Here is a 71,456-nt window from a genome sequence, read left to right on the forward strand (position 1 = left end):
AGGATAAAATTGCCTTTACTTCTCCTTAATCAAGCTAATCGAATACCAAAATGAATGCTGCGGAGAAAACGTATTACTTCTGATCAAGAGAATATACACAGTTTATATTATCTTGCTCAAAATCATATATATGAAACTCTTTTGTAATAAACTCAGATCATACTTGCGACCGACTAAATGTCTAAGAAAAAACAAGTTCAGTAGAAGCTACTTAATCTATAACAACTTTATTTCTTTAATCTGTTGAATGAAATTAAATACAATCATCATCAGATCAGAGTTCACATAAAAAAAAGAAAACACAAACACACACATAAACAGATTATTTTTGCCATTTTTTTCTCAATCAAGCCTGCTCCTAGATTGCCCTAGTAAAAGAGAGGGCTAAGATTCATTTTAATTAAGATGTCAATAAAATCCAAGCCACGAGAAGACACACGGGGCTTGCACTGTAAGTATCTCGGAGAGCTCCATATAATCCTTTACAATAAAATTATAAGGAGTTGTACGGAGCTTTTTTAGCCTTAGTTGAGGTGGGATGAGTGTTGTCACATATGATCCTCGCAAGGATCATACGTGACAACATGTACACCCGCTGCGCCTCGACTAACGCTAAAAAAGCTCCATACAATTCCTTATAATAAAATTATAAGGAATTGTATGAAGCTCTTTGGGATACTTACAGTGCAAGCCCTGTGTGTCTCATGCCTGTTTGCTGTTGTTTCTTCTGTTGCAGTCCCAAAACCCCAAAAAGGATTATCGATACTATAAACAACAATCTTGTTAAAATAGCGATTGTCAGATAAAGGGTGAAGTAGTCGTTATCATTACTGCAATTTTGGTCACTGACATTTGTACCAACTGGTAAGGTAGTAGTCGAGGAACTCTTGTCCGTCAGCAATACTAGTCAAGAAAAAAAATATATAAAAAGTGGGGTTATACTTAGGACGTCGCTCAGCCTAATAATGCTTAATAAGGGAAATCCTGAGGGTCAAAGCTAACAAACTTGAAAGCCGTATCTCTTTAAATATGCAAACTCTGTTAAACTTAGAAAAAAAGAAAAAGAGATAAAATCCGAATCCAAAGACACTTTCCGTTTTGTAACGAACACCAGGCCGGGATCATTACACCTTACGCGACGTGGAGAGGAATGACAAGGACACATTAAAACCAGTCACTAGACAATTTAATTTACCTAATCATTCTAAGCAACATATGGCAATCTGCGGTCTTTCCTTACACTTAGGTAGCACGGAAAGCCGTAAAACTCTTGAAAAAAAGCTCATCTTTCAAACTGGCAGTCTAAATCCCATAGGTATCAACGAACGCTTTTAATTCCACTAATTTATTCGTGTCTTTCTCGTTGCCATGTTCCCACCAGTAACGTAGCTCCATTTTCGAATTCTGCCTTTAAAAGCACACACAACCCACAATTCCTCAATTCGCTCCGACGAAGGGCTAACGCTCGAAACGTCAACTTTTATAGTCTTAACGGTGGCCAATTTACCATTTCAAATTTGTTGATACATTCAAATTATTTCGCTTTACAAGTTGTTCGATCATCTTTTCTCGGTCCCCCTCCCCCCCCCCCCACCCCCCACACTCTTGCTCTGGATTTAATGCGTTATGAAAACTTAACTTTTAAAGGAAAAGAGTCTTGACATTTATATCCTAAAAAGGCTTCTCCCTGTTATAACTGAATACTTTATCCAGTGACCAAACGAAAGCATAATGCAAACAAACATGCAAAAAAATAAAAATCCCTGTACAAAATAAGCATGTATATCTTTTAAACCTTTTGCCGGTTGTGTAGTATCGCTGAGTATTTTTTTGAGTTGTGCCGTATTTTGACGAGCCCGTAGGACGAGTCAAAATACAAATAACGAATACAAACACTCAACGATACTATACTTAAGAAATGATTAGGGTGCAGTTTGCAACCATCGAGTTATGGATGTACGCGAGATGTCGCTAAGCAGGAAAGAAGCGTAAAAGTGGCACGAGGCGATAGCCGAGTGTGACTCTAGCTTCTTGAATCAGTTAGCAAACCCCCCAAGTGCATCCATAACTTGATGGTTGCTCGCTGCACGCTAACCATTTCTTTTCTAACATTGAGACTTTCAAACATCTTTCATTTCGTGTATAAATATTTATTGAAATTCGTTCTGTTTACATGAAGGCAGAAGCACAATCAGCGCGCGAAAATGTTCACTCAACAATTGTTCTCTCTACAATCATAATGTTGAGTGAACAAATGTTCACTCAACGATGACAACGCAACACAGCAACCATTTTCCTTAATCATCGCGGTGAGATAATTTCCGTTTTTTCGCTCTCGGACTAACAAACGATTTCAAACTGATCAGTTAGCCTAAATATTGAACTGGCAACAAGCCAAACTGCTGTCGGTAAAACTTTGTCTAAGTTGTGTCGGTTTCCCTAAGAATTGAAGAATAACTGCACATTTTGAATGGAGCAATCTTGGAAGAGTGGTGCCACGTTTCTTGCAAACTGTGAAGGATTTAATTCTTCAAGCGAACCATTGATCACTCGGACTGTGGATTGCACTGGCAGAACCGCTGAGGATGCCGTAGATACACAACGAGTACTTGGGACCGAAATCGCCCTTGACAGCACATCACTGCAATTTTTAAGCTGTGAAACGGATGGTCTAGCGTTGTAGTGGGAAAGAGACTGCTCGTTTCGATGGCCAGAAATAGACATGATATGTCGATTTGGGACGCCAGCATTAGACCACAGAGTTAAGACCGTCGCTCTGAAGCTGTGGTTTGTGTATATTTTGGAGAGCCCAGCCGCTTCGCTGATTTTTTTTTATTATGTTTGCTAACGTGTTGACTCCTAGTGGCCGTTGCTCGAGCCACACGTCTTCTTCAGGGCTGAAATTTGCCTTAGGATACTGGAAAAACGCACTGCATTTCGGGTTTATCTTTTTAAGGTAGAGCTTTAGAGCCTTATAGTCGTCGTATTGGTCTGCAGTTTCGTACATTCTAGCTTCCTTTTCATTCCTGGGTTTGTCATTGACACCGCCGGGATGATATTTCGAAGCCTCATCATGGGCCATGGTTGCGAATTTCCAGTTTCGGCTGCATCGACGCCAAAATTGAAGCTTTTGGTTGTTAGACCTCTCTGTCCCTTGCGGCCTCTTCGGCAAAAGAAAAGAACGATATGGAACCAGACATTTCTCAAAAGCGAGAGCGGGAAGGAAAGCAAAAAAACAGCACTAGCTGTGAGCTGTTCGAGATGATCTTCTTCAATAGCAGGTTTGTGGATTACGTTCCCCTTTCCGCTTCGTTTTAAATTGACAAGTTGCGCGTCTAACATTTGGTGTGACCGCAGAAATGTTGGGTCACTTGCTAGTTGGAGCCCTTTGTTGTATGGAGGAGAGTTGAGATATCTTTAAATTCCGTGCCTGAATCCAAGCAAGGTGGATTTACTGTATGCCCCCCCCTCCCCCTTTTTGAGTTCGTGTTTCGGCATAAAACCACCGCAGGTTGTGGTCCAGCTGACCAATCGTCATGTTTTCGAGAGATGTTTGTATAGTTTTCTCAGAGTACCAGGTTGAAATTGAACACGTGAATAGCTCAAAAGAATTGATCTCTGTTACTTTCTTTATTTAGTACAGTTAAAGAACAGACAACTGAGGCTTATAGGAAAGTACATTTTGAATAACTCACAAGTACAGTTTTGCTCGCCGGAAAAGTTATACAATGAAGGCTTGTACAGAATTTTATTATTGCTAAATCGCTGAAACACACTTTTTAAAATTGATGTTATTTATTACTCACCGCGAAAGGTTGATACAGACCAGTTTGTTGTTTTCTTGGTGTTTTCTGAGTGTCTTTGTTCAACCAGCTGGTTAAGATCCTGCTCGCTTAAGTTCGCAAATCTCGAACTCTTAGCTGGAGGCCCGTCAAAAAAAATTAGCTCGAAATTTGGCTGCTCACAAGAATCATCTTCCTCATCTCCGGAAAAGCTACAAGATTTTTTTCATATCTCACCTGCAAAAATCCCACATAAAACAGGAATTATGTTGTATGTAGTGCTAACATCGACGAAAAAGTTGCCGGGGAAAAAAAGGCAAAACAAACTGACGTCAGCGTGCAACCCACGAGCAAATGGATCGAGCTTATGAGCCAATCCGAAAGCGCGCTTTTGTAAGGCTATGTGATAAAACAAAATATTCAATACGAGATTTATTATCCAGCCCGCCAAATTGTTTCTTAGTGCGGGCGAATTTAATGGAGATTTATTTACTGGAAGCGCGTAACAGGAGTATGCTGAGCGGAACGGAATTAGCATTGACAGCCATTCAGACTCTACGTCGTCAGAAAATTAATTCTAACAGTCCGCGTTTTTTTTTTTTTTTTATGTACGGTAACTTCTGTCCGATACGTCGCTTGCGCGATGCGAGAAAACTTGTATAGATGGTTCTTTGGAGTACAAATACCGCGAGATGTGTATTCGTTTGGGGCGTTATTTGAACTCTACGAAGTACGGTTGGTTTTCTTATAAAGAGCAAACGGACAGGAAAAAAAAAACCAACAACAACATCAACAAAAATCAAACCTAAACAAGCAAATCTGATGATTCAATCGATCGATCGATGATCTTACGTGATACAGCAGTGATATCCTGTTCAGTTTACATCTTGTCTTGTATGGTAACAGCTTTTGTCCCGGTTGATGTTCCACGAAAACTTGTGCTGGTTGGAACAGGATGGTCGAAACAAGTTCCTTTACAGGTAGCTGTTAAAGTAATATAACTACTGTCATTGTTACTATACACTGGTTGAATAATATCCCGATTATAAGGAGGTGTTGCTAACTCAATACCTCTTCACGGGGAAAACTATTCTACGCCATGTCCCTATAATCCAGAAAACTTCAAAGTGTATATATGGCTTGGACTACAGGGTTTACTCCCCTGATGGTGATGAGCTATCAGTGGTAAGGTGGTTGCAATAGGCGGCCTTTAGAAAGAGCAAGGTGGGGATAGGAAAGATAAAGAACAGAGAAGGGAGGGGTGAGAGTAGCCTACGTAAAATTCATACTTGTGCATAACACCAACGTTAAATACGGCCAATAAATTGCGTTTTCTGATATTAATCAATACCTGTTTCTTCCTCGCAAATCCATCCTCTTTTTATTTTGCTCTTTGTGATGCTAAATGATCCTTTGAATCCAGGTGGATATTCCTTATGAATCATCCTGTAAAGGTCGTTTGGGTCAGGATTACGTTTCTGCCGTTTTTCATTAGTCAAAGGTTTACCATTGATTCAATTCCATCCCTGTGTTGTTAAAATTTGTTTCAAACCAATAAACCATTCACCATATGTGGGACCTGTTCTATTTTGAATCTCATTTGTAATAAATTGCCATTCCTGGTCTGATTCCAACACTGCGAGTATTTCATTGTTGTTTTTGCAGTCATTCCTTGCTTGTGTCCACATCCGATGGATAAAGGCTGATAGTTTCTAAAGAAACTGTTTGGGACTGCGTCGGTGGGGGTAACGAAATAATTTGAGTATATCAGCAAAGTTGAAATGGTAGACTGGCCACCGTTAAGGTTATAAAAGCTGACATTTCGAGCGTTAGCCCTACGTTGGAGCGAGTAGAGGAATTGTTGGTTGTGTGTGCTTTTAAAGGCAGAAAGTGGAGCTACGTAATTGGTGGGCACATGGCAACGAGAAAAACACGAATAAATTAGTGGAGTGAAAAGCGTTCGTTGATACCTGTGGGGCTTAGACTGCCGGTTTGAAAGACGAGCTTTTGTTCAAGAGTTTTGCGGCTTTCTGTGCTACCTAAGTGTAAGGAAAGATCGATATATTCATATCCAATGGACTTTGCTGAAGGTATAACACGAACATAGCCTCTCACCATGTATAGTAACACAATTAAATAGAAGTTAGACTAATGATTAGTGACCGTGAGGTGTGTGTGTGTGTGTCTGGGTGCATTGTTTATTGGGTTAACTGTTACCTGCAGAAAATCAACTTTGATTTTCTTGGAGGCAATCTTAATTATCATTTTCATCACTCCCCTCGTTCATCTCCCTCTCATCCTAGTCATCATCATTATCGCAATCATGGCCGCTGTTGTCTTCGTTGTCATCACATTAATGGCCGGCTGTTGTTAACCCTACAGTTATGACAATGGATAGTAATTCTCATTCATTGGCTTATCTTTGTTTCTTTGTTTATTGTAAGTTGCCAGTAAGATGGAGAAATTTCGAAGAGGCGGCTTCAATTTGAAGCCGACCTTATTTACATAGAAGGAAGAGCTGGGGAATGGCGAACATATTTCGACCTCCTTCAAATTAACCCACAGTCCCACATCCGCAAGAAAGGCGGGGGCTTAAAGCCAGATTATCTCAAACTTTCTCGTATTTTTCTTATTTAGTGCTTGGTTTTCACTTGAATGAGCAAGCACTGTAATATACTACAGACAGTGAATAATGTACAAAGTTACTATCAATTTCCTATCCAACATGTATGGGTTGCGTTAGACATTGCATGTTCAATTTACGATGACGTCAGTTGGTCACACTATATATTACAATCGTTTTCTCGATTTTCGATGAGCGTGGTGTCGCGACGTAAACAAGGCAAACAGCCTGAGCTTTATAGCTACAACTGGATGGAAGCTAGTGGATGATGTTGCATTATTTAACATGATTATTACACCAAAATCATACAGTACTTGTAAATCTAATCGTCAACTATCGATTTAAATATTTAAACTAGCACTCTATCTCAACGTAAATTATGACATCCTCGTCCGTTTTAAGGCCTTCAAGTCTTGTAAAATCTTTGTTGTCAGATCAAAATGCATTATATCCCGCATTTTTTTTCTCTTTTTTAATCATTATTATTATTTTTAAAGAATTCATCCTGTCTTGATTCAATTTGAAATTAAAGGGCTAGGTTGGTTTGACGTTCAGCATAAATCAATAATGAAACGGTACTATTGAGGATAACCTCATAATACGTAAAATCCGACATTTTTTAAGAGGCCGCAAGTACATGATTATAATAATTGATAAATTTTAGCATTATCAACGATACACTTCACACCTACCTGTTCTTAACAGTAACAAATCAACTCCAAGAACTCTCAGTGCGTTCACTTTTACCACATTCATTGTTCAATGCTTTGGATGAGGACGCCACGAAAGTGAAAGTTTAGCTTCAACGACCAGTTAAGATTTTGACGCAATTTCCGGTCAATCAAGGTGTGACTTAGGAGAAAACAGGCAAAGTTTGGAGGGAGATCACGCCTCAAGCAAACTGTAATAGTTGATTAACAACAAGTTGTATTTCCATATGATGCACGATCCTCGCAGTAGATAGCGCTAGTTAAGCAATAGCGAAAATCAGACCAAAATTGCTTAAATAGCGCTATCTACTGCGAGGATCGTGCATCATACGTATCTAATACCGCAGTACAAAATATATGAACTTCATATATTTCATTGTATCTCATTTATCACTTTCACGGGTTTATTACGAATCAACTTAACGGCCCGCTCCCAGTTGGCTTGTTAGCTCAATTGGTAGAGCGCTGCACTAGTATCGCAGAGGTCAGTGGTTCGAATCCCTTACAGGCCTTATTTTTTTCAGGTCTGATTTTCGCTATTGCTTAAATAGTGCTATCTACTGCGAGGATCGTGCATCATATGTATCTAATACCGCAGTACAAAATATATGTACTTCATATATTTCATTGTATCTCAAGTTGTATTTCATCAAGAATAAGCGGATGAGATTTAGATTGCATTTAGGAGAAAAAAAACACACACAAACTCTCACTACAGCTCTTTATCTACTATCTATAATATCGATTCCATAATTTATATGCATTTTGTCACTTTTTTATAAAAAAATCAACTTGATGGACTGTAAACACAGGGCATGAACACTTCAAAGGAATAGACTGTATACCGGTAATTCTGACTTAGATCAGCAAGGTCAGAAACACTCGATTCACCTTAAACGTAATTAAAAATTGATTGTATTTTTATTGTTCAATGACCCCTTACGCCTGATGATGTGATAAGTTATGTAACTTTATCAATGAACAAGCTCCATCCAGGTTATATCTCAGCATTACTAGCCAAACTCTGTTGCTAATTAACTATTTCTAATCACATAATTCTTACCACTCGATTGTAATTTTTAATTTTTTTTTCTGTTTGTTTGATTGTGTAGGAGTCTCGTTAATGGAACATTAGTTCTGTGAGATCTTTCCTGCCAAATTGTTTTTGGCGAAGCTTATAAATAAATAAATAAATAAAGGGTCATATGATAAACTGTTAAACGTATGTAAATATGTGAACGGCTCTGAGAAAATATCAATAGTATGGCAATTTTTTTTTTTCAGTTCTGTTTTATCGTTATCCAGCCTCCTTGTTTCCTTTAGAACTAACTTGGATGAGTTTCAACTTCTGAAGGAAAATCTGTTTTATATCTAGTGTATCTACAAAAGTTGTGATGTCAATGTAATGTAAGTCTGTTTGTCTAAAGTGACATTTTTAATATCACTTCCATATACGTAAATGTACTATAGACGGAAATGGAACCAGTTTAATATGCCACGTGAAAAGGTTAGGAAACACGAGAGTCAGTAAAAAGCAGTTTTAATTTGTCTAATTTATGTACGTTACAAAAGGGAATCGAAGTCGTGTTCATTCCATACTCCTAAGCCTGACAATCAATAAAATCGAAAATTCTACAAACAGGAAATATGAACCGTGAACAAGACCAAGTTCACCATTGATACAAAACTGTTGGATTTGCTGATCCACGAAAGACGGTATCAATTCGAGCGTAACACTCTTTCCTTTTTTTTCGACCCTCTTTTCACAAACATTGCAAATAACGGAGCAGGATATCAAATGTTCTTAAATATTATAAATAAAACCAAGTTGCTATGTCGGTGAGGACACATGCACTTGTGCACTTACTCTTACACTCAGATACACACGTAAGCACGCAAGCACACAGGCACACACGCACACGCAAACACACACACATACTCACACAAATAATGCTGTAGAATGACTAATTGGACGAGACCTGGTGGAGATGAAAACTAAATGATACATGCCAATATAGAGATTCTTCATTTCTTTTAGAACAGATAAAGGTTATTTGACTTAAGATATTCATCAATAGTATCCCAAGTTTAAGGACCTTGGAATTCAATACTGAAAATACCAAATTTAGCGCAAAACTTTGGGAGAGCAAAAGAAGATTTGGAAGCCAGTCTAGTTTTATGGGTATCAATACAAGAAAGAGGAGGAAGCAGCTGTTTATGGAATTTAGACAAAAAATAACGGATAAATCAATTGGACAAGATAAAAAAAGAATTATCATGATTTTGAAGGATTTAAAGAAACGGTTAGTAAGGCTAGCTACTCCTTGAATGAACCCATAAAAGTCTCTTTTAGCAAAATTGCATTCCAGTCAATCTAAGAAGGATATTTCTTCTCCTCTCTTTTGTCAGATACTATTTGTCCGACACGTCTTTAGATTACTGATAATAGCTTAATACAAACCCAATCTATCATTCCGTATAAGTTGCAACTTTCAGACTATAAGTTGCCCTTACTCCTGTAAGTTAAGTAAGACAGAAAGCTGTCCAGTACAACGTCATAAACCCTCAACATTTATGCTTTAAAATGCTTATATATGGTACATTTCTCTACCCCCAATAATTTACATCTTTAGTTAGAACATTATATTTCGAATTTTATTCGTTGAATTCGTTTGAAAGATGAATTCAAATGCAAGTGTCAAAGCCAGCACCGTTAATTTACATTAATTTTCTTATATTTTTTTTCTTATTTCATTCAGACACCACTCGTTTCCAGATTCGTATAGGTTAACTGCGAGGAGTCCAGATCCTCTCTCCCAGGCAACTCCGGAGGCAGTTCTTCAACGTCAGCATATATCGTGGGCTCATAGCTGGGTAGTTTTGGTGGTTCGGCAGCGTCAGTTTCATTGTTAAAATCGGCGAGTTGAGCGTACACAAGGTCTCCCTCCTTTCGCTTCAATTAAAATGATAATAATAACCAATTAATCTAGGTAATCAGGTGGTAATGGTAGCAACATGAATACGCGCATTTTGAATCATCGATCAAAATGTGCAGGTCTAAGATATGAATTTTTTTTTCTTTTATATCGGTCCGACGCCAAACACAACATAATTAAATTTCACTGGAAAGAGCTTCGATGTTACTGTTTTAGATACCTACGTAGGTGGTAATGTTTCTTCCATGCTCTCCCTCTGCTTACGTTTAGTCATGTTCAAACTTTTATCCAATCTGCTTGCCATATAAATGAATCTATCCATTCATCTGCTGTACAAGTCATGTTTATTAAAGTCCATCGTTTAGTGGCGGACACTGACTTAGAACTACAATGAATGATCTCAAATACATCTCAATGTCTAAACCTAAATTGTTACCTTCTTGTTTGTCTTGTTGACAACAGCATATTCACAGTTTTCTGGTGGTGAATCGAGCTTAGTATTATTCTCATAAGAGGTGCTGTTTGTTGGCCCAAGTAGCTTTGCGGCCTCAACTGGATTTACAGGCTCATATTGACTTTCTCCTAGTTGGTCTTCCTCGCTACTTTGGTAAAAGAAAGATGAAATAAGTTGCTTAAAAGTAATATTTACTTCTACCTACTTAAGAGGAGTAAACCTGGCTTTCTAACTAGGGAAAAGAGAAGTAGCAATACCATTGATTACTCCGTACATGCAAAAGAGGTTAGGATTTCCAGCAATAGCTCGTATGCTGAACTTGCCTTACCCTTTATAAGCTCAATGAGTGCTGGTCGGCTTTATCATTTGGTAATGATATGTTTGGTAAAGATGATAAGAATCTCAAAACAATGGAAGAAAACAAGCAAACAAACAAATTAACAAACAAAAAAACAATAAATACTGACTTTTTCTGCCCTGACTTTTTCGGTTTTGCGCTCTCTGCATCTGCCGAAAAAAAAAGCACATTTGCTATAAAGGATTCCTGCATAAAAGATAGCAGCCTTTCTTTCTTAGCAAAAAAAAAGAAAAAAAAAACCTGTGGCTACAAGAACAAGAACCGAGAAATGTTTCTGATATTGGGGATATAAAACTGTACCCCGTCACTTTTTTCTGTTAATTTTAAATACGTTTCAACATTTACCTAACTACATATGATGAAGTTTGGTTATGTTAACTAAGTTGAGATTGTAACTTGGCCACCGTAAAGAGTTAAAAAGCTGACGTTTCGAGCGTTAGCCCTTTGTCAGAGCGACTGGAGGAATTGTGGGTTGCGTGTGGGTTTAAATGCAGAAAGTGGAGCTAAGCTGTTGGTGGGAACATGGTGACGAGAAAAACAGGAATAAATTAGTAGAATGAAAAGCGTTCGTTGATACCTATGGGTTCAAGAGCGCCGATTTCCAAAATGTGGTTTCCCTGTTTCTATCGTTCAAGCGGGTCAACACCGCACCCAACCTACATTTAGGTAGCTCGGAAAGCCACAAAACTCTTGAAAAAAAGTTTATCTTTCAAATTGGCACTCTGAAACCCATAGAAATCAACGGACACTTTTCATCCTACTAATTCATTCGTGTTTTTCTCTTCACCATGTTCCCACCAATGGCGTAGCTCCACTTTCTACATATAAACCACACGCAACCCACAATTCCTCCATTCGCTATGACGAAGGACTAACGCTCGAAACGTCAGCTTTTTAACTCTTTACGGTGGCCAATTTACAATTTCAACTCAGTTGATGAAACCAAATTACCTTGTTACCCCCACCGACGCAGCACCACAGTTTCTAAAGAAACGCACTCCTTTACATATAGTGTATTCAAACCTGATTTTCAATTCAAAATCGCTTATAAGAACGACGTGACAAATGTAAAAACAGTTAAAAAGAAAAGGGCAGTTAATCATACTTTGCTACTTTGATAAGAAGCTGAGGATAATGAAACCATACCAGAAGAACATTTACGTCACACTGGAACCCGCATCGATACTTCACCTTTGATGGGAACAAGACTGTGTAGTATGTATAAGCCAGGGATTCAGTCAAAATTAATATTATTTGAAAAGCAAAGAACGAAAAAAATTTCTGAAAAAAACCAGTTGTCTGATTTTCTGTTTATAGTTTGGTTGATCTTCAGTCAATTTTCAAGGGCCGACTAAGTTCTCTGAGAGAGTGAAGGTCAGTAATTCGCTCTCTCGAAGGAAGAGCTTCTGAATCATAATATCGTTACATTTTTTTTTGTGAGGGAAATAGTATTATTGATAGTAATGATAATGATAATGATAATAATAATAACAATGATGATAACGATGATAATAATAATAATAATTACCATCATCATCATCATAATCATAATCGTAATAAGGATTTAACAACCCTTAGAGACTCTTTACCTTGTCCCTGACGTTCCTTTCGCTTCAGTAACATGACTACAATAAGAATGATCAACACTACGAAGAGCACTGCGCCTAAAGATGCGGCTACTATCATTACTGTGGGAGAAGGACTGCTGTTGTCTTCCATGAGGACTTCGTTTGTTGATTTTACCGTGGTAGGGGTGAAGAAGTTTGTTGAAGATCCTGGATTTAAAGCATCGATACCTCAGAATTTTTGATAACATTGAATTGTGATACATTTAAACCTTAATAGTGCTCCTGGCTGTTGACACTGAATTCTTTACCACCTGTCCAATTCTCAAGCTTAAAACCAGACATTAAACACAAGAATGAACAAGGAAAACCACTATGAAAATCAAAGAAATCTATTTTGCTTTGATTAAAAAAAACAAACGAAAACAAAACAAACAAACAAACAAAAACATACAAACAAACAGATGAACTAAACAATGCCAGAAAGAACAAACAAACAAACAAACAGAATCGAAACAAACAAACCTCTACTACTTCATAAGAAATTGCCCTTTTACATATCTTTGAATTTACCTGATACATCAGTGATATCTTGCTCAGTTGACGTCTTCCCTCGCGTAGTAACAGCTTTTGTACCAGGAGGACTGGTGCTTGGCGGAGCAATGTGGAAGAGACAGTCACCTTGACAATTGTCTGTTGATGAAACATAGCATCTGACACTGTCACTAGAAAGAAATTGTACAGGAGTTGTGCGATTAGGTGAAATACTTTGTTTCTCAGGTTTGCTTATAGCCATGAATTAATCGATTTTTTAAGGGGGCTCCCTTGTAATCTATCTATAAAACTTTATCAAAGTAGCTGAGATTACGGGGTCTGTTCCCTTGAAGATGACGAACCTTCGGTGTAAGGTGGTCGAAATGGGCGCGTTCCGGAAAAGGAAAGCTGGGAAAAAGAGAAATGATAAGTTCGGATATAACGCGCGCTATCTTAGTTGAAAGAGCTTATTCTATCAGAGTACGTAGCACGGAGCTAAGCTAAAGCTGTCACGCCGTCTGTCATGCCGTCTGCCAATTTTTACCTACCAAGTGGACTTGTTAGCTCAATTGGTAGAGCGCTGCACTAATATCGCAGAGGTAAGTGGCTCGAATCCTGTACAGGCCTGAATTTTTTCAGGTCTCATTTTCACTATTTCTTAAATAGTGCTCAGCTACTGCGAGGATCATGCATTAATACGTTGAAACTTTTACTATATCCGATCATTTCCCGGTCTTCTCTCTAGCTATTTTAATTGTTAATTGAAAGTGAAATTTTGGAACGGCGAGCCGGCAAGAAGCAACAGAAGAACCAAACAAAGGTTTGTAAACGTGCCAAGTGCCATAGTAGACGTTACTATGTCGTGAGTGGAGACAAAAATCCTCAGAGAAGAAAACAAAATGAACATACAGTCAGATTTTTGAGTGTTTTCACACTCATTTAGATTGTAAGCTTACGTACAGCATGAGGATCTCAGTTCCGGCGTAGCCTAATTTGCATAAATGTTTTTGTGGGCAAAGCTCGTCATGATAAAACTCAAACTCAACTAACACTCGTATAGTATGTATAGTCTCGTGTTCAAAAACAAAAAGAACAAAATAGATATGATGAAGAAATATAACCAATTGGCATAACCGTTAAGCTCATACAAATCATGATGGTGTCAGCAGAGCGATTGCGATCATGTTGAGGTCCATCGTAGCTCATCATGGCGATCTCCCGTCAGTACAGTTAAGCAATGCGCAAAAATTACATCCTCCGCCCTTCGAGTGAACGACTAGTATTGAGAGCTTACACTGATATCTTTTCTGATGCCTTGAGTGGAGGGCCACATGACTCACAGCGGCCAAATTTAACGGCACCCTCGTCTCGATAGGGACCTTAAGATTCGACGACGGCGGATGCCTTCGACGAGTTCATCACGTCTTGAAAATATACGATAAATTCATTTCAAATGACCTCTAAATAAGAGAAACTACTCACGTTTACCGACAAAACGGTAAACACTTTGTTTTGACGTCGGAGACTACACAGCTACGGCGGAAAAATTCGCGCGACAGCTATCAGAAATGCGCAGGTAATTATTTTCAACTTCCGCTCGCCTCAACATTTTTCTTAGCTTGTGACAAATGTAAATGTTTGTGGAGCCGCTCGTTTAAAGAAGAAAACTGACTGAGGTTTCTTTCTCCTTCTAAACAGCTTCAACAGTTCATGACCCAAGTGAGCTTAAATGGAGACGAGTTCAAAGAAAACAGTCCGCTAAGTTGTTTTCAGTTTATATTCTTGATGAATACTAAAACTAAACCAAGAACTTAATCTATTAGTGGATAATTTTTCCGAGTTTGTTAAAGGAAAAAATCGCTGAAGCTAAATATTATTGTGGTTTTCCAGATTATTCTTAAAAAATCGAAACTCAGCCAAACACTTGCTCTCGTCCAAATCATTTAAGTCGAACGCTCCATAGCAGTCGTAAGGGAAGGGATTCTCGAGGTGTTTGCATCGTAAAGCAGAAGGAAATCGTTCTCGGAAATATCATCGACATCAAAATCGTCGAGGAGAAGGTTATTTATCTCTCTAAAGGATGCCATATTTTCACTAAAAAACTGAAAGCCTGCTAAAAAACCGACCGCGTCTTCCAGGAGTGTTCTTAAGGTTATTTTCGACGCTTTACGACGGCGACCTCTCCCCATTCCCTCCAGTTCCCGATCGCCGTCGTAAACTCGCCGTCATGGGATCTTAAGATCCCTAATCTCCCTGTTCCTGTGAGTTCGGCTGTCGTTCACTCATGAAATACTCGCCTTGAGCAGGTTGCTTTCTAATTGTCAAGTGCAAAATACCTATATAGCTTATGAGCCACAATTTGACCAGATTTTACAAAACATTTCAATTTCAGATTCTATATTAAGACTAAATAACCCTCAGGCACACTTCTTAAATTCGAGGTGCCGAACTAATTTAGTTTGTGAACTTTGATGGTTTGACATTTTTGACAGTTTTACTTTTGAGCAAGCAATGAGTTTATTTGAACCATTCTAAGAGGGATTCTGATTGGCTTCCTGTAGCCTGCTTTATGAGAGTATATGGCATGCTCTGAACCCTGTTATTCGCCTTGGAAATAAGTTTTGTTTTGAAAATTGAAAGTAATGCGCAGGTAATTTAATGGATGCTTCATTCTGTTCTGCTGTAAAAGTACACAAGGAGAGGCCAGAGCACTCAAGGAGTGGGGGCAAACACTCGACTACGACTCGTGGAACTCCCTACATCTCTTTCGTGTTCTATCTATTCTTTTCTGTATCAAATATTGATCAAACCTGTTTCTTCCTCGCAAATCCAACCTCTTTGTATGTCGCCATTTATGGTACTAAAAGATCCTTTATATCCAGCTGGATATTCCTTATGAATCAGCCCATAAAAGTCGCTTGGTTCAGGATTTGAGCCCTGCCATTTATTAATAGTCAGAGGTTTACCATTGACCCAAGTCCAATTCCCTGTTGTGAAATTTTTCTCCAAGCCTATAAACCATTCACCATAGTTACTGCCTACTCGGTTTTGAATCTCATTCTTGACGAATTCCCATTCTCGCTCTGTTTCCATCACCACAAGGGTTTTGTTGTTATAGTTACAGTTACCCATTGCCTGTGGCCACGCCATTCCATTTGACTTGTTATTAAAGCTGTAACACGAACAAAGCTTGTCTCCATCTAGAATAAAAGAAATGGCAAAGAATTTTTTTAAGCTCTTCTAATAATTTTAAAAGAAAAAAAAAGGGTGCGTGAGTAAGCATGTCTTACTGACTTAACGTTTAGGTGCTAAAACCTATTGCAAGTTTCAATGAAGCTAAGGATTACAATCAATTACTTCAGTTAGCTTGGTGAAGGATGATCAACATCACCATCATCGTCGTCGTTATCATTATCATCACCATCATCGTTCATCCATTAGTCAACAAGGTGATTACCTATTAAATTAGTAATTTATTTATGATGTATCTATCACTTCATTAGTTGTTTTAAGCGATACTGAAAGAGGACTACTTCAGAACTTGGTTACTTAGAGAGAAGAGCAAAAACATTACGGCGATAGTACAACCTCGCTCCTTACCCACATTGGATGAATATTAGTAAACATCCGCTAGTAAGGTGGGCGCTCTACAAGTGTCGCAAAGATAACTATAATAAAAATCATCAAGACCATTAATTATATGAGGGTCTCAGTGGGGTAGGGGGGGGTCACGTGGACGGTTGACCGTTGACGGTTAAAAATTGGCCCCTTTGACGGTTGACGGTTAAATTTTAGGTAATTTGACGGTTAACGGCTAAATCTTTTGGAATGTCGTTTAGAAAACGAACTAAGCGCGTGAATGTGGCTGTAATTTCTCGTAAGGAAGCGTTTCTGAAGAATTGTTTATTTATAGCACCTTTTATTAAAAAAAAATGACTAACGTTTCACGCCACCGGAAGTGTTTCCACACCCGAAGTCAGTTCTGTCGCTAACCGGGTTTACTCGTGACTTACATAAATGTATTTTTGTGGTATATCAAAACTTTCATTCATAAACAACAGAACTTGACCCCAATTACGGTAATCGTTTAGTTCTGAAATCAGGATATCTGAGACATTTGACGGCTGACATTGGCTTGCTTATTTGACGGTTGACGGTATAAACATTGCGTTTTGATGGTTGACGCTTAACATTTTGGCCTTTTGACGGTTGACAGGTAACCTCATTGCGGCCTTCTTACACCCATCAAGCTCTCAAGTTTTTTTCATTTCATTCAAACGCGACGAAAACATAGGCAATTTTTTGGTTAGAAGTTCTTTTCAGACTAATGACTAACCAGGCACTTTTAAATGCGCTCGTGCACGATGCAAAGGGTATTCTTTCATTCACAACACTGATAAAATACCGGGACCTAAACGATCCATTAAGATCACCGATCACTTCACGTGCACCTCCGTCAATGTAATCTGTTGCATAACTTGCACTTCTTGCAAAAAAATATACATCGGCGAAAAAGGCAGAAGAGTAGGTGACCCATTCCGAGAACACCTTCGAGACGTGGAAAGGAATGACAAGGACACATCGAAACCAGTCGCTAGATATTTTAATTTACCTAATCATTCTAAGCAACATATGGCAATCTTTCCTTACAGTTAGGTAGCACGGAAAGCCGTAAAAATCTTGAACAAAAGCTCTTCTTTCAAACGGCACTCTAAATCCCACAGGGATCAACGAACGCTTTTCATTCCACTAATTTATTCTTGTTTTTCTCGTTGCCATGTTCCCACCAATAACGTAACTCCATTTTCTGCCTTTAAAAGCACACACAACCCACAACTCCACTATTCGCTCCGACGAAGGGCTAACGCTCGAAACGTCAGCTTTTGTAGTCGTTACGGTGGCCAATTTACCATTTGAACTTTGTTGATATATCCAAATTATGTCAAGTTTTACACCTGTGTTGTATATCCCACAGTTGAGTCACGCATTGCTTGCTGTATTAATTACTCGGGCTTTCCGAAGGAAACGCCCGAGATATAAATTCGGCTTTGTTTTTTTTTGCTTTTGTTTTTGTTTTTTTTTTTTTTGCGTTCAGTCACAAATGCAGTTCCACTACAGCGTATGCGCAAAATGCAAGCGCATGCGTAGAACGAACCCTAGTGCGCACAGTTGAAAGCTAGCAAGAACGCAATGGCTGCCTTCGTGGACAATCCCTTGCTTGATGTACTCGAAAGAAATTCGATGGCTATTACGCCCAATTTACATACAAAGTCATACACCGTTCGCGGAAGAACCGCACGAAAACTTGTGGAGGGATTTGGGAACGGGTCGTTCCGCGAACTTTACGAGAGATCAATTTACGAGCGATCCTCTACGAGTGAACCTTTCATCGAGAAATATCAAGCGAAACCTGCTATATCAAACGTTTACGTCATATTATGTTTACATGTAAACACAACCGTGTATTTAGACGTGATCGAGAACCTAGTAGAATACCAGAAGCTACTCTGAAACGTCTCAGAACAAAGGGCAGAAAACTGAAGAAATTTGTTTATGAGCGTATTCGTCCAAGTATACCGAAGTCGTCTTGGCTGCTTCTTTATGTAAAGGTTAGAAGAGTTACAAAGACCGAATGCATAATTAATATATGGGGTTATATGGTACTCTTGCCAGTATTTGTTGAATTGTTCAGTGAGGGTAAATCAGAGGATAATGAAATTAAAGTATAGAGCAAGGTGGTATTGATCAATGTTTTCTTGTAATAGACCCTTGTGTCTTTATAAGAGTCAGACACTCGCATCAAACTACTCTAAATTTCAACTGAGTTAAGATATAGAGAAAAATCCAGGTCCTACTCCAATGTACCTTGACCCTAGCAAAACAATAGTGGCACCATATAGCTAAGATAATGAATTGGTGTTTGGACAAAATTCAGGACAACAAGGTGTTGCAATGAGTTTATGCTCTTTGATTTACAATAGCAACAAGGAATCAATTCTGCCAATGATCTCGTGTCAATAATGAGTATTGGAAATGAGTTGTATTCAAGTCTGTCACAGGTAACCAGACAATCATTTTTAATGCAGACAGAATTAACCACACTTTTAAATGTGTTCAAGACTGAAGAGCCTTTCAATCACTTTTGTCCGAAAATTTCAACAATTTTGTCTTGACAATAGGATGTCCGGCAGTTGCAATCTATTGTAAAGGTACTGTGGGCTTGAAAATGTTCGATTCTCATGCAAAGGGATATTTATTGTAGAGGCCATCCTCAAGGTACATGTGTGCTGCTTGAAGTATCATCACTGAATAGCTTATTATTTTCAGAATATACATAACAATGATATATTTGAGTTGAGAGGGGTTAAAATAAACAAAGTTCAAAACAGTACCCTTTTTCAGAGTCATACCTTTGTGAAACCAGCAAGTTCAATGTGAGTTGTGCTGTGGCTGTCTATAGATTCACTCTGCTACCCCCTAATAAAATCATGTAGTTATTGGAATTCAAACACCTTATCTAATGTTATTCAGTATGGCAAAAGATTATATGAAAATTCATCTTTAAACCAGTATTTACCGTCAGATGATTCGCCAAAAACTGTTGATGTTTGTGGAACTGAAGTAAGTTTAGATCTTAAAAGTGATTACAGTGAAGGAATATTGCCTGATTCAGTTAACGGCAAATCAATTCTTGAAAATCTTGTAAGAAACAATAGTGAATGCACCGGGTTTATGATGTGGTTTTCAGTTGTTTTCGTATGGCATGTATTCTTAAATCCACAAAAAGTTCAAAATATGTGTACTCCCTCTTGGTATTTAATGAAAGTCAAATGTCTAATTGAATATACCAAAACTGTAAATAGCTCTGCTTCACTTGTTGCAGCCATCAACAATATTCAATCAGAGATGTTTCTATTGAAAACAATATGAACTACTGAACAGTAATATTGCTTCAATCTACTGATTTCTGACAACTCCCACTGGGTGATCATTTGGCGACAAACTATGACTCGGTACCAATAATAGGTGAAAAATCCCCTCCTACCAGTTAAAGGCAAATACATTACCTACTCAAGGTTTGTAAAAGCCTTGAAAGTTCTTGAAGGTGCTTGAATTTAAAAATAAAAAATTCAAGGCCTTGAAAGAACTTGAATTTGAGGACTAGGGCTTGATTCTTCCAATGCTTTTTCTTAAGCAATTTTCAAGTTCAAAATTACATCACTTTCATGGAAAAGCTGAGAAATAATATTAAATAATTTTAAAATTGCTTATGCAAACGTTTCCAAAAGTGGTCCTTCAATTTTCTAAAACTTGGCCTTCAAAGTCATTGAAAAGTCCTTGAATTTCAACCTTTGTAATCTGTAGTAAACTACTCCTATATGGTAATATATTATTTTGATTGTTATCTAGTACCATAACAACATTCATTACACTCTAGCAGACAAAAATAAACACAAGTAGACATATTCGTGACCGGCAAAGACGAAATTGCGTGACGAAAGTAACAATGGCAACATGGCAGTCCCCTAAGGATAACTCCAGATGTGCGTTATTAGAGAGCTTAAGCACCAGACGTTCTTGACAACACGAACGGCAGAGAAGCCGCGTAAGACTGGATCGAGGCCTTCGTTCTTGGCGCGAAATAGGAAGGTTAAGCAGTCGACGTTTTTCAGACACGGACTTCTACCCGTGTTAACATGTCTTTGCTAAAATATGCTAGAGATATGACCTTAATGAGCAAGGGAACAAGTTTCTTTACCCCACTCTCTTGACAGAATGAATAATTCGTCTTTCATATTTGTTAGGCGACTTGAAATTTACCACTTCATAGTTGTGTAAACAATGCGAACAAACGAGCGAGCATGAAGTTTTCAGTGCATGATCTGGATGCCTAGAGGACCATTTCTCTTTTTCTAAATTCGTTAACCACAGCGAGATTTGTTATTCTTATGTTTGTAGTCGGTTGCTCAACCTAGCAGGCATGCATACAATATACAATGTGCAGTTACAAAATACAACCGATGCAGAAAGACAATCATCTATCTCATTTTGCACTTTGTTATTGTATCTAAATGTCGCTTAGGTGTCTTAATTCTAAATTATCGCTTAAAGTAATTTGTGATAAGCTTAAACCCGGTTTAAAAAAATCTTAGTTCTACATTTGATGATTCAAATGGACATGAAATCCAATGACTTAACTCACCCAGACTTGGCGAGAAGATTGTCTGCCATTGTCCAATCCCGTTTAATCTATCGATTAAGCAAAAACCACTTTACGCGCTACGAAATCGTTTTTTAATCACTTAATGAAAAGCAGAAAAGCTTTTTATGGTTTTGAGTCAATAATTTATCTCCTATAAACAAAATAACAGCATATTTTTGTGGCGTCCTCCCTTCAACTTGAAAAGTGGCGTTCAGGCGTCTGCGACGTGACCACGCGAACGTCATGACATGCGCAGTATGTACATAGTTCTCTAATGACTTCCGGTAGGCGTTCGTGACCTCAAGAACGTCTGGTGCTCAAGCTCTCTATTGAAACCCGAGTTCACGCAGCTATGCGTCTAGTTCAAATATGATGTCAATTTGTCACGTCAGGCAAAAGAAAGATCGTTTGTCAATATTTTTAACTCATTAATTAAGCGAGCTTTCGCGAAGTACATGAGACATACAGCTTCACAGCGACAGCCAAATGAAAGCTGGTCAGGGTTGCTGGATGATTTGAGCTACAGCAGACACGTTATGTATGTGGTTTCACTTCAATCACAATCGACAATCGTTGCACATCGCGCCGTGTATTAAGGTATACGTAAACGGCACGAGAAGTCCTATTTCCAAGTAATTAAAATAGAATTACTCACTTATATCTATGCCAGGAGGTAATTTTGTTCGTAAAATTCTTAATTTAAAGCGTTTGATAAGTTTATGGACATCACACTTGTTCAATAGTCTATTTGTCACGCCAGGCTTACCAGCGATCGTCTCTCGACATTCGTAAAACACATTAAGCGGGCAGCCCCGATGTGTATGAAACATACAGCTTGAAAGCGGAAACTGAATGAAAGCTACTCCAGTTTGTAGTATGATTTGACAATGTCAAACTTAAGTCAGACTTCGTTGTATCGGATCAATAAAAGATGTATTTACATAACACAACCCTTATACTTTCTTTTTAAACCAATCGACAATCTTTGCACAGCTTGTGGCGTGCTTCGGTAAACCTTTCAAGAAATCTTCGTTCCAAAAGTCAAAATGCGTCTTACCTATATTATTTTTTCTTAAGGAAGTCATCTTTATGGTACAATTCGCAATTTAAGCGATGGATACGTTAGATATCAGACATAATCCATGAGCATCACGACAATAAACACGAACAAAACTCACGAGGTAATATCCCCAATTTCTACCTCACTTACCAGTCCTCGACAGTAACAAGACAAATCCCAACACTATAAATGCGTACGTCTTCGCGAAATTCATTGTCTAGGCCTATGTTTTGGATGAGAATGTTCGAAACGCCACGAGAGCGAAAGTTACGCCTGGACGACCAATTAAAGATATGGTTGCAATTTTCGGTCTCATTCAAGGTGTGACTTGGAATTAGCGGAAGTTTGGTGAGTATAACGCTTCAAGTAAACAGTAAAACTAGATTAACAACAAGCAGATTTCAATCAAGAACATGCAAATGGAATGGAGAATTTAGAATGAGAAAAACTACATAAACTCTTACTGTCAGCTTACCTTTTAACTTAAGATAATAAAAGGAAACGCAAAGTGCAAAGCTGGAGTTTATTGTGTTGGGTATTTTTAGAAAGTTCTCGAGAGCCTCCGGCGGGATTGCGGTCAGGGTCAGCCACTGTCTACGAGACTTAACGCCACAATGAAAAGAAAAATTCAAGTTTTTTTTCCTTCATCCATCCGCTTGTGACTATTTTTCAGTTATGAGTTTATGTACATATGGTCTGTGGCCTTTTGAATAGCTTGGTTCGGATGCACTTTGAACTGATGAGATAGTCGAGCGGATAACACTACTGGATCATCCTAGATAATTTATTCCATAAATTGCATGTATTTGCTTCCCTTTTTTCATATGAATTCGATAAACAAGGTCACAAACGCATATTTTATCTAAGTGATGTGTCTATCTTTTAATTAGTTTTAAGTAGTTCTATTCGGTATTTCAATTTCCCGTATTCTTCAAACCGTAGTACGAGAGACTATATTTTCAATATTTAGTGGCAATTTAAGCCTAAAAGAGCGGGCGTTTTGAAGTCGTATTCATTCAATCTAAAGTTGTTACGGCTCGACAGTCAGACAATCCGATCGACTTCCCGTATTCTTGAAACCGAAGAGAAATTGATTGAATTTTCATTTTTTAATGACTGCTTAAGCCTGGCGATGTTACAAGTTATATAACTTTATCAATGAACAAGTTATATCCAGGTTGGATCAAACGATCAAACGATAAACAGTTAAATGCATGTCTAAATGTGAGCGGTACTAAAGAATTATTTGGCCAACCACGTTCCCATAGTCTCTCATCTTCCGCCCCCTGGGGGCGGGGAGATGAGAGACCATGGGAACGAGGTTGGTATGTGACATCACAAGGTGTTCATAGTATGGCAGCGTTTTTTAGCTGTTTTTCTTTATTCAACCTCCTTTGTTTCCTTTAGAAGTAACTTGAACAAGTTTCGACTGCTGAAGGAAGTCTGTTTTACACATATATCAGTTTTTAGCTCGGAATTAATGCAAAGTGTGTCTTATGTATTTATAAATGTTGTGTTGCATCATCGAGGAAGTTGCCCGCGCATAGTTCTGAGTGTAACGTAAGTCTGTGTATCTAAACTGACATTTTTAATGTCACTTCCCCATACGTAAATGTACTCTAGACGGAAATGGAAAAAAAATTGCGAAAATCCACTGAGGGAATAATCTTGAGGCCTTTTCTGGTTCACAAGGGAAATATGTTTTTTGATTTCGTGAAGATATCGTGTCATAATTATGAGGAGGCCTCGGAAATTCTTTTGAGAGATCGAGAGAAGTGGAGGGGGTTGGTCTAGAAAGAGGGTCTTGTTAAGTGAGCGAGGTTTGGTGTATTTACATCATAACAAGAGGCATGCATGGCTTCAAGTTATTTCAGAACGCTTATACCTGGATCAAATAACAATTCCCTCGTGATAAGAGTATCGCATTAATTTCTCTTCGTTAATTAAAAACAAATACAAAATAAATTTTAAATTTCGTTTTACCAAAGTATTATACCACGTGGAATGATAGGAAACACAAGGGTCAATAGGAAGCAGTAGCAACCCAATCGTAACAATCTCTACTTTTTTCCACCCCCTATATACAAAAATTGTACAAAACAGAGTAGAATATCGAATGTTCTTATATATCATGTATATAATCAAGTTGCTATGTCTGTAAGGCACACATATTTCTGCACTTACTCTCAAACTCAGATACACATGCACGCACGCACGCACGCACACGCACACACTCATACAAACATTACTGTCTAATGACTATTGGACGAGATTTGGTGGAGATGAAAACTAATTAATACATTTTTTAAATAGATGGAGGATACCTGACTCGAGATATTCATCAATAATATTCCAATGTTAAGGACCTTGGACTGCAATACTGAACAGACAAAACGTAGTGCGAGACTTTGGAAGCGCCAAAAAAGATTTGGAAGCCAGTCTAGTTTTATAGATATAAAGGCTGATAGTTCCTAAAGAAACTGTTTGGGGCTGCGTCGGTGGGGGTAACGAAATAAATTTGGATATATCAATGAAACAAGTTGAAATGGTAAATTGGCCACCGTAACGATTACAAAAGCTGACGTTTCGAGTGTTAGCCCTTCGTTGGAGCCCTTCGTAGTTTTATAGATATAGTCTACGTCATAGAAAGTGCGGCGTACGGGGTTTTATTCACGAGTTGTTTGTATCAAAAACCCGAACGAGCGAGGTAAGATTGTAAGGGAGGTAAGATTGAGGTGGGGCTTTTGACACAAACGTGTGAATAAAACCCCCATACAAAGCACTTTCTATGTCGTGAGCTGTTTATTGCACATAACTCGAGAATTTTCACTGAAATAATTTTCTGAACGCAGATTAGAAACAAAAACTTACCAACAATGCAAATTTAATGGCAATGGAAAATATCACAGTACATGGACATACATCAAGGGAGTAAAGTGCTGAACGGAAAACTGCAGTTACAAAAGTTTTTTTTTACGATTGCGTTTGGCTCGGAAAGGCCTTTAGGCTATCGTTGATTGGTTATACTTCGACACATGAAAGAGCTGTATACCATTCTGATTGGCTGTATAGGCTTTTTTCACATGGGAAAATAAAGCGTATAGATTTCTACAGATGAGCTTTATGGAATAAAATTCTCACGTTATGTGTAATTCTTAATACATCCGACAACATTAAAAAACTGAAGAAAACGGAGTAAGGAACTGTTGATAGCATTTAGACATAAAAGTGATAAAAGAAATTGGACAAGATAAAAAAGTCATATTTCTGAAAGATTTAAAGAATCCTTTTAAATAAACCCATAAAAGTCTCCTTTAGCAAAATTGCATTCCAGTCGTTCTAAGAAGGATATCTCTTCTCCTCTCTTTTGTAAGACACTTAGTCTATTTGGCCAACGCTAACTCGCGTCCGACGCGTCTTTAGAATACTGATAATAGTTTTATACAAACCCAATCTATCATTCCGTATAAGTTGCAACTTTCAGACTACAAGTTGTCCTTACTCCTGTAAGTTAAGTAAAAGACAGAACGCTGTCCCGTGCAACGTCATAAACCCTCAACATTTATTCTTTAAGATGCTTATGATCGCTCTACCCTCAATAATTTATGTCTTAAGTCAGAACATTATATTTCGAATTTTCTTCGTTGCATTCGATTGCAAAATGAATTCAAATGCATTCAGTTTCCAAACCAGAACCGTTAACTTAACACACATTTCTTAAATTTTTTTCTTATTTCTTTCACACACCAGTCATTTCAAGATTCGCATAGGTTGGCTGTGAGGAGTCTGGATCCCCTCTTCCAGGCAACTCCGGAGGCAGTTCTTCAACATCAGCATATATCGTGGGCTCATAACTGGCTGGTTTTGATGGTTTGGCGTCGTCAGTTTCCTTGTCAAAATCGGCGAGTTGAGCGTACACAAGCTCTCCCTCCTTTCGCTTGAATTAAGATTAAAATAATAGTCAGTTAATAAAGGCGGTAGCAACATGAATGCGATCAAAACGCGCAAGTCTAAGATATGAAATTTCTTTTTTCTTTCCTTTTCGGTCTAACGCCAACTACAACAGAATTAAATTTCATTGCGAAGAGCCTTGATCAGTATTTCTATTTTAGATGCCCTGCGTAAATGATGTTTATCGCATACTCCCCTCTCCTTAGGTTTAATCATATGTTTAATCTACACCTACGCACAAAATGAATCCACCCATTCTAAACTGACTTAGTACTACACTGAAAGATCTCGAATACGTCTCTTTGCCCACAGCTGAATAATTACCTTCTTGTTTGCCTTGTTGACAACGGCATATTCACAGTTTTCTGGTGGTGGATCGAGCCTAGTATTATTCTCATCAGACGTGCTGTTTGGTGAACCAAGAAGCTTTGCAGCTTCAACTGGATTTACAGATTCATATTGACTTTCTCCTAATTTGTCTTCCTCGCTACTTTGGTCAAAAAAAATGAAATAACTTGGTTAAAAATAGATTTACTTCATTTTCTGTTTTTCCCTGGGATAAGAAGATGGGGAAAGGGGAGGGAGTGTGGGAGTAGTCTTGCCTACCAACAACTGTCATGGATGCTGTTTGACTATCATTCTAAAAAAATCCCTTTTATTGCAGGTTATGTTAACTGATGTTTAAGGTGCCCCTGAAATCAAATCTTTCGCTTTTTATTTGAAAAAGACGTGCACTAGAGCCCGTAAAGTGGGTCATATTTGTGCAGAACTACCGCGTAAATTTCAACCCGAAAGACGTTAATTCTAAGATCGTGATTTTCGACTATTTTTCTATTTTTTGTCAAATCTTATGAGCTGGATTTGGGCTTGTTGTGAAATGAATTGTGTAAAAGTATACAAACTTCAGAAGACATGCGGCAGACATTTTCCTCCTCTTCTCCTTTCCGAGCTCTGAATTGCTCTTCTTAATCGGTCGCTGCTTGCTCGGTGAAAAGTATTTGTTTGACGAAATAAAACTATTCTCAAACTCAGTAGATAATAATTTAGGCAGGTCTTCCTTAGATATGCTAGAAAGTTCGCGAAAGACAGCGAAATAGAGCTTTAAAAGCGAATTTGGACAGTTTGATTTAGCAAACGGTGAGAGTTTTTTGTAAATGAGACTTGAATTTGAAGAGTCTTGACGTCATGGAGAGGGTCTCTGCTGTGCGATTGCCGGCTCAGCTAGAACATGTTTCAGGAATGGCGGACAACTTCTGGTGACCAAAGGTTTGATTAAAGTTTTTAATCGGCAAACTATGCTCGCACTAAACCTGTTACAATATTTTGTAAACAAATAAACTCGAAATAAAATGGCGACTTTTTGTCTCAGGAGCACTGTACGTGTACGGGTGGATCACTTATTTCATTCTCAAACAATCTAGACTTCCGCTTCCTTGTCAGGGGTTTGAGACTCAGTTCTCGCAGGGACCCTCCCCATCCAGAAGTATCCATTGGTGCCGAAAGGTCATATTTAACAGGGACACCTGGCGAGATATTAAGAGATCCTTCTTTGGAATGGCATTCTAACTAGGGAAAAGAGAAGTAGCAATACCCGTAATTACTCCATGCAAAATAATATAGGACTTCTGGCAATAGCTCGTATACTGCACTTGCCTTACACTTTATAGTTTCAATAAGTGCTAGTCGGCTTTATCATTTTTAAAATGATGTCTTTGGTAAAGGTGATAAGAGACTCAAAAAGTTCGAGGAAAAAAAAACAAAAAACAAACAAATAACCAAACAAACAGACAAACAATAAATACTGACCTCCTCGGCCCTGACTTCTTCGGTTTTGCTCTCTCTGCATCTACCGAATAGAGCACATTTACCAGTAGACTGCATAAAAGATAAACGTTTATCTTTCTTCGCAAACGGTAATTGTGGCCACAGCATCAAAAGCGAAATTGTTCTGACATCGTGGATATTTAACTATGCGCCATCACTATTTTCCTTTTTTGACTTTTAACATTTGCCATATGGAAATTGGGAAATCGCTTATAAGCATGACGTAGACAAAGGAAAGAACAGTTGGAAAGTAAAAGGAAATTAATAACACTTTTCTACTTTTGATATGAAGCTGAGGATAATGAAACCATCCCAGAAGTATATTTACGCCACTTTGGAACTGCATCGATTTTTGAACTTTTCTGGGAACAAGATTACGTAGTACATATAAGCCAGGGATTCAGTGAAAATTAATATTATTTAATTTTCCGTTTATAGTGTGGTTGATCTTCTGACCATTTTCGTAACCCGAATAGATTCTCTGAGAGACAAGCTCAGTAATTTCCTTCTCGATGAAAGAGCTACTAAATCATAATATTATCACCTTTTTAATCTGTGGGAAACAATAATAATAATGATAACAATGATAATAATAATAATACTTATTATTTTTATCATTATCATAGTAATCACAATAATCATAACGATTTAATCTTCATAACGCTTAGAGACTCTTTACCTTCTCTCTGACGTTTCCTTCGCCTTAGCAATATGACTGCAATAAGAATGATCAACGCTACGAAGAGCACTGCGCCCAAAGAGGCGGCTACTATCATTACTGTAGGAGAAGGACTGCTGTTGTCACCCATGAGGACTCCGTCTGTTGATTTTTCCGGGGTCGGGGTGAAGACAGTTGTTGAAGACCCTGGATTCAATACTTAAAAATTTTTGATAACACTGAATCGTTATACACTTAGATCTCAATGGTGCTTCTTACTGTTAATTAACACTGAAATATTTACCGCCTTTCCAACCTTCAAGCTTAAAACGAAAAGTAAACATAAAATAGAACAAGGAACGCCACTAAAAAATTCAAAGATATCTTTTTTTTTTCTGATAAAAAAAACAACAACATATAAACAAACAGAGGAACTGAACAACGCTAGAAAAGAAAAAAGAAAAACAACACAAACAAAAACAAATCAAAACAAACAAACTTCTGCTACCTCATGAAAGTTGCTCCTTAACATATTCTTAAATAAATGTACCTGATAAATCAGTAGTATCCTGTTCAGTTATCTTCCCTCGTGTAGTAACAGCTTTTGTTCTAGGAGGACTGGTGCTTGTCGGAACAGTATGGAAGAAACAGACCCCTTGACAATTGTCTGTTAAAAGAACATGACAACTGACACTGACACTAGCTAGAAATTTGTGGAGTGGCACTGCGATTAGGTGAAATAATTTGCTTCTCAGGTTTGCTCATAGCCGCGAATCAATCGATTTCCTAAAGGGACTTCCTTGTAATTCTGATATAAAGGTTTACCAAAGTAGGTGGGATTCCGGGGTCTGTTCCCCTGAAGATAATAACGAGCCTTCAATCGGCGGGTCCCGGAAGTGGCAAGATAGGAAAAGGAGAAATTGAAAATTATAAAGCTCCGATAAACGCGCGCTGTCATTGGTTAAAATAGCGTGCTCGAACAGAGTACAGGTCACAGAGCTGAGCCAAAGCTTTCACGCCATCTACCAATTTCTACTCTGTCCGACCATTTCCCGGACATCTCTCGTGTCAAAATTAGACCTTCTGGACTATTCTCTTGTCAAAACTACATTATGCCGATCTGCCTACCCTCTACCATAAATCTTACTTCGCCGTTTGCAATGAGTTCAATTTGTTACCGGAAGTTTTGTACTCGGTTACTATGTTAAGCACTTTCGGGATGTACTAAAAATTGGATGGCTTCCAATCAAAGAGAGAAGAGATTTGAACCTCATGAAATCATGTTTTAAAACTTTGCATACCACTGAGACTTGGCCAAATTATCTTAAAAGAATAAAACAGGAATGCCTCAAGAAACTGCGCTCAAGCAATTTAATTAGATTACTGAGTCCCGACCGAAAATGGCGCCTTCCAAGATAATGCGTCGAAGCTATTTAACAATCTATCAGAAACTATTAGAAACAGTGAAGATTACAGAACCATTTTAAGACTTTCAAGGAACCTTTTCATATAACAGAGTACAGAGTGGTTAGTTAGTTTTACTGTAATCTGGGATCCTCCTATTTCTACTTTTAATTGTGTATTGCGTAATTTGTAAATATTAACTTCATTTGATTTATTTTTAAGAGGGAAGAGCAACCCAGTGGATCCGTTAATAAATGATTATCGTTATTATTATTATTATTATTATTACCATTATGTTATATTATTGTTATTATTGTTGTTATTATTATTATCATTATCGTTATTACTTTTCGATAATTGAAAGTGAAATTTCGGAAAAAGCGAGTCGGCAAGTAGCAACAGAAGAACCAAACAAAACGGTTTGTAAACGTGCCAAGCGCCGTAGCAGACGTTGTTAATCCTCAAAACGAAAATGAACATACAGTCCGAGTTTTTAATGTTTTAACGCTCAGTTAGATTTTAAGCTTAACTATGGTAATAAAACTCAAACGCAGCTAACACTACTCGTTTAGTATATGTTGTTTCGTATTCAGTGTGGGGTGCCATTACCGCCAATATTCAGCTACTGTTCTTTTATTAAAATGGTGCTTAAGATATGAAGCCAATTATGTTTTATGCAGCTAATCAAATTATAAAATGATTAGCTGCATAAAACCTAATTGGCTTCATATCTTAAGCACCATTTTATAAAAAAACACCAGCTGAATATTCGCGGTAATGGCACTCCATAGTTTGAAAACAAACAGGAAATTCAGGTATGATAAAAAATACAACCAATTAGCATAACTGTTAAAATTCATACAAATCATGACGGTGTCAGAGCGATTATGCTGAGGTCCATACGGCTAACTCATCATGGCGAGCTTGCTCTGATATCCTTTCCGATAATTTGATTGGAAGGCCACACAACTCACTGCAGCCGAGTTTTACGGGGCCGTTATCTCGAGGAATCTTCTTGTTTTTGTGAATTCGGCGGTCTTTCATTTATAAATTACTTGACTTGAACAGTTTGTTTCGTAATTGCCATGTGAAAAAAGCTTGTGCATTTTTTACGAGGCACAATTCTGCCGAATTTCCCTAAAGAATTCCTTTTCAGATTAGATAATTAAACGAAAAAACTTCAGGCAAACGTGTTAGAGTCGACCTGCAGAACTATTTCAGTTTGTGAACTTTGATGGTTTGACATTTTTGACAGCTTTAGTCAGTTGTTGTTCAATCAATTAGTTTAGTTAAGCCATTCTAACAAGAATTCTGATTGGCTTATTGTAGCCTCATTTATTACAGTATAGAGCATGCTGACGACCCTTTTGTTCGCTTTGGAAATCGAAGCTTTGTTTGAAAATACAAAGTAATATATAGGGTATTTAATAGAGGCCTTGACTGTGCTCTGTTATGTTTTAAAACACTTAGAAAGCAGCTAGAGCACTCAAGAAACACTCAAACTACGTCTCGTGTTTTTTTCCGACACTTCTTTCGTGCTCTAGCCGCTCTTTGCTTGTGGATGATCAATACCTGTTTCTTCCTCGCAAATCCAACCTCTTTGTACCTCGACTTTTACAGTACTAAAAGATACATAGAATCCAAATTTCTCATGAATCATCCCATAAAAATCGTTTGGGTCAGGATTTGAGCCCTGCCATTTGTCAATAGTGAGAGGTTTACCATTGATCCAAGTCCAATTCCCTGTTGTAATATTTCGCTCCAAGCCTATAAACCATTCACCATTTTTACTGCCTACTCGGTTTTGAATCTCATTTTTGATAAACTCCCATTCCCGCTCTGTTTCCATCATCACAAGTGTTTTCTTGCGGTTTTGACAGCTACCCATTGCTTGTGGCCATGTCCAACCAAATGACTTGTTATTAAAGCTATAACACGAACAAAGCTTATCTCCATCTAGAATGAGAGAAATTGCAGAGACGTTGTCTCAAGCCCTTATAATAATCAACAACAAAATGGGTGTGTGCGAAAGCATGTTTTACTGAGTTAAATTATTGGTGTTAAAACTTACTGAACGTTTTCCTGAAGCTAAGGATTACAAACAATCACTGGACAGATAGTTTGGTAGGGAATGATCACCATCTCCATCATGGTTCAAGTATTAATCAATTATTTCGCCTATCTAATTCCAGTCTATTATTTAGTAGTTGCTCTTAGCGAGACCAATGAGATTGGAAAAAGAGTACCTAAGTCAGACGTAGACGACTTTGGTTATCTAGAGAGAAGAGAAGAAGAATGCACGGCGATAACACAAACTCGCTCCATACTCACATCAGATAAACATCAGTAAACATCCGCTTGTAAGGCGGCCGCTCACAATGGAAAGTACATTACTTCCTAAGGCTTTCTCGAATCTTTATAAGTTATTTAGTTTCCTTTGAAACAAGGAAGTATCGCAAATATGATTATAATGAAAGTCAATACCATGAATCATAACCATCAAACTCTCGACTCGCCCGGGTTGTTTATTCCACAGTCACATCACATATTGCTTCACTGCATGAAATGTCGAATATAAGGAGGTGCCATGAAGCGTTATAAATTGTGTATACGGAACGATATACTGATGTATAATGATTTTGATTAAGAAGGACTGTATACGGTTCAGGATATTTCAGTCTCTTTATTATCCGTGTGTGTACTGAAAATTATACTTTCCTTACACAAGGTGTACGGTTAATTATACAAGTAACTAAACATACTTAGAAAAAAGCTCTTAGCTGGATGTGTACTGGTCATGATATAATATCTTCTAGCCCACAGAAGTTACTTGTAGTGATATATTTGGCAAATTGCATTTGAAATGTCGAATATAAGGGGGTATAATGAGGCAGTATACACTCAGTAAATAATAACAATAATAGTGATAATAACGATAGTAATAATAATAATAATAATAATAATATTAATAATAGTAATAATAATCACTTTATTTCATAAATATCTGAAGCCAGAAGCTTTTGGGGTCGTGTCATTAACTAAAAATATAAAAGGACAATATATACAACTTTCAAATCTATTGATGCTATATGTAGATAAATAGATAGATAGATAGATAGATAGATAGATAGATAGATAGATAGATAGATAACCTTTACTTTAAAACGATGAGTGTTAAAGCTACATGAGCTTGTTGGGTCGTTTGCAATTAAGTTATCACTAAATGTAACAAAAACTAAGACCTAGGGGTACGTAGAGAACGTCTAAACTTAAACCAGCGGTGCTTACGAATATGGAATTGTAAACATAAATTTAAATATATACAGTCATCTTTTTTAAAATTACAAGTGGATGCAGACATTATCTTAAAACTGAATTCAATAAAATGAACTAGAGATTTAAACTTTAGCCTGAGGTCACGATACGAAATATTTTTTGACAGGGCGCTACAATTTTTGGTCACTGCATTCCACAGGACCGAGCCTCTAAACATGTAGCGCGTGTTGAAGCGTGGAACAATTAAGGAAGCGCAAGCCTGAGTTGAATAATTTGTGGCCCGTTTCTTGAGAATCAGATCGATTAGTATAGCGGGTAACCTATCGTGGAAAGCTTTATGAAAACAGATAAAAATGTCTGATTTATAATAAATAGACAGAGTCGGCCACTGGGCCCGTTGTAGGACATCAACAGATGCCATGTCTTTCGGCAAATTAAAAATAAGTCTTGCAGCCCTACAATGAGGTCTTTCAAGAGACTGAAATAAGTCGTAATCGCAGCAAGATCCCCATCATGATTATAAGACCATAAGTCACTGAAGGCAAAATGACCTTAAAATAGACGAACGTTCTTAGGTAGAAATCTCGACTTCTTAAGCAATCCTAGCAAATGATTTTTTAAGTTCCAGCATATGCGGAGTCCAGGTCAGTTTCTCATCGACGGTCATTCCAGTAATCGTGATTTCGATACCCATTTAATGTAACAAAGAAATTAGGATTTTCTGTATGCACCCGCTTCAAATGACTGATAACTAGCCTATAATTGTCAAGGACAGCATTGCACATGTTACTTGGAAAACCCATCATAACTTAAACGCCACAAGGACGTAGGGATTCGGAAATGTTAATGGTATACTCGGGTAGAAGTAGATCTTTAACTCGAACGAAACCGCAATCAACTATCGATTGGTTTACTCCAATTTCTACGGTGAACTTTTTAATGTTTAAATTTTTTTTTCTAAAAGCGATTTCCCTCCAAAATTCGCCCTTCGTTCGCTAGTGCGTGTAAGCAGCTCCCTCTCCGTATCTCAATAGTCGAATAAACCTAGCTAGACCTAGTGCGTCGGACTCAGTAAGGAACTACAGTAGCGAGGTGATTGTTTCTTGGCTCCAGTAGCATGGGTCTTCTCCAGAGACTTTCGAGAGGATAGGTAAGCGAAAGAAATTTGCTTATCAACACATTTTATTGCAACTTTATGTAAAAACTTGACTCAGTTCCACTGATCTTTGTTCGTATCTTATCTTGCAGAAAAGGACGGTTTCGATGGTTAAGATCTTCTTGGCATTGCCCAAGAAGTAGAAGAACTGAGGCACTAATTTTCCTTTAATAAAATAGCGACTAAAATTCAAGAAATTGATCTCGATTAACGCTGAACCTTGACAAGGCGCTAGTTCTCCCTCGGTAAGATGATTAATTTTCCTGCCTAAGAATATGACGCATGCCTGCTTCCCTCTGAGTCCCAGCGGTTTCACAACTAAGGTCATGTGTTCTCAATTTGGCGCCAAGAGGTAGAGACGGTTACAATTCGAAACGGATAATGCGCCATTTGCACAAGACGAGCGTGACTTCTTTCAAGACTCACTGATTTAAGGGTTCCTCCCTCCGAATTCTTAAACTTTTCCTCGAAAAAATTCATTGATATTTTTATGTCCATGTGCAGAATCAAGTTCTACGTACGAGCAATCCGTTTTAGCACAGGTGGCCCAAGCTCTGTCACAGGCTCTTTCACAGTGAATATTAAAGAGTTTGTATAGTGGTTTAGTTGGACTTGCTTTTGAGCTCCGTAAATGTAAAGTTGTGTGAAAAAATCAAAGAAACAAAGTCTTACCTTCATAGAGAGTAGTCCGTGTAGTTCTCCTCGCGATTTGAGGCCGTTTTGATGTGTTTTAGCTTGACGTCCTAAATTACAGCGCATATTTAACGGGAACTAACTTCTGTTGACACATGCTCGCCAAAATCGCTCGAAAACAGCACTGAAATACTTTCCCTCGAATCAAAACTCGGCAGCACGAAAGCCAAATAGTTTCCCTTTAAGTTCACCGAAAAAATTCCGCAACAGTCGGTTTGACGAGCAACCAATCCAGCGAGAATTTCAAATTAACGGCCGTTCTGAATTCTTCTAATGCGTGGAAGGAACCCGGGTGGGTACTCGATATATTCCTGGGTGGGGAGGTGCGGCGCGGCCCTCATCCCTGACCCTGTTTAAGACAAATATCGCTGATTTTCCTACCCTGTTTAAGACAGAATTCCGATTTTTGACACCCGGTTTAAGACATTCAATGTGCCTGGTATCAATGCCAAAATGAACGGAATTCAATATTAATTACAATTAGAGCTTGTAAAAATTTTGCTGTTTATCTTTCAAGAAAAGATATCCTGTTTAAGACAAAAATTGATAAATCGATACCCTGATTAAGACAAAAAATGATAAATTCGATACCCTGTTTAAGACAAAACTCTCGAAAAACATACCCTGTCTGGCCGCACGTCTCCATTAAGCCCTTATAAGGGAGTACCCCACCCCCGGGGGAAGGGACTTCTTGTGCAGCTGAGAGACCGTTAATGCGCGGTCAACCTGGACACATACTAAGGTACCCTGGGTAAACTCATCGACTTGACTAGATCGTCGTTGCTGTCCATCTTCACTGTTTTTCATGGATTTTTACAAATATCCTCTTACCCGGGGTACCTTAGTATGTGTGAATGGTTGGTGTTAGAGGACTATGGGGAGGACCCGTTGAGAGAGATTTCACTAGGGTCCAGGCTGACCACGCATTGACGGTCTCTCAGCTGCACAAGAAGTTCCTTCCACCCATTAGAAGAATTCCGAACGGCCGTTAATTGGAAAATTTCGCTGGATTGGTGCTCGAAAAACTGACTTTGTTGGGATTTTTCTCGGTGAACTTAAAGGGAAACTATTTGGCTTTCGTACTGCCGAGTTTTGATCCGAGGGAAAGTATTTAAACACGAAGGCGCGCTATATAAGGAGGTCTTCCCTGGGAAGAACTAGGCTCATTTGTCACTCCCCGTTGATGTGTGCGGGTCAAATTTAAATGCCGGTAGCCGAACAAATGGAGCTAATGAGATATCTATTGTTTACTTCCACCAGCATGGTGGCATGAGGTCACGTGCGAACCACCTACTTCGATCTCAAATTTACCGCCACAAATAAAGACAGTTTCCATTGGAGAAAGGAAATACAAATCTCAAATATTCTTGTATTGTGATGAAGACATAAAATTTTGAGGATTGCGCCCGCTTTTCACTGCTTTGGAGTAGCTTTAGCTCAAGCTGACTTGACTCTAAGCATAGTTAGTAGAGGAGACTGGTTAGGAAACGCGGCAAACTTCAGTCGGATAGCTTATTGTTCGATTTTATCGAGGTCACGTGACAATGACCCTGCACACATAAATCCAAAATGGCGCCGCGGGCTTGTTTCGACAGTCACGTAGCATTTAAGTTTTTGGATTTTCTCCGTGATCGAGCGACATCTTACCTTCAAAATATAGCTAAAAACATTAATCAAGTCAGTGGACATAATGCCAGGTGAAAATTTTTCAGTATTTGGCTGTGGAACGTGTAGGAGAAGTAAAGGAATTGGAATCTGGAAGCTACTGGCGCCGCGAAACGCAGAATACAAGAATTGGCGAGAAGACTGGCTGAAAATAAATAAGTTACTCTATGTTAGATACTTTAACCATATAGCCTTTATACTCATTTTGTCTATACAATAATCAATAATGAGTAATATTTAATATGTTGCAGGTTGTAGCTACCAAATTAATCTTTGTAATAAATTACTTATTGACAAATTGTGGCAGGCTCTTAATTCTAACTATATCTGCCTTTCTTGTTCTTTGCTGGCTCTACAAATTTCCTTTCGTAGTGTTTCTGTCTTCATTTGTTTACATTGAATTTTGTGTTTCTGTATAACATCTTTGGCCAGTAAAAAACACCGTACAGTAACATATATATGAATAATGCTGTCCAAAACATCTTTTGCAATGCTGTTATCTACCACTATGTCTGAGTCCAACAACATGGTGTTATATGCTTAGACCAATTGAACATCACAAGCTGATTTGGATTCTATCTTAACATTGTCAATCTTCAGCTGGAGACTTCCTGAGGTCAGAATCCTAAAATTATGTTCTATTCTCTTAAAAATTGTTTGAGCTTGTTTAGAAATAACCCAAAGTCCACCTCGGTTTAAAGATGAAATTAGTTTTTGACTCCCTGCAACATGCAAATCTTCTGCTTTGCCAGCTTTCAGTATTGAAGCTGTTTGTTCAGTATGTGCTGTGGGATTATATACATTGTTCACCTTGCTATAAAGCTTGTGCAGTACATATCCTCCAATATATTGTAACCCTGCCATTTCTCTATTACACAGTTTATTAGGGATATTGGGATTTGGTGATTCATCTTTCTGTTTGCTGTGAGCTATCAAACAATCAGCCACTTTGGTACTAAGCAATGTTGCCGCATTACTTGACAACCCCACAAAAATCTTTGTTGAATTGAGGCCTATTCTTGAATAGTACTTCGAGTAGAATTGTTCTGCATTTTCAGTTTTAACCAAACGCATATACATGGATTCTTCTTCTGAGAAGTTCATTTTTTCTTCATCCCAGGCAATCGTATATCTTCGTAGCTCTTCTTTTACGCTTTGAGGGTAGATTTTCTTTCAATTTTTTTATCTCGTGCTTTCATTGATAACGCTTCGAAGTCTTCAGCAGTGAATTTGGCTTCTTGAGTCGGTTGATTTCAACGCGCTTGTTCCTCCTTATGCTTTATTGTCTTGTCTTTTTAATCCAGCCTTAGTCTTACATTTCTTTTGGCACAACTCGCAAACAATTCCCTCTTCATATTGAACCGAAAAATCGAAAGATTTTCAGTAAAAAAAAAAAATGTTGTTGTACTACGACCGATGCCATTGCTAAGGGCATCAATAACTACAAAGTTTTTGGGCGAAAATAACGTTTTAAAGGCTTCTGAAAGACGTACAGAGTCAGCTGCTTCGACAAAGTGCTCTTGTAATTCTTCCTCGTTTTCCAAAGTTTCCAATATGGCATCAAAATCGTCGCCGAAGAAAAATAAGTCGTTCATGTCCTCCATGTTGTTTTGGTTCTGTGCAGGGTCATTGGTCACGTGACGTTCAAGCGAAGCTCAGAGGACAGACAATAGGCCGGCCCTTTGAAGTTTGCCGCGTTTCCTAACCAGTCCCCTCTACGAACTATGCTCTAAGAGTTCTACATCACACGACGGTTGATTGACAAATGGTCCAGTGGGACCTAAGGCTCCTTTTATAGCGCGCCTTCGTGTTTAAGTGTTGTTTTCGAGCGATTTTGGCGAGCATATGTCAACAGAAGTGTTGTGTCGGTCACATGACCTGAAGAGGCAATGACACGTGGAACGACGAGCGAGGGATGTCGATTGAATTCGTTTGTTGTTAGTTATCTTATATGTGATTAAAGAGACGTAGTTACGGACAGAATACAACAAGAAGTTTCCGAACTTCCCGTATTTTATGCGCGGTAAGTTAGGGTGTCAAGCTAAAACATCAAAACGGCCTCAAATCGCGAGGAGAACTACACAGACTACTCTCTGTGAAGGTAAGACTTTATTTCTTTGATTATTTCGCACAACTTTACATTTACGGAGCTCAAAAGCAAGTCCAACTAAACCACTATACAAACTCTTTAATTATTCACCGTGCAAGGGCATTTGAGAGAGCTTAGGTCACCTGTGGTTTTAGACGTCGATTGACGATTCACAAAACGGCAGCGATGATGAAAATTTAGAACTACTTTCGACACCCAATGAAAAGGGAAAACCGCTCAAGGATTTTTGTATCATGGACGAGGCATTATTAATATGGCTGGATGGTGAAGATTACATTATCAATTCCTTTCTTCCCATTTTACCGCAAAGGAAAAACAAAACGTGCCAAGTGAACTCCACACATTGAAAGTAATATCATTAGTTGAGTGAATTTTACTAACAAACATGCAAAACAATCATACAATAATATATGCAATGTGCTGACCCTTTTCCAGGGCTATTTGGAGGTCAAGATTTTCAACAAGATGAAAAAAAATCTACAAACCTAAACGTCCAGCGAATCCTGCTATAATTTGCTGGTCCCTCTAAGGTCAAAAGGCACCAAGAACGATTTCAGTATTTGGGCAAAGCAGCCAGACTTACCAGCGGGTGAGACTCTGGCAACTTTAAAAGCCTTTTCTGATGAAAATCGCCATGAAGTCGGGAAAAACTCTCGAAAGCACAAAGCTTACAAGGATTTCATGGACAAAACATTCCCCCTTCACCACTTTGAAATCATAACTGCCCCTAAATTGGTGAAGGATGTGTTAGTGGAGTACCTTTCTGAAATATTTCATCTATGTAAGTATTGGCTGTAAATTGCTTGTTTCTGTCCTAAGTGTAAACCAGTTACAGGTTTGTTTGTTTTTTGTTTGTTTGTTTGTTTTTTTTGCCAACTTTTGGCTGATACTAGGGTGCCTGTGAGAGGTTGCAGTGCAATACTTTTAAGTGATATGCTTCCCAGTTGTACTAATTCTATTCTTAAAGGGGGAAGAGGGATTTTGTGTGTACAAAATGCAAGTTCCTTACCAATAATTTACACTTGTGTTCCTTATTAAGGGTATGGACAGTCCTTAAGAATAGCATTTCTCTCTTTAGGTTATCAGCACAAATGTGGTTATGAATATCTCAAGAGTACATTTATTGGAAAAGTAAGTAGTTAAAAGCTCAGCTGTGTAGAAGATTCAATGATGATAAAATCCCAACCAAATTATGGGAAAAATAACTTATGTGGCTGCAGCATATCCTAAATTAGAATATGCTGCTGCTAGCAAAGATTAAGTGGTCAATGAGGTAATGGAATGGAATAGAATGGAAGCTGCCCTTAGTGAAGAGGGATGAAACAGAAAGTAAAAATGAGGTTTTCAATCATTTACAAAGGAGTAGTATACCTTAATTTGTGTAAAACGTTCTGCTGCTGTCACAGACACCTGATTGGAAATCACCTTCGACTTTACAACTTTTATAAGCCCTGGCTTTAAGGAGAATTTATCCAGACTGCTAGATTAGACAATATTCTGTTATGTGGGTGTTCATTAATGTCTCCCATTTTCACAAAGAGTAAATTCTTCTATATTTAAATTTCAGAAATTAAAAATAATTGACATCCCTGCTGGTCATCAACAAAGTTCTGCACCAGTAGAGTGGAAAGAAAAGGGGACTGCAACATGAAGTTCTAACCATTTGGAGGTAGGAGTCTATAAACACTGCTACTTTGGAGCAAAAATACTACCGAGCAGCTAAAATTACTGAGCCCAATTGCTTTTGAAGTCCAGATACTAAGCTTTAAGTACTTTAGGGTTGTATTTAATTTCCTTCTATTTTCCATTTTTGGGATTTAGCAGAATTTTTTTAATCCTGCTGTAGTCAAACAACAAGATAAATACTGCACATGCAATAGTTGATTCCTTTTTTTTTTCTTCTGATGGTTGAACTGCCCACATGTACATTTGTGATGTGCACAGATACTTTGGGAGTCGTGTAGTATTTTTTCAAGGCTTGAAGAGAAAACAAATTATAAGCATTGAGCTAATTTCCCTCTTCCATTTTAATGCTTTGGCTTATAGTTTTAGAAAAACATCCTACATATGTAGATGTAACATTTGAGAAAAATTAAATGAGGGGAAAATGACCAACTGAACATGGCAGACTAGCCAGTAATTTTGATGTTCCTTTGCACTTTGGCTTGTTTTTAATATAGTTGTAAAATTTGTTTTTGTTGCAGAGAGGCTGATGTTGATCCGGTAGTTATAGATTACATCCTGCCACCAATTGTTATTGTTAGAGATATTTATGACATTGATCTCCTGTATATAGTCACAGAGGGGAGTATTATTTGTCAGCTACTACAAGAAGGAAGTATTGATGCTGTCATTAGGTTTCTTGGCTCATTTTATACTTTTAGTGTCTCCCACAATCAGTCAAAGGCAATTTTTACTTTTTTTAGAGCAAGCATTACTTGAAATTGGGTGCGGGCAGACTCTTGTTACTGTTTCCTCCTTTTTCAATGACTTGGCAAATGCCTGAGGTAGTACATGATGAAAGTGAATGCTTTAATAGTGTAAAATGGGATGTATTTTCACATCCACTGAAAGAATAGTCAATGCTGCTCCAAGACTCTTTGTCTTTCAGATGCAGAAATCAAACAAAATCTATATTCTTGTGCAGGAGCAGGACCACTTATTGCTGTTGTGTTATTAATTAGTAATTTTCTGTACTTCAAAAAATTCAGTCAGTCTCGGTTATAAGCTGCCTCATACCACATTTGTTGAGTCATTGAAAAGGGATGCTTTACTTACAAGTGTCTCTTGTGTGTATCTCAAGCAATGGTTGCAATTTTGAGAAGTATACTGATTTAGTGAAGAGATATATTTCAGAAAATGGTTTAATTAAAGTTAAAAATGTATATATTTATCGTTCCATTCTTTCAAATGATGTTTGTCCATTTATACCATAATAAAGAGTCTTCATAACTTTAAAATCATGGTCTGTAAAAGGTTTTAACAGTAGCAATACTTAGAATGAAATAAATTTGTATTTGACAGATAAAGTATGCTGTGTATACTCATTATTTGACTGTAAGGGGGGGGGGGGGATCAGTGTGCAGAGGAAAGAGCCCTCTACTTCTGAGTTTGACTTGCATTGGAGCTGAAATTTTGGGCTTTACCTCGGTGTAAAAACCTCACAACTGACGTCACCAAAATTAATGCACCGACATCGTTAGATCGCTAGAACGATAGATCGCTGGATGGATAGAACCAAAGCTCGATGGATCAATAGATCGATAGAGCGGTAGATCGCTGGATCGATGGATCCATGGAGCGTTAGACCGATAGAGCGGTGGATCGCTGGATCAACAGATCGATAGAGCTGTAGATCGCTGGATCGTTAGATCGGTAGAGCGGTAGATCGCTGGATCGATGGATCAATGGAGCGTTAGATCGGTAGAGCGGTGGATCGCTGGATCAATAGATCGATAGAGCGGTAGATCGCTGGAACGATGGATCAATAGATCGATAGAGCAGTAGATCGCTGGAACGATGGATCAATAGATCGATAGAGCAGTAGATCGCTGGATCGATGGATCAATAGATCGATAGAGCGGTAGATCGCTGGATCGATGGATCAATAGATCGCTGAGAAGCGTTGCGTGACGATACTAAGTAAGCCTGTGTGTGATGGAAATAGATCGTTGGATCGATGGATAGTAAGATTTACATAATTAGTTTATCGTTGCTTCATTGTAAGTGATAAAAATCTAAAAACAACATAAAAAACTTTAGTTTGATCCCTCAAAGTTTACGTAATGCATTCTTTTCTTTCGATACCTTGACAATCCCGGGACGAGACTTTTCGTTAACTGATTAACTTTATTATTTCCTTTTATGTAATGTTATTGCTGCCCTTTCGCGCGGATTTCAACCTGTTCTAAGCTGTTCACGAACTTGCTTTAAGTCCTTGTCCTTTTGCGAGTTGTTTTTGCAACGTTTTGATTTTTATGGCGGCCAAATTCTTAAAGCTATGGTTTTCACTATTTTTCTTATTTTGTTTTACGCCTGGGAGTTCCTTGGTTAAGTTAAAAAAGGAAACAAAAGGATTTATTGGGCTTGTTATTGAAAATAGCAACGGACAAGTCATCTGCTTCTCAAGTGCATGGGCCTGTTCGTGCAATTCCTCGTGGAACGCGTGTCAGGAATGCGGTTGATGACTCCCCCAGTGCTTTTCTGGTACCAGATATCTTGTTGTGGGATCCACAGTTACATTTTCCAGAGCTAGTCCTTCTCTGTCCATCGTGCGATGAAAAAAAATACTCAAGAGACCCTCAAAGCCATTCGTTGGAAAGATGGTAGCAAAATGCTTCGCTGGACGCGTGGCTCCAAGTGTGAAATAAGTGGATTGACACAGGCGATGTTACAGGCTGGAGTTTTGCCCGCTCCAGACGGGGCAAGACCAACAAAAAACAAATTACCATTTTCTTTCCAGGGATCGAAAAGTTTTACAGTGGTGTCCACTATTAGCGCTCCGGTACACGGTAACATTCCTGTGAGGAGCAAATCACGCGTTGTGCCATGGCTCTTGGCGAATATATCTAGCCACTCTTGGATATTTCGAGGGGCTATCTCATCCCAGGGAATCTTGATGTCTGCCAATTTTGACTCTAAATCAGCGACAGATTGTATCTCAGCGCAAGAACTCACATTAAAAATCAAAACGTTGCAAAAACAACTCGCAAAAGGACAAGGACTTCGAGCGCGGTCGTGAACAGCTTAGACCAGGTTCATGGAAATCCGCGCGAAAAGGCAGCAATAAAAGGTAAGTAAGTAAGTAAGTAAGTAAGTAAGTAAGTAAGACTTTATTTAACGAGGGTAACATGTGACAGTAATGAAACTGATAAACTAATGGCCCTCGAAAATTAAAATTCGGAAAAAACAAAACAAAAAAAAAACAAAAAGGAATTGTAACAAACGTAACAATATTAGGAATAATTAAAATAAATAATTAACCTATATACATCATAAAATATTTAAAGATATAAAAAAAAATTACAGGAATAATTTGCTAAGAATTTGATTATCTAAAACTATTTTAAAAAGGGAACGCTTAAAACATTTTACACTGGTACTCCGTTTGATGTCCACACTTAATTTGTTCCATTCTTTCGTGGCTCGCACAGCAAACGCTCGACCCCCTTCAGAACTTCTCTTAAAACGCGGGCACATTAAGTTTAAATTACAGAAACGGGTTTGTCTATTATGAGTGTCGGAGTTTCTGATAAGAATATCATTTATATATTGCGGGGTATTTCCATTAAGCCTTTTGTAGGTTAGAGCGCAACGATTGACGTATGATTCAGCATAAAAAGGAACCCACTTTAAGGTGTTAAATAAGCCGACAGAAGGTGCTGTTCTTTCGGCATCAAGGATAATTCTAGCCGCACCTTTTTGAAGACGCAGGACTTTCAAAAGATTTTCTTTACTGCAAGAAGTCCATGTCGTGCTACCGTAAAGCATTACAGGTTTAATGATCGTAGAGTAGTATATGTCACGTTGATTGCGTTTCAGATAAGGACTTATGTGACGAAGGAGTCCAATACGTTTCGCCAACTTTTTGCATAACTCCTCAATTTGGCGATTAAATGAAAGATCCTGATCCAATGTTATCCCAAGTAGTTTGAAATCAGTAACATGTTCGATATTGCTTCCATTCAAGCTAACATCTATTGAGGTAGAGGCGAGAAGGTTCCGCAAACGTTTGCCTGTTACCAGCATGGACTTCGTTTTCTGAGAGTTAATGAACATTTTGTTTCGTGCTGACCATTCATCTAAACGTTTCAGATCTTGATTTAAAGCCTGTGTCAGATGAGGAACATTTTCCCAGCTAGAGCATTTTGATAAAGTTGTGTCGTCAGCATAAACGTTTAGTGTTGAATCACGTATACTTAAAGGCATGTCATTTACAAACAATAAGAAGAGAATGGGTCCTAAAATTGATCCTTGAGGTACTCCTTGTAGCAACTGCTTACTGGTAGAACAGCAGCCATTTATACGCACATATTGTTTTCTTCCAGTGAGATATGACCCAAACCACTTTAATGATATATCGTTTGCTCCATAAATAGATAGCTTCTTAAGTAAAAGCTCGTGATTTATCACGTCGAAAGCCTTTCTAAAATCGACAAAAGCTAGGCCAGTTACCATATTATTATCCATATTAAAGAGCAGTTCATCAGTTAATTTAATCGGTGCCGTTTCCGTGGAGTGATTAGGACAAAAAGTTAAAAAGGAAATAATAAAGTTAATCAGTTAACGAAAAGTCTCGTCCCAGGATTGTCAAGGTATCGAAAGTAAAGAAGAATACATTACGTAAACTTTGAGGGATCAAACTAAAGTTTTTTATTTTGTTTTTGGATTTTTTTTTTTTCACTTACAATGAAGCAACAATAAACTAATTATGTAAATCTTATTATCCATCGATCCATCGATCCAACGATCTATTTCCATCACGCACAGGCTTATTTAGTGTCGTCACGCAACGCTTCTCAGCGATCTATTGATCCATCGATCCATACCCGTAAAACAGTGCTCGATACATATAGTAGAGCGAGTATAACGTGTGATAAGCAGATTAAAGTCAATCAACTACATTCATCCCTACAGACCTGTTTCGTGGTTGCCCACTCATCAGGGGATTTTACTGACAGAATAACGCAGTACCATTGCTTATATACTGTACTAATTAACATAATTGATTTGGTGCGAAAAGTGTCAAGTCAGCTGCTTCGTAGGAGGGCTTTGTTTCTGTGTCGGCATGAAGAGACTAGTTCGTTACGCTTGTTGAGTGTAGATAGGTCAGGTCGGCAGAAGATCAGGAATTTCTCTTGAAGGCCTAGGTTGCATCGTTTGCTTGAGCAAACGATGCAGGTGAGGGGATAGAATGCGCCAGGTGATGTAATAGCCGATGTTGTTGTCTTTAAGTGTCCAGATGTGTTTACTGAGTTCGGTAGAGTTGCGGTGCTTTGCGTGTCGGAACGATGAGGTGTGGTTGCTGTAGCGGGTCTTGAAGTCGTTTGCAGTGAGTTCGATGTATGAAACCGTCGAGTTGTTGTCTTTACGTGTCACCGTAGCTTGGTAGATAAAAGATTGTTGGAGGTAGTTTCCGTCTAGCTGGCATGAGTTTTCTTGTCGGCAGTTGCATTTCTTGTTATTGTTAGCGGTAGTGTCGGCGGTTGTATCGACAGTCTTTACGTGGGAAGTCAGGTTTCTCTCGTTGTGGTTGTCAATGATTTGTTTTGTATTTTTCATGTAGCTGTAACTGATCTTGATTGTGTTTCTGTTGAAGATTTTGCGAAGCTTATGGTCTTTAGGGAAGTGTTTCTCTATCAGCACGAGGAATTTATGCCCAATGTTAGTGCTGGTGTTCTTGCTGAAAGGTGGGTTGTACCAGAGGTTGTTGTTGCGTTGACAGTTCTTGCGCCTTCGTGTGTGCGTTGGTTCATAGTGAAGTGTGTAGCTGTATCCACTGTCGTCTAGTGCTTTCTGGTAGGCGGGAGATGCTTGGTCGAAGGAGGCTCTGTCGGATGAGAGAGATGATAAGCGTCTGTTGATGCCAGCGGGGATGTTTTTTTGTGGTGATCGGTGGGTGGTTGCTCTCGTGGTGGACGTATTGCAGTGTGGTGTTAGGCCTTGTGTATGGTTGGTAATTGTTTTGGCTGAGGTTAAATGTGGCGTCTAGGAAGTTGATTACTTTTTTCGTTGGCTTCTATGGTGATGAGGAGTCCGTTGGCGTTAAAGAAGCGGTATATCTCTTTCTTGATGTTTTCAGTGTCCTTAGGTGTGGCGTCAGTGGTGGCAAGTCCGTCGTCTCGGTATAGTCCAACATTTATGTTAAGAACCTGTAGCTGAGAGAAGAGGAAGTTTCCGACAAGTTGACAGGTTTGAGCGCCGTCGTAGCTGCCCATAAATACGTCAAATATAGTGTCACCTTTTGTAATGACTCTGAGTGGGTTGCTGAATGAACTTATTCCGATAATCAAGACTTGAATTACACGATAACTCAACTACTAATCCGAGCACGTGAAACACTCTCTGGCACACTCGCTAACACTCTCTTACGCACGTGCTCACTCATTTGCATAAATGCATCTCATTACAACTTTATTTTGCCAGGGTTGCTGTTTGTGGGTTAAAATCGAGCTTTTGGCGTGAATTATAATGTTCCTTTCGCCGGCGGTAGTGCTGTCAAAATTGGATGCGAAGTTTAGTGCTTTGTTCAGGAGGGCTAGGCCGATGGATGGGTAAAATCCTTTATATGTCGAAGCAGATGAAGATGGAGTTGTGTTTGTTGCTTGTAGATCGAAACCAGTTGATGACGGCTGAGGTGCTTTTCCAGGGGTTGAGGCTGCTTTTTTTCGCCATATTGGTGTTGATGCGGTCGAAGATCTTTTGGCTCACTTTGCCTGTTTGGGATTTAATGCGTCTTTGTTGGCTGTAGTGTCTACTCTGCCGTCGATTTGCAGTTTTGTCGCGATGTCTTTGTTTGTTTCATGGATTGCTAGTGTTGTTGTGGGGAAGGCTTTTTTGTAGGATTTCGCTAGTTTTTTTTCTAGTAGATCGTTGTATGTTGTGGGCTCTAGTTTTTAGAAGTTAGTAGTTTAGTCTGCTGGGACCAGTAGCTTGGGTTGGTTTTTGATTGCGGTTGATGTCTTCTTTGAGCTGGTCGAGGAAAGGATTGTTCACTTGCTTGAATTCTACAGACTGTATCATTTTAAGCATGTGGTCTTCAATCGGTGGAGGGTTCTTAGTCGACTTGAAGCCGTAGTTCTCGTTGGATGTCGGGGAGGTGCTAGGATTTAGAAAGAAGTAGACCTTCCAGCGTACTCTGCATAGAAACGGTTTGGTTTTTTCGATTAGTCGTTGTAGATAGTCGTTGCGCGATGGTAAAGGAATATTCTTGGTGGAGTAGCCGAGGTTTAATTTTTCCATGTTGCGGATTGTCGTAGAGTGCTCAACAAAAACTTGTAGTGATATAGAAGGGTTGAACTTGATATCCGTAAAACAGTGCTCGATACATATACATATTATAACCACAAACCGAACTTCGCAAACAAACCAACATGCCGCCTTATCAACCCGACGAAATCCAAAATAGGCAAAGTGAGCGAAAAGATCCTCGACCTCATCAACACCAACATTTGCACAACGATCAGTTTCAAGATTTTTTTAAACGACCCAAATCTACAACTTAATGATTATGATATTCAACGATTGAAGAAGTTAATTTATAACCCATTTTCGACTAATAATAGGGGAAAAGTATTTTTATCAATGGAATTGCAATTGGACCCAGATTACTCAACATATTAGGGACCTTTAGCAGTGACGACGAGAACGTGAACGTGACCGACCGGAAGTTGGGACAACGAACTTCGATGCTACCACGCATGCCCAATCGAGCACGAGTCGTCGTCCACATGTCGTTCAGAACGCCATTTGCCGCCATTTGCCGTCTTGACGGGAACGTGAATATGTTTTATTTGCTTTCTAATTTCTACCTACCTATCTAAGGGATTTCTTCAATCTAAAGGGTCGGTTAGGGAATAAAAACAGTGCCGAAAGTAATTTGATCGAACCGTGATGGAAAAAAACTTTATTTCTTTCGAGTTGCAGATTGAGCTTTACAGTTTACAGCGGAGAAAGCAATGGCGGATGATGATAAAAGTGCTGCAGGGTATGTACGTAGCCTTATAAATGCGTTTCTAAATATAAATCGCGGACATTTCGTTATAGTTTTGTAATTTATACCAGCTGGCATTTTTAAGAAGATTTCTGGGCTTTGAAAAATATCCGAACCGCTCGGATCGACAGTGTATGTAAAATTAGCTCAGCTCTGAATCACTTGACGTTGATTACAACACTAAAAAAAAGTTAAATTGTTCTAGTGGATAATTTTTGCATTTTCAAATAAGCAGTAAAGGACTCGTCCAGGTAACCGATGTGCTAAAGTATTTATGTTTCCCGCCGTGGACGACGGTCCCGTCCCAGGCCTAAATCGGTCATATACGTCGTCGTCCACGTTCTCGTCGTCAGTGCTAAAGGTCCCTATTGACATATGTGATTACTAAGTTAAAGAAATGTTCAATCACTTGGCACAAACAGCCAGTAGGATTAGTTTTTCACTTCTGCACTGTAATATCAGAGGTATCTTGAATGAGTATGATGATCTTGTAGCCTATCTTGATTCCCTAGTGCACAAATTCTCAGTGATCGGTTTAACTGGAACGTGGTTAAATAAGGACAATGTAAATGATTTTCCATTGACTCAATACAATTTTTGTGGGTAAGGTACGAGATCATAAACAAGGGGGTGGTATGGGAATATATGCGAAGCAATCATGCCAGTATAGTGAGCGCCATGAGCTATCGATTAACATTGATGACATAGTAGAATCACAGTTTATAGAATTAACGAAACCTAACAATATGATTGTAGGTGTGATATAAAGGCCTCCAGATGATAAACAAGAACTTTTCAAAGACAGCTTATCTGATCTACTTCAAAAAATTGATTCACAGAAAAAGAAATGCTTTCTTATGGGAGATTTTAAGATAGATCTGATAAAACAGAGGAAAATCAACACACTGATGACATTTTAAAACTTATGTTTCCATCCTCATTTTACCCACTAATTTCAAGACCTACAAGAATACCAAGTAGAAGTGCTACACTGATCGATAACATTTTTGTTAAGAGTCTAGAAGATAATTTCACAAGTGGGTTGCTCTTTACTGACCTTTCTGATCAGTAAAGTAACTTGGGAAACTCTTCACGTCTTGAACCAAAAATTAGAACATGAAAAGTGGGAAGATATATACAATGAGCAAAATCCTCAACAAGCATACACTAGGTTTTATAATATAATCTACAGAGCATTTCAAAGTAGTATACCAATCGTAAACCAAAGTACTAAGGATTTTAAAGCCTGTCAAGTACCCTAGGTGACAAAAGGGATTTTAGCCTCTAGAAAAGTTAAAAATAAACTTTACTAAATAGTTCCTTAAGAACCCAACTGATACAAATGAAAAGACTATAAAGTATATCGAGACAAGTTTAACAAGATTAAACGAATTGCGAAAAAAAAAGTACAACATTAATAAACTGAACGAGGTAAAAGGAAATGTAAGAATCACATGGAAACTGACAAATAAGATATTAATTGACAAGAATAAATCTAGATCAGAACTACCAAACAAATTCTTGAAAAAAGATGATTTAAGTTCTGATCCTCTTGAAATAGCCAACTGTTTCAATGAATATTTTGTAAATATAGGGTCAAATTTATCTAAAAAATACCAGAAAGCCTTGTTGATTTCAAATTATATTTAGATGAGAGAAAATGTAGCTCGATATTCTTGGATGCAATACTAAAGTGAAGTAACAAAAGAAATAGATCGATTAAAAGTTACAAAGTCAGGTGGTTATGATGAGATGTCTCCAAAAGTTATAAGAGAAATTTGAAAATACATAGTTAAACCTTCGACACACATATACAATCAATCACTTCTTACTGGCATTTTTCCAGATGAACTCAAGATAGCAGTTGTAACACCGATATTGAAATCAGGTGACAAAGAATCATTGAATAATTATAGACCAATCTCTGTTCTACCATGTTTTTCAAAAATATTAGGAAAACTAACGTATAAGAGAATTGTTAGTGTCCTAGATAAACATAACATTTTGAGTGAAAGTCAGAATGGAATTCGTAAAAGCCCTCAACGAACCTAGCTATTTTGGAACTTGAGACAAAGATATCAAAAGCAATAGACAATATTCGTATTCCTCGACGGCCCTGGGACGAGTAAGCGCTTGCGCGTGAATGAGAGACTAATGCAGGGAAAAGTTGCCGCGAAATACAAGAAAGTTATGGTCGGTTTGGCAGAAATGAAAGTAATTTTTAAAAACTAGAAGGTTCCAGAGCTTAAAAAAAAAAACCTGCAGGCTCCAGGAATATCTGTCTCCAACTAAAAGAAGGAAGAATTAGTTGATCTGACGGAAAAGCCCACGAACTCGCTCTCGAATTGACCGACAACTGTGAGTCCATAAGTGATGTTGTGAATGCGAAGTTGGTTACAAGAAATGGTTTAATCCGAAATCCAGAAATCCAGATGGTTTCTAACCTTCGATTAGTCAGTCTTAGTTGCCTTCTGAATTCTGTTTGTCGCGGAAGCATTCTTTAAACGTCTCGTCTCCGGATCCTGGCGTTGTTTCATGTTTCACTTCTTTTCGTTGGAGGTTTAGGAAAATCATATATCGTAGGAAAAGAGTTTGCCTTTGTTGGCCCTAACCCTCCTACAAAGTGTTTAGAGCATATACGAGTATGCCTTGTGACATTTAGGCTTTCCAGCCGGTATGCCGCGATCCACCTTCAGCTTCGACGTCTTTCCTGTCCACTTATCCCAGGAGCGTACTGTTTTTTTTCGTCATTTGTTGGCAACAGTGGAAAGTAACATTCGAAACGTTGGGGTATTTAATTGGGTTCTTTTTCTTAGCCTCGCTGTTGGTACAGTTGTAGGCATAAGAATGATGTTTCGGCATTTTTTACGCGCAATCGAAGAAATCACTACATTAACACTTCCCCGCATCAGCCTCGCATTCATGCTCAGGGCCTACTCGTCCCAGGACCGTCGGGGAATACGAATGTTGTCTATTGATGATAAACCATGATTTACTATGGGTGTATTTAGATATCTCTCCAAAGCACTTGATACTCAGTGGATCATAATATCTTACTTCAAAAACTAAAGTACTATGGGATAAGAGGAATTGCATTGGACTGGTTTAACAACTATTTGAGAAAATCTTCTTTCCAAGAGTCAAAATACGTCTTATGAATGTTTTTCTTTTTCATAAATAAGGAAGTCATTTTATGGTTACAGTGATAGATATGTTAGATATCAGACATGATCGATGAGCATCACGACAATAAACTCGAACGAAACTTATGAAGTATAATCTTCAGTTCCTTCCCCACTTACTAATCCTCGACAGTAACAAGACCAATCCAAACACTAGAAATGCGTACATATTCCCAAGACAAAGCGAAACTTTAGTTAGACACGTTACATCGGATCAATAATAATTGTATTTAAATAATGAAAGCCACTTAAGTTCTTTTTAAATCGAATCGACCATCTTTGCACAGCCTGCGTCGTGTTTCGGTGAACTCCGTGAGAAATCTTTCCACGAGTCAATATACGTCTTATCAAGTATTTCTATGCAAGCATGTCATTTTGTTCGTAAAACGTCGCAGTTTAAAGCGATGGATACGTTGGATATCAAATATGATATATGAGCATCACGACAATAAATACGAGCAAAACTCATGAAGAAACATCTTCGATTATGATTTCCCACTTACCAGTTCTCGACAATAACAATTCAAATCCAAGCACTATCGAGGCGTACATCTTGGCGAAATTCATTGTCCTTGACCAATGTTTTGGATGAGAATGTTTGAAACACCACGAGAGCGAAAGTTACGCCTGCACGACCAATTAAGTTATGGTTGGAATTTTCGGTGTCACACAACGAGTGACTGGGTATCAGCGGAAGTTTAGCGTGAGATCACGCGTCAAGGAAATTGTAAAAATGAATTAATAACAAGCTGATTTCAAACAAGGACAAGCATACGGAATAGAGAGATTTGGAATGTGAAAAACTATACCAACCTTCACGAGCAGCTTACTTTATAGCTTTAGATATTAAAGAGACGCATTTTGGATATTTTTGGAAAGTTCTTAAAGGTTTTGCCAGCGGGATTGGGGTCGTCAGGGTCAGCCACTTAATTAACGCCACAATAAAAGGAATAATTCAAGATTTTTTTCCCTTCATCCATCTGCTTGTGTCTACTTTTCAGTTATGAGCTTATGATATAGTCTGTGGCCTTTTGGATAACATGGTTCGGATACATTTTGAACCGATGAGATACTCGACCGGACAACACCACTGGATCATTCTAAATCTTTTATTCCATAATTTGCATGTATTTACTTAATTACTTTTTACATATGGATTTGATAAACAAGGTCACAAACACATATTTTATCTAAACGATGTGTTTATCTTTTTATTCATTTGAAGTAGTTTTATTGAATACTTAGCTTAGATCCTGCACTAATTAAAATGACAGCACAGCCATATTGAATTTTTTAAATACATATCATCTCCGTAAAATGTCTTTCCTTGTTTTAACTAGCAACTGTACAGGAATGATATTTGATATTTCAATTTCCCGTGTTCTTGAAACCGAATTACGACAGACTACGCTTTCATTTTCCAATGGCAATTTTTTTAAGCCCAAAAGAGCCGGCATATCGAAGTCGTATTCATTCAATAGACCGCCTCCCGCTTAGCTCAGTGGATTGTTACGTGCATGAATGACCAACAAATGTCCGCTAACAAAGCATATATGAAAATAGACTCCCGAGTACGATATATGGCACGCAACAAAAATGTAACAACAAGCAGTTACCCATTTTAACTATTATTTAATTAGTTTTACATTGTCTAATTTACTTAGGTTAAAGATTAAGTTAAGCAGTTCATAAAGCAGGCTTACAATCCTTCATGCCGTGTAAGTGTTCGTCGTCTCGATCAACTTCCAATTCCAACATCCGCCGACTGAAGACCATAGCGCTTGGCTTTCTTAATTCATGACTTTCTTTCCGTGTACACAAATTCTTCCGGAGGACTCCATAGTAAACTCTGTATTCTTTATCTTCTTTCTCTCTCGAATATCGTCTTCTTCATCTCTTTCTTCTCTCCGGATATCGCAAGGTCAAAAGGTCATAACCTCGTCACATCATATCTTCCACAAGTTCAGTCAGCCAGCCACGAGGGTAAGCCCTCGGGCAAATCTCCTTTGTACTTCTCACAAGCCAGCTTTTATACATTTACTTTAGTTATCTAGAATGTTCTATTACTATTTATAGCGTATTACAAGTTGTACTATTTTTGGAAACTGCTGAGTCACATGAAAGAAGTTTCTGGAATATTACAGATTACAGATAATTCTAGAAAAGTCTGGGATTGCGTGGCAGATTCAGTAAAAATAATTCGATCCTCATAACAGGATAGAGCGCTGGACTGTTGTGCGGGAGGTCGAGGGTTCGAGCCCCGGTCGGACCAACACTCAGGGTCTTAAAATAATTGAGAAGAGTTTGCTGCCTTTCTATAACATCAAGAAATGGTTAGATATTCTAGTCTTCCCGGATAGGGACGAATAAATGGAGGTCCCTTCTCCTGCAGGATTCCCGTCTCTGCAGGGTTAGGGGCAGGAGATGTTAATTTCCCAGGAACGAAATTACTGTGTGATGGATATCCTCCCCTGGGGTCACGTTGACGGTTGACAGTTAGAAATAAGCCCGTTGACGGTTGACGGTTCAATTTTAGGTAATTTAACGGTTGACGGCTAATTTGTTGGAATGTCGTTTATAAAACGAACTAAACGCGCTAATTTGGCTGTAATTTTTCTAGTTACGATTTAAACAACTGACGTTGTTAACGTTTTACGACACCAGGAAATGTTTCCACAGCGGAAGTCAGTTCGGCCGCTAACAAGATTTACTCGTGACTAGAAGTTAAAGGACTTTTTATATACATGTATTTTTATGTATACATCAAAATTTGTGTTTATAAACAACAGAACTTGACCCATGCCAGTTACTAAGGCAATCGTGTAGTTCTTAATTAAGGATATCTGAGACATTTGACAGCTAACATTAGCTTGCTTGTTTGACGGTTCACAGTAAAAATATTGCTTATTTGACGGTTGACAGCTAATATTTTGGCCAGTACGTTGACGGTTGACGGTTAACCCCATTGAAACCCTTATTAATGGAATCTAAGAATGGAAATAAACTGACCGCCAATAGGAAGACACAAACGCAAGATCAAACAACTAACAATAAGCAGCACACCCCATTCGTTTAACTAAGTCTAATAAATAATTATGATATCTACTCAACTTGAGAGAAAACCTATTCGTCTTCATGAAATCTTCACATTTGTTAAGTTCTTATTAGGAATCGCGATTTCTGTATCGATGGGTTTGTTTTAGAGGAAACTTGCTGTGCTGGTTTATAAAATAACATATCTTAAATCAGTCTTAAACAGTTGCATCAGCCTTGTTATGTTCTCAGACTACGTCTCTCTGATCAGACCATAGTTAATCGATTACCTATGATCAGACGGAAGAGAAAAAAGAGAAAGACTTGTTTTTTGGTATCATTTTGTCATCCTCGTTTTCCTCCTAATCTACTATAAAAGGAAAAAGTCACATAACATCAACAATCTAAATATATAATGCATCAAAAACACCTATACGAGTCCTTAAGTAGCTCGCGGGCGGGCATGTGCGAAAGTTCTCATCCTTATATTATTATCATCATCATTACTGTTTCAATGGTGAGACTGCAACAAGTTCTAATTAGGCAATAATGTGAACAGAAGAGATAATTGCTCAGACGGGCCAAAAGCATGCATAATTTGCATTTGATTTACATTGGGCATAGCTCATGAAACGGAGTACCCAAACCACTATTAAACTAGCCCAATGTCAATGGATAATATTTTAATTTTCCTTTATGGCTTTGCCCAGACTCACTCCATTATTATTTTATTTACCTCAGCCTTAAACAAATTAGTGCTATCCATCTTATCAACAATCCACTTAAGCAATCATGTACTCAAGAACAGACATTTGATTCTCATAGTCAATGTCGCTGTCATCTTCTGTTGATTTCACAAGGGAAGTGTACGTTCGGGAACCATCCTCTTCAGAGGTCTGCAAAATATTCAGTTTAATGCTTGAGAACACGACTGAACTCGTCAGTGCAAGTGAAAAAAAGTTGAAGGAAGCCATAAACGTTGCCAAATGAGAATTAGACATTAATTAATTATATTTCTAGTGATCGTGATGTTTAATTTTTTTCTGTGATGCTGCGCTTAAAACTTATCGTGCCTGTTACCAAATGATACCACTTTACCTGGAAATCTTAAAAAAAAGTCTTAATCAAACAGACGAAGTTTGAAACAGGTATGAAAGGAAAACAAGGAGATGAAAATATTAATAAACGGTCGATTGTTATTTCTGTTTTATTAATTCAGTTCTTTCTGTAATTTTTTTGATGACTTGAACTGTTGAGTTTCTTTTTAATGCATTTCGTAATCAGGGAGAACGGTCTATAAGTGGTTTGGTATATGTGAACATAAAGGGACAGCTATAGACAAGATGGTGACGCTAAATAGATGGATTCATCAAACCTATATATAGGAAAAGCTTAAACTGCCCCTGAGATCAAAATTTTCGTACATCACTTTTTTCCATTTTCGTGTTCAGTGTGTCTCCTTCACCTACTCTGCCAAATTTCAGTTTAGACCGAGCACCAGAAATATCTTTTTTCGGGCCGTTAAATTCACGATTTCGCGTCCGCCATTATTTGATCATGTTCCGGAAGTTGATCGCAGGACTAAGAGGAAGTGACGTCAAAGGCTCAACGAGAAAAAAATTTACATGGCAAAATGTCAAGCAAACACAGCAGACTGCTTTACTCTATTCTTACAAAAACTAAACAAAAATGACTGGGCATCGATGCGTAATTCAAAGCTGAAGTAATCGTGCAGACCATGTTGCAGGTATTTCTCTGCATCGGAGCCTTGCAAATACATCGGAGCGGGAAAAACGGATGCGATTTGTGCGACCTCGCCGAGTAAACCTGAATCCTACAGAAATATTTGTGATCTACTCCGAACACTTCTCGGAGGACTGTTTCGAGAGATCTATGTACTTTGAACAGAGTTAAATGACTCTGCTTTGAAGGATCTAGGCGAAGAATTCTGCGAGTTCAGTGCCGACTGTTCAAGAAGAGAAGGGACAAGAAAAATCGTCCTCAGTACGATCTCGACGCCTGAAAGCGAAGTCTACGAACCTCCATGGATTTTGTCACCTTTACATATGAGCTGATCAATATCCACCTTTAACAACTCTCTGGCAGAATACCTTACACAAAGGAAAGTACTCGGTCAACATTATAAATAAGAATGATAAAATAGCCGAATTGAGGATTGAGAATTCTGACCTCAAAGAGTTGAGACTTATACAAAAGATATAAAAAATATAATTGTGTGCTCTGATTCTAAAATAGCTGGCTTTAATATCAGCGAAAGCAGAACAAACAGCTTAAAACACAGAGCGCAAAAACACTTTAAAATGTAGGCTTGCAGCCAAAATCCGAGAAAATGAAAATCTCTTTAAAAACCTGTCAAACTATCGACCATCTGACAGCCAAGTCTGCGTGCCATCAAAGGGTCTCAAATTCATCCCAACGCCCGTGACAAACAAATCTAAAATCAGGCCAACTTTTGCGAGATTTATTCGCAAGACAAATGCGCCTCCGTTACACCTTTCAAGGACAAAACAAAGAACCACTTCTGTCTCATATCAAACTGAATGCCACCGGTTCAGTCTTCTATCGCCCTTCAGAGCTACTTGGAAAATTGTCATAACGCTACTTGCAGACTGCATCTAAGCCAAAAAATGCTTTGTAACGCAATGAGGTCACGGCTCTAAAAGAGTTGAAACAAACTCTGCTTTGAACCTCACCTAAGCAACATAACAATAGTCATCATGAATAAGACAGAAAAAACAAAAGAGGCCAAAGTGCAACTCAACAACAGAGCTCACTTCAAACCTCTCAAAGCACCGATAGTAAAAAACACGTAGGAAAGAGTCAATGAGATCATTGACCAAATACATCGGGGAAAACACAGTGATGGCTTAGGAATGGCTTTCACAAACTTCCAATATCCGCCTTCAGATACAGAATTAGCCATTGCCGAAAACTATTTTTACTAATCACCCGATCATTTCTCACAAAAAAGGAAAATCCCTTACGACAAGCAAAAATACAGTTCGAAGGCGATAAAGTGATGCGACCACAAAAGCCACATGAGGAGTCGTGCCGTTCTGTGTTTATCTTTATTCGCATGCAAAAATTCATCGTTTGTCGGCGCAAAACTATCCACAGAAGCTTCAGATGATTTCTGGGACAATTCATCGTCTGAAAAAGTCGACATTTCCCGACTGACAACGAAGCAGTTCTCAGAAAAGTAATATGTGTGATTCTCTGTGCAGCGAACAAAGAGAGTTGTGAAAAAGCAAAGCATAGGTTTGTTGAGCCTTTGACGTCATAATGACGTTTTTGCGAGCTCGGCGGGAACATGTTTTCAGCAATGGCGGACGATTTTTGGGCGACTTTGAAGCGGTAAAAATTGGTCATCGAAGGCTTGTTTTGAGTTTTTCATGGCGAAAAGGGTCTTAACTTGACCCAATTCAACATTGTGTAAACAATTTAGGCCAAAATAAAATGGTCCATTTTCGTCTCAGGGGCACTTTAATTCACTTTATAGTCAAGGTGCGTCACAGTAAGGAGATAGGAAGGAAGCACATGCAGAGAGTAAAGAGGAACAGCAAAAAATTGGAAAAAGGGGAATTACACTTTCATTAATTAATCCATTTTTTAAAGAAAAATCCTATCAGGTAATTCTCCCCCACATCCTCCCACCAGTCGCGGTTGCACCGTTATAATTCCTTGATCGCTTACCGTTTACTTGGATTCATTAAAAAAGGTAAGCTAGTTAAAAAGTGATATACGATCCTGTCGATGAAAGAATTTCAGTTTCAAAGTTGTAAGCGTCAGGTCTGTTAGAGGGGATCCGGACCCCCGGACCCTCCCCCTGGATCCGCCACTGAACTAATGTGTACAAGTTCTCTTTTTATTCAAGGACAATAGTATTATGGAACAATCTACCTATCAGTAAAGAAGTTAACTTAAATGAGTTTAAGGCAGTTGCTGTTGCAGCCATCAAGTCATCTAATCGACATCTATCAATTGTTTTAGTTTAGGAATAGTACGTTATGTTATAGCTATATTTATATATTCAATATGTTTTATCGTTGTTTTTATATTTATTTATTTGTAATTTATAGATCGTATTTATATCAAGAGTTTTAACCGATTGTTGTTCATTACTTAGTGCCATTGTTTTTGAAGTTAATATTATTTTTTTTTTATGATATTATTTTGAAACTCCTAGTATAGTTTTTTTGTTGTTGTCTTAGGAGTATAATTATTAAAGATTAAAGATTAGAGACCCTCAGCTTTTTTAGAATTGTGATCTAATATTGTCTTTAGCACGTCTTGATTGGTCAATTTACCTCGATTAAGCATGGCGTAATTTTACAATTAGTAAAATGTCATTTTTGAAGAACCAGTCTGTGCAACGAGAAAGCAAATCATTTAAATCAAGTACGGCTGAGACTTAAAAAGGTGTAATTACTCATTTGCCACAACTCGGGGTTTTCACATCCGAACCACATAACTTTAACTTTATATTTGGCTCCCTTGTCCGTGTGATTATATATATCTCACAGACTATTTTTTGATAATTCTTTTTTTAATAAAGCCTGCCCCTTGATTGCCTAATAGAAGGGAGGGCTAAAATTAAATTTGAATTCTAAATGATATGCCAGTACAATCCAAGTACCTTTTTCGCGTTGCTTCTTCCGTAGAAGGTTCAAAACCACAGCAAGGATTATCAATACTATAAACAATAATCCTGCTAAAATAGCGACTGCCAGATAAAGGGAAAAGCACTTGTTGTCATTGATGAGGACACCGACCTTTGTCACTACTGGCAATGTGGTCGTCGAGGAAGCCTAAACTGTCAACAAAGCTCAAATAGAATAAAAGAAAACGAAACAAAACCAAAAAGCAAAAAAAAACAAAAACAAAACAAAACAAAACAAAAACAAAGCAAACAAAACAAACAACATCAACAACAACAGCAACAAAACAAAAAATAAAACAAAACAAAAGAAAACAAAACAATAACAAGAACAACAAGAACAACAAGAAGAACAAGACAAGAACAACAAAAACAACTAAAAAAAAAAACAAAAAAATCCAAGCTGACGATTGGGTTGTCCCCCGCATAGGGAATTCCTGTTGGTTACTAGGTTTGTAGGGATTTAATTAAAACTTATCCACAAGAAGAACAGATCTCCGCTGAACTTTTACTGTTTATTTTTCCGTAGTAGGAATCAGGTCAGACCCTAAATTAGGGAAATTTACCTTTGGGATGCTCAATGAGGGTTTGCCCGTGGAATTAGGCTCGTCAGAGTCAGGCATTGTCCATTTTTTTTCTACATTCTTCCTTCTGTCTCTCTATCATTCATGTATGAACCGATAGAAATAGCCTGTGGCTTTTAAAAATTGGAGCTGTAATTAGTTTCGGATACACTTTAATCGATGAAATACTTGCCTTGATAAAATCACTTGATCGTTCCGAGTTGAATCTTTGATTTCGATTCTGTAAAGTATAATTCTTATCTATTTACTAAGTTTCTCTTCACAGAGAGGCACTATTTTCAATAGTTATATATCAAATACAGATCGTACTCTAGGTGTGTATCCAGCCAAACACATTTTATCTTTCAAACATTTTCCCTTGTCCTGCAACTGGAAGGAAATGACATACGATTTTTCAACTTCCAGTATTCTTAACTTGAAACCGAAGTGCGATAGATTTTATCATCATGTTTGAATGACCTTTCAAGCTTGGGGATGTGATGATAACTTAATATCATAACTCAATCAGTAAAGAAGCCCCATCTAGGTTGTATCCAAGGGTCATATAATAAACTGGGAAGCGCATGTAAACAAGTGACCAGCTCTGTAGAACGATTTAACATCACTACGCTCAAGTATTCCCAGTATGGCACATTTTTCCTTTTTTTTTTTAGTTCAGTTTTTCATAATTCAACCTCCTTGTTACCCTTAGAAGTAATTTAGACGATTTTTGACCTTTGGAGGAGACATGTTTTTATGTTATACTTTTTTATGTGTCTTATGCATCTACATCTGTTGTGCTGCATTGCTAAAGAAGTATTTTAACTGTTGGCCGTTAAAGCTATGACTTTTTGAGATCCTCCAATAGTGTTCTAAAGTCGTTACGTCATGTTTCTAGGCAACCAAACAACTTGGGTCTAAACAAAACGGCCGGGAGCCAACATGGCGGCGCTCTCGATTTCATCGTTGGCTTCTTTTTTCGCAGATGAGCAAAAATCTTTAACCAGAGGTGAAAATCACTATCAATCTAATCATATTGAAAGCTTTTTCTATAACGATGGCGTGATTCGGGGAGAGGTTCATGCCAGCATGAAGAAAATAGTCTACAAAGTGACGGTGAGTAATCGACACGCTCTGCCATATGTTGTAGTACGTTTGATTCATTCTTCTTAAACGTGTTCTTGTGCACAATTCATGTGTCCATTATTAACTTTGTCGTCTAAATAACGTTTTCAGTGGACAATTATTTCATGGAAAGCCGTAATCGTGATATCAAAGTCTAAATACAGCCGATGTTTCGTCACTCTTACTTAACCCACTCGCAGATGCCTTTAAGTTCGTAAAATAAGATCTGGGTTTACCACTTCTTTAGATTTATTTAGATGAAGAAAAGAACATCAAGTCAACGGACTGTCAGTACCCGAGAGGAAAGTTTAAACGTAGTCATGCTGCTGCTTTGTTTATTCATGGCCTTTATACCCTTAGTCGAACTGATGTTGAATGCCAGTGGAGAAAGCGTAAGGCCACAAACTTGCTTCTGCCATCGGTGCAAGAAATGTTCCCACCAGCAAAACCCGGATATAAGGCTCTTTTGAGAGACCCGACTTGCGAAGAACGCAGCGATCTTTTTCAGAAGTTGAAGAACTATGAAAAATTTACCGGTTTATACTGGCTCTTGAGCCCTGAACCTGAAAAACAGTCTGGTTCATTGACAGTTGCTACTGTGGATGACGTGATCTTCCAAGAGGAATGTTTGCAACTGCAAGGCGCTGGAGTACAACGGCAGTATTTCCTGGAGAAGGTCAAAGTCGACTGGAAGACAATTGAAGATGTAAGTGGCCTCACTTCTGGACAAAGGGACAATCCCTCTTGGCAAATGATCAGGAAGGGTCGACTGACAGCAAGGAATTTTGGGTCAGTTCTAAATGCTAAACGTGTTACCCCTTCCTTGATTAAGCGTCTTCTTGGCGAATACGACCTTTCCAGAGTAAAAGCTGTCCAGTGGGGGGTCACTAATGAATCTGAAGCCATTAAAGCATTTACAATGAGGACTGGCTTGGCCGTAGTGGAAACAGGGGTGTGGCTGCATGAGTCAGGTGTCCTAGGTACATCCCCAGATGGATTAGTTGGTGATGATAGTGTACTTGAAGCCAAGTGTCCCTACACCCTGCGAGACCTGACCTGAGGAGACCTGAGAGGAGACCTGAGGAGGCTTTGAAGTCAAATAACTTTTGCTTAGAAAAAAAGGATGGGAAAACTGTTTTCAATTGTGAGCACGTTTACTGGCACTAAGTCCAAGGGGACATGTATTTTACAAAGAGAAAGAAATGCTTCTTTATTGTTTGGACCTTGAAAGACTTCATTGTTCTCGAAATCCAGCGGGATGATGGTTGGGAGGTTAGGATCCAAGAACTAAAGGATTTCTATCTAAAACACCTCTTCCCCAAAATTATTGAGGGAGAACTTTAAGCTTTTTCAGTTAAATTGTAGAATATTTAATAATGATTAATTGCACTTCAGTTTACAAGCCTATGAATCAGCCTCACCAATTTGGGGCACTTCTGGTGAAATCATAACGCATGCTACCTAGAGCTCTGCATGAAAAATTGTAAAACATATTTTGGTATGTAGTGTCACATGTGAGACTATAACAAATATGTGCATGTACTTGTCCTATAGTGAGAATATGATCTGAGTATTAGGAAAAAAAATCCTTTGTATTGAAGCACTTCTCATTTGGTACTATAACATTGTTAACTTGAACAGAATAAAGTCACTTTCTCTGCTTTCTTAAATGTCAGAATACACCATGCAAACCTAGTGACAGAGGGTCTGTCTCCTGGATAGATGACTTTTTCCAAGTACATAAAGTTTAAAAGCCAGAACCAGATGATATAAACATAAAGTTTAACCTTCTTACTATAGTATTTATGACAATAAAAGAACAACAAGGTTTACATCGAAAAGATAATACAAACTGGCTTTTAAAAATATTACTTGGACAGACAATTTGTCAAAGTACAAAGGGAGCATTCCCCTAGTTTATTCAGTCATAGTCTGTTCCTGCACACCCCACTTTAATCAAAGGGAACTGCAAGTTGACAATAGCTCCACATAATTGAAACACTTCGTTGATGTGAGACCTCAAGTATGGAGGGACAAAACTGAGAATTTTAAAATCTTTAAGTCTTGCATTTGCCCTTTCAACATGTATGCGATATCTAGCAATTGACTTGGTTAACTTGGCCTCACTTTCAGTGAATTTCCCATGTTGAAGAAATGGTGGAATGTTCACAGACACACCCCTGGGAACAATGTCTTGAATGAGAAATCCTTTGTCTGCTAAGATTAGATCACCAGGAACAAACTGATTTAACAGACCCGACTGTTGGACAATCTCTTTGTCAGAAATGGATCCAGGGTAGAGGTCACTAATATAGGTCAACACCCCATTTGGTGCTACCCCTGTCAAAACTTTGAATTAATTCATTCCACGATATCTTGAATAGGTGAAATTTTGCTGACTCATAAGGCTTGGTGTAGCAACTTCAATGTCAGTACAATCAATGATTATTCTGCAGCTTGAGAACTCTGAAAATGATGATGGTGAACAGAGCTTGTTCTCGTTCTTGGAAGGAATCACTCTCATGAGGTCATCAAACAACAATCTATGCAAGACATGTACGAAGGTTATGACAATGTTTGAAATTGTTCCAACACTGCATGAAAACAGCTGTGCCAGGTGCATGTTGGTATAGTTTTGCCGTAACCTCTTAAGTGTTATGAAGATTTGATCCTTAAAGGTGATTGACTCAACTTTCCAACCACAATAATAAGATATGGAATCCCTGTATTTAGCCACATAATCCACTACAATAGTGAAGATCTCTTTTGTTGGTTGGCCAGTTTCCATTCTTATTACTTCAGAAGTCATCATCGAGACAGAGTAGTGAGTCTTTTGATACTGTATGGTGTCCTGTTGACTGCTCAGCTTTTGCTTTGCTAAGAGTAATTCTGCCTCCAAAATTATTTGCTCAGTTGGAGGGTGGTACTTTCATCCTGGGCTTCTGAAGACTCTGCTGGTGTTGTGGCACTAATACTGACAAAGATATCTTTTACTGCAGGTAACTTAGCCTCTGAATCAGGCTTCTTTTTCTTCTGCACTGGGGGTTCTTGTGAGTGGAATAGTTTATTGGCATTCCTCTTTAAAATAGTAGGGCCAATTGATTTCTTTCCATCTTTAAAAATGACAGCTGCACACTTTCGAGTACTTGCTGGGATCTCTATCAGCTCTCCTGAGAAAAGATTGTAATAATCCTTGATATGAGCGTAAAATAGCCCTATTTTATCGACCCATTTCTTGTCTTTCTAACGAAAGAGATCGCTCTGCTTCAATATAAAATTATCTAACAAACAACAGCAGAGGTCTGTATACTTTGAAAATCCCAGGAGTTGAATTCTTCAGAGTCTCAAGGCATATTTGGCGAGGGAAAAGTTTTAGATAACAAGCTTCAACAGCGACAGAATGTTAGCTCGTAAATACGAGAAAGGCCTTATTTGTTAAGTTAAACTTAGCTTATTATAGGTGACACCGATCAGTGAAGTGACAGGCAGCTTGGTCTTCTTTTATTCCACAGTACAAGTAACCGGAGTTTATGGACACTGATGCCCGGTATACAAGTCGAGATAAAGCATCACGATCAGCCCCCACGACAGCCAAAATATATGAAATCTCTACCTTTACAACCTCGAACAATGAGTGATTACTGTTTAAAAATTCACTCCCGTACCAGATTAAATTCGATAGAGAGAAGTTATTCATACCTTTGTTACGAGGATCGAATTATTTTTACTGAATCTGTCACGCAATCCCAGACTTTTCTTTAATTATCTATAATCTGTAATATTCCAGAAACTTTTTTCATGTGACTCAGCAGTTTTCAAACACAGTACAACTTGTAATACGCTATAAATAGTAATAGAACATTCTAGATAACTAAAGTAAATGTATAAAAGCTGGCTTGTGAGAAGTACAAAAGAGATTTGCCCGAGGGCTTACCCTCGTGGCTTGCTGACTGAACCTTTGGAAGCTATGATATGACGAGGCTATGACCTTTTGACCTTGCGATATCCGGAGAGAAGAAAGAGATAAAAAAAAAAACGATAGTCGAGAGAGGAAGAAGATAGAGAATACAGAGTTTACTATGGAGTCCTCCGGAAGAATTTGTGTACAAGGAAAGAATGCGATGAATCAAGAAAGCCAAGCGCTGTGGTCTTCAGTCGGCGGATGTTGGAAGTGGAAGTTGATCAAGACGACGAACACTTACACGGCATGAAGGATTGTAAAAAGGCTGACAGTTTCGAAAGAAACTGTTTGGGGCTGCGTCGGTGGGAGTAACGAAATAATTTGGATATATCAACAAAGTTGAAATGGTAAATTGGCCACCGTAATGATTACAAAAGCTGACGTTTCGAGCGTTAGCCCTTCGTCGGAGCGAATAGAGGAATTGTGGTTTGTGTGTGCTTTTAAAGGCAGAAAATGGAGCTACGTTATTGGAGGGTGCATGGCAACGAGAAAAACATGAATAACTAAAGCTCGAAACGTCAGCTTTTGTAATCATTACGGTGGCCAATTTACTATTTCAACTTTGTTGATATATCCAAATTATGAAGGATTGTAAGCCTGCTTTATGAACTGCTTAACTTAATCTCTAACCTAAGTAAATTGCACAATGTAAAACTAATCAAATAATAGTTAAAATGGGTAACTGCTTGTTGTTACATTTTTGTTGCGTGCCATATATCGTACTCGGGAGTCTATTTTGATATATGCTTTAATAGCGGACATTTGTTGGTCATTCGTGCACGTAACACCTTAGCAAGCGAACCCAACGTTTGCATTCTTCTTTTTTCTTCTCTGGATTTTGAAAAAGGAAAAACTGACAACAATGCGATTCCGACTGATGATTACAATCGGGAGCGAAGCACTGCATAACCTTACAGCAGCCAAAAGATGGAGTCCAATAGAGGTTGTTTCTTTGACTCTTTGGAATACAAAGTCCAAAATACCAAGCTGTTTAGTGGAAAACCTATGACGCCACAATTAAATATGGCGCCCGTCTTTCAATCTCTTAGTTTCGTTTAGACTCCAATTTTGGTCATCATGACAGCGTGACGTCACACTTTAGAACTCTACACGAGTGTCGTGCTAGATATATCTGGATTTTAGGAAAAGTATGTCAACGAGTAGCAGTCTTTTTTTTAATTAATCCTCCCCAATTAAAAAGCAATAATAATCAAAAAATTAAAAAAAATAAATAAATAAAAAAGAATATAATAAAACAGTATAAATGCTCAGATTTGAATGCGTTTTACTGTTTCACTAGTCTTATCCATCCTATAATCTAACGTCATACAATCAAAGTCAGCCACATGAAGTAAGAACTGTGAGCAAGGTTGAGTACAAAATTGATAAAGAGATACTGAAATATGACATTCACCGAGAGACAGCAATACAGATCATTCACCTTTACTTAGGCGTTTGTAAAATGGTGGAGAAAAAAAATTCACACATGATCCTATCAAATAATTAATAATGATTAACTACGTAGTACAGTAAGAAAAGATCACAATCAATCACATATTATCATCATTGTTATTATTACATTTGATTCATTTTAATGGCGAGACTGCAACAAGCTCTAATTAAGCGATAGCGTGAACAGATGAGATTGCCTAGACGAGCTAAAAGCACAGTTTACTTTTCGTTTACATAGAACATAATTCAAGGACAGGGTTGCTCAAACCCCCATTAAACTAACCCAATGTCAATGGAAACTGTTGGTTTTTCCTCTATGGCTTTGCAAAGACACACACTATCGATATTTTGTTCACCTCTGCCTTTTACGGATTAACGCTACCCGTCCTATGAACAATCCACTTAAGCATTTATATACTCAAGAACAGATATTTGATTCTCATATTCAATGTCGCTCTCTTCATCCGTTGATTTCACAAGGGAAGCGTACGTTCGGGAACCATCCTCATCAGAGGTCTGCAAAATATTCAGTGGTAGTCGTTAGATACATGATAGTACTATCGACTTAGTAGGCGTGCATGGTTATCGAAACCTTCTCTTGATTGCTTTCAAAACTATTAATGCTTAAAAACACGACTAAACTCGTAAATTCAATGAAAAAATGGTGAAAGAAACCATAAACGTTGCGAAGTGAAATTAGACATTCGTTAATTATACTTTTAGTTATAACATTCATTTTGGGTAATTCTAATCTCTTTGGTTGTGTAATTACCATCACTGACTCTGAACACAGCGCGGTATATACACCCTCCTGTTGGACAGACGGCTCACTTTGGTTTCTCTTACTTCCCGCCGCTAAGCTAAGCTGGGAACCGACATTCAAAGCATTCAACGGCAAGCTTTCTCTGAAGCCATGTTGATTCCTGTAGAGTGAGAGCATACAAATAAACAATGTAGTGGCCTATTTAAAGTGTCTTTCAAAGTTGCATTAGCCTTGCTACCTTATGAGACCAAGTCTCTGTGACTAGACAGAGGGGAAGACAAGGAACGGCTTTCTTTCGGAATCATATGTAACTACGTCTTAACACTCCACTAAAATGCAGAAGGCGAGTCTGAAGGTGTCACCTTACTCTGACTGCAAGAGGGGGTCGTTTTAATCTGGAATAACATACTGGAGAGTTTTTCTGTGCTGTTAGCTTTTGTCACTTTTAAAAATATTGGAAAGTTCTCATTCTTCCCACGCGGTGAAATGTCTTTTTTGCTTTCCTGGACCAAACCGATCGCATATTTGATTTACATCAGACTGAATAAATAAAAAATAAAAACAGGTGAAAAGGGGGTACTTACTTTATAACAGTTTCTTTTATTACATCTGTTGAATAAAATCAAATACCATCATCAGAGTCCAAAATAAAAAATAATTGTAACATGAAACAACACAAAACAAGAACAAAAACAAACAAACAGGAAAAAAAATTCTTTTATTTTCTCCGAAGAGTTAAAATTTGGGCTCATATAAAAGTTGAAGCCAGGCTTAAACAGACATGTAGGCTGAATAACTTGACCAGCCAAGAAGGCGTGGCAAAGCTTAGAGGATCTCAATGTCGTTTAACGATAGCTGTAACACGGCTAAAAACTTTAGACGTTAGTTTCAAAAATTGAAAAATTTCAAGCGATAGTCGTAAAAAGAGTTAACACTAAATTTCTGGTGAAAACGAAGGAATGATGTTAACCGTAAGCCATAAAAGCCATCACCTCAATAAGACCCCCAGCTTGCCTAGAATTATTCACTATCTTGTTTGGGGCGTCTTGATTGATATTTTCTCGATTTGGCATAGCGTAATTTGATTGTTCTTTAATTAAGTGTTATTTTTGCAGAATCAGTCGATCTTCAAAGGCAGCATAGTGTTCGATTACAGAACGCTTAAGACAAATAGGGTATATTTTTTTTGCATTTGCCACAACTCGTGTTTTTCTAATCCTAAACTCACCACTTAATTTTTGCATTTGGCCAACTTGTTCGTTTGATATTAAGCATCTCTTGAACTTTTTAAATGAAGTCTGCCCCTAGATTACCAGGATAATAGTGGGACTAGAGATTAAAGTTAAGTTTTAGCTGAAATGCCAATAAGATCTAACTACCTCGTTCGATTTTTTTTTTTTTTTTTAAAATGAAGTCTGCCCTTAGATGACCAAGATGACAAAGCGGGCCAAAATTAGCGTTAGATTTGTAAATGAAATCCCTATAAAATCCAAGAACCTATCTCACTTTGTCTCTTCCGTAGCAGTATCAAAACCCCACCAAGAATGATTGATAATATAAACAACAATCCTGCTAAGATAGCGATTGTCAGATAATGGGTGAAGCAGTTTTTGTCATTCTGGAGGCCACCGATGTTTGTAACAACTGATAAGGTAGTTGTAGAGGATCCCTGGTCCGTCAGCAACACTTTTTAGGAAAGAAACAAAAACTGTTTTAAAATCGTGCAATGTATATATAACAAAACGAATAAGTCAAATGAAGTCCAAAGCATTGATCGGGAAAAGCATAGGGCAAGGTTAGATTTTTTCACTTCGTAAAAATTATGCCTTCAACTCTTTGATCCAGGCTTTCTCTGATAGAAAACAGGGATTCAGAAAAACAGAAAAGACAGAAATTCACTCAAAGTAAAAATAATCAAGATCCTCCATGAAAAATACTTCAACTCTCTGCTGGAGACTTCCCGATTGTTACACCTTTCACTATTCGCTTTTCCAGCTTCCTTAAAAAACTCTTTCAGCCGCACTAGCCTCCTAGTCTTCTTCTTATGATTCTGTATTTCTTCTTTTGTTAAAATTAACTCAGAAGATTTCTCAATAAACCAAAGATGAAAAAAGATTTGACCGGATTAAGTTGATAGTAACGTGTGTTTTTAATCTACTTACTTTTTTTAAAAACAAGCATGAATCACAAAGATGACTATTTTTAAAAATCAATACCACGCATTCATCCATCCGGGTTTCTCGCGACGTCACTCTTCCCTTTCAGCTTGTATTTAAGCGTGAAGTCACGTTTTCAGGCCGGGAATATGATCAATATTTTTCAACACTAATACGCGAGCTGTAGTGATGTACATGAGATGTACAGTACACTGACGAAGAGAGTGCCAAAATTGTTTTTCATGCCTTTGTTACTGCGAAATTCGAGAGCTGCAATTCCTTGCTTTATGGTCTTCCACAACATCTAATTTCAAGATTGCGATCTATTCAAAACACAGCAGCTCGAGTTGTTACACGCACTAGGAAATTTGATCATATAACCCCCGTCCTCAAACAGCTTCACTGGCTACCTGTCCGTTACCGTATAGTTTTTTAAATTCTCCTACTGGTCAACATAGCTCTCAATGGAACAGCGTCGTTCTCAACACCTTCTGGCGACCCCGAAAGTTAGACTGAAAACATATGGAGAGAGAGCGTTTGCTGTGGCGGCACCGAGACTATGGAACTCGATCCCACTTGAAGTAAGATTCAGAAGTTCGATAGACATTTTTAAATGACATTTAAAAACATATTCTTTTAAACAAGCTTTTTAACTCTTTTAATTTTTAGACGATCTTTTAACTTATTGATGCAAATCGCTATGGAAAAATAGTGGCCTGTGCGCTATATAAATCTTTTATTATTATTATTATTATTATTATTATTATTATTATCATTATTATTATTATCATTATTATTATTATTATTATTATCATTATTATTATTATCATTATTATTATTATTATTATTATTATTATTACAGCTACATAGCGACAATGAAATTAATGTTTGTGGAAGTTGCCGGATGATTTGACAAAGTTAGTTTAATGTACATATGCTTTCATAGAAACATATTCTGCTCTAATAAAAACAAAGAAAAAGACAAACAACAAAAACGAATCGAAACAGTTAAGAACGAAACAAACAAATTTCGGCTACACCATGGGATTTGCTCTTTTAAATATCCTAAAATTTACCTGATATGTCAGTGATATCTTGTTCAGTTGACATCCTCCAATGTGTAGAAACAACTTTTGTTCCAGGAGGACTGGTGATATCTTGTTCAGTTGACCTCTTCCCTCGTGCAGTAACAGCTTTTGTTCTAGGAGGACTGGTGCTTGTCGGAACAGTATGGAAGAAACAGTCTCCTTGACAATTGTCTGTTAAAGGAACAAGATAGCTGACATTGTCACTTGCTAGAAATTTGTGGAGTACATTTTCTACGGGGCTTTCCAAAAATTCATCAATAAAACTTTATCAAAGTGGCTGGTCTGTTCCACTAATCAATACCTGTTTCTTCCTCGCAAATCCAACCTCTCTCTATTGAGACCTTTATGGTATTAAAAGATCCTTTATATCCAACTGGAAGTTCCTTATGAATCAGCCCATAAAAGTCGTTTGGGTTAGGATTGAACCTCAGCCATTTGTCAATAGTCAGAGATCTATAACTGATCCATAACTGATAACTGTTCTTAATGTTATTTTCGACGCTTTACGACGGCGACCTCTCCCCATTCCCTCCAGTTCCCGATCGCCGTCGTAAACTCGCCGTCATGGGATCCCTAATCTTCTTCTAATGAAGATCCCTAATCTTCCTGTTCCTGTGAGTTCGGCTGTCGTTCATTCATGAAATACTCGCCTTGAGCAGGTTGCTTTCTAATTGTCAAGTGCAAAATGTCTATATAGCTTATGAGCCACAATTTGACCAGATTTTACAAAACATTTCAATTTCAGATTCTATGTTAAGACTAAATAACCCTCAGGCACACT

At 38.1% G+C, this 71,456-nt stretch overlaps 3 protein-coding genes, 2 long non-coding RNA genes and 3 pseudogenes across 12 annotated transcripts in view; 2 read left to right on the forward strand and 6 right to left on the reverse strand.

The window, feature by feature from the left end:
* Positions 1-2,225: 2,225 nt before the first annotated feature.
* Positions 2,226-3,538, reverse strand: LOC111343729 (uncharacterized; annotated as a pseudogene).
* Positions 3,539-4,214: 676 nt separating this feature from the next.
* LOC148722972 (uncharacterized) lies at positions 4,215-7,211 on the reverse strand. 2 transcript variants are annotated; one of them, XR_015991766.1, is made up of 3 exons: positions 7,098-7,211; positions 5,134-6,158; positions 4,215-4,766 (listed from the first exon to the last, which is right to left on the reverse strand). It is a non-coding gene; the product is annotated as an uncharacterized LOC148722972 (long non-coding RNA). The 2 variants fall into 2 exon arrangements; XR_015991765.1 differs by lacking the exon at positions 7,098-7,211 and having other exon boundaries at positions 5,134-6,406.
* A 1,427-nt stretch (positions 7,212-8,638) lies between these two features.
* Positions 8,639-22,535, reverse strand: LOC111319146 (uncharacterized). 3 transcript variants are annotated; one of them, XM_088733400.1, is made up of 7 exons: positions 22,376-22,535; positions 15,773-16,162; positions 13,002-13,121; positions 12,453-12,638; positions 10,973-11,012; positions 10,488-10,650; positions 8,639-10,068 (listed from the first exon to the last, which is right to left on the reverse strand). In XM_088733400.1, exons 1-7 carry the CDS (start codon positions 22,437-22,439, stop codon positions 9,871-9,873), a joined length of 1,161 nt encoding a protein of 386 aa, XP_088589526.1. In that variant the 5' UTR covers positions 22,440-22,535; the 3' UTR covers positions 8,639-9,870. The 3 variants fall into 3 exon arrangements, with proteins under 3 accessions (XP_088589526.1, XP_088589525.1, XP_088589527.1); XM_088733399.1 differs by having other exon boundaries at positions 10,488-10,653; XM_088733401.1 differs by having other exon boundaries at positions 10,488-10,653; positions 22,367-22,511.
* Positions 22,536-24,137: 1,602 nt separating this feature from the next.
* On the reverse strand, positions 24,138-52,500 carry LOC111343732 (uncharacterized). 2 transcript variants are annotated; one of them, XM_088733413.1, is made up of 7 exons: positions 52,360-52,500; positions 31,635-32,018; positions 29,209-29,325; positions 28,680-28,877; positions 27,983-28,022; positions 26,501-26,663; positions 24,138-26,162 (listed from the first exon to the last, which is right to left on the reverse strand). In XM_088733413.1, the coding sequence occupies exons 1-7, from the start codon at positions 52,421-52,423 to the stop codon at positions 25,965-25,967; spliced, it is 1,164 nt and encodes a 387-aa protein (XP_088589539.1). In that variant the 5' UTR covers positions 52,424-52,500; the 3' UTR covers positions 24,138-25,964. The 2 variants fall into 2 exon arrangements, with proteins under 2 accessions (XP_088589539.1, XP_088589538.1); XM_088733412.1 differs by having other exon boundaries at positions 26,501-26,666.
* LOC111343734 (uncharacterized) lies at positions 38,613-41,311 on the forward strand. Its single transcript, XR_002696096.2, has 5 exons — positions 38,613-38,953; positions 39,398-39,743; positions 40,041-40,093; positions 40,530-40,631; positions 41,167-41,311. It is a non-coding gene; the product is annotated as an uncharacterized LOC111343734 (long non-coding RNA).
* Positions 52,501-61,029: 8,529 nt separating the features above from the next.
* On the forward strand, positions 61,030-62,950 carry LOC148722973 (uncharacterized; annotated as a pseudogene). The gene is made up of 2 exons (XR_015991770.1): positions 61,030-61,246; positions 61,503-62,950. The product of XR_015991770.1 is annotated as an uncharacterized LOC148722973 (transcript).
* Positions 62,951-63,062: 112 nt separating this feature from the next.
* LOC111343728 (uncharacterized) lies at positions 63,063-66,526 on the reverse strand (annotated as a pseudogene).
* Positions 66,485-71,456, reverse strand: part of LOC111343730 (uncharacterized) — a 17,630-nt gene continuing 12,658 nt past the window's right edge. For 2 of the 3 annotated variants that reach the window (XM_088733415.1, XM_088733416.1), the window contains 5 exons: positions 70,664-70,846; positions 68,938-69,117; positions 68,016-68,040; positions 67,441-67,591; positions 66,485-67,184 (listed from right to left, as the gene is read on the reverse strand). In XM_088733415.1, the coding sequence (XP_088589541.1) occupies positions 67,071-67,184; positions 67,441-67,591; positions 68,016-68,040; positions 68,938-69,117; positions 70,664-70,846 (653 nt within the window). In that variant the 3' untranslated portion in view covers positions 66,485-67,070. The remainder of the gene's footprint in view (positions 67,185-67,440; positions 67,592-68,015; positions 68,041-68,937; positions 69,118-70,663; positions 70,847-71,456) is intronic. The other variant, XM_088733417.1, reaches the window with a different exon arrangement.

Source organism: Stylophora pistillata, chromosome 9 (genome assembly GCF_964205215.1).
Source record: "Stylophora pistillata chromosome 9, jaStyPist1.2, whole genome shotgun sequence".
NCBI classification, from domain to species: Eukaryota; Metazoa; Cnidaria; class Anthozoa; order Scleractinia; family Pocilloporidae; genus Stylophora; species Stylophora pistillata.

Excerpts from the sequence above, each read along its gene's own strand:
- LOC111343732 (XM_088733412.1), bottom strand. The coding sequence starts at position 52,423 with ATGAATTTCGCCAAGATGTACGCCTCGATAGTGCTTGGATTTGAATTG. Across the intron at positions 32,019-52,359 it reads ATTGTTATTGTCGAGAACTG|ATGGAGATAAGCTTTGTTCG; the intron begins GTAAGTGGGAAA and ends CTCTCATTCTAG. Across the intron at positions 26,163-26,500 it reads TCAACAAGGCAAACAAGAAG|CGAAAGGAGGGAGAGCTTGT; the intron begins GTAATTATTCAG and ends TCTTAATTCAAG.
- LOC111319146 (XM_088733399.1), bottom strand. The coding sequence starts at position 22,439 with ATGAATTTCGCGAAGACGTACGCATTTATAGTGTTGGGATTTGTCTTG. Across the intron at positions 13,122-15,772 it reads GATTTGCGAGGAAGAAACAG|ACAATTGTCAAGGTGACTGT; the intron begins GTTTGATCAATA and ends TTTCATCAACAG. Across the intron at positions 10,069-10,487 it reads TCAACAAGACAAACAAGAAG|CGAAAGGAGGGAGACCTTGT; the intron begins GTAACAATTTAG and ends TTTTAATTGAAG.